Source organism: Pinus tabuliformis, chromosome 3_1 (assembly GCF_031772625.1).
Source record: "Pinus tabuliformis cultivar Carrire ecotype Pingquan chromosome 3_1, CPIR1, whole genome shotgun sequence".
NCBI classification, from domain to species: domain Eukaryota; kingdom Viridiplantae; phylum Streptophyta; class Pinopsida; order Pinales; family Pinaceae; genus Pinus; species Pinus tabuliformis.
The window spans coordinates 943,277,178-943,349,266 of NC_142301.1; positions in this window are offsets into that span (position 1 = coordinate 943,277,178).

Sequence of the window (72,089 nt, forward strand, 5' to 3'; positions counted from 1 at the left end):
AGTAGCACCTGAAGATCAGGATAAAACCACATTTACTTGTCCATGGGGAACTTTTGCCTACCGAGTGCTTCCTTTTGGATTATGTAATGCACCTGCAACATTCCAAAGAGCAGTACTAGGAATTTTTTCTGATCTAATCCATGATTGTGTAGAGGTATATATAGATGATTTTACAGTCTATGGTAATACATTTGAAGAAGCCTTGGAAAATTTGGAAAAAGTCCTTAAAAGATGTAAAGAAAAAAACCTTTCATTAAGCCATGAAAAATGCTTTATGATGTTTACTGAAGGTATTGTTTTTAGACATCATATTTCAGGGGATGGGATTAAAGTAGACAAATCCAAAGTTGAATTCATCTCCAAGTTACCTATTCCAAATTGTCAAAAAGATGTTAGAAGTTTTCAAGGATTTAATGGATATCATAGAAGATTTATAGAAAACTTTACCAAAATAGCATCTCCACTCTTCAAACTGCTTACAAAAGACTATGAATTCAAGTGGAGTCCTGATTGCCAATCAACATTTGAAGCCTTGAAAACAAGAATATCTGAAGAACCTATCTTAAGAGGACCAAATTGGAAACGTCCTTTCCATATTTCTACAGATGCTTCAGATACAGCTCTAGGAGCTGTACTGGGACAAAAAGACTTGGTTCCTTATGCCATTTACTATACCAGTAAAAATTTGACTCCCACTGAGTTAAATTATACTGTGACTGAAAAAGAGTTCTTAGTTATTGTTCATGAAATTAATAAGTTTAGGCATTATATAACAAGCTATGAAACTTTTATTCATACTGATCATTCTGCAATTAGATATTTGATGAAAAAACCTATTACTAATGGTAGAGTTACAAGATGGCTCCTACTTTTACAGGAATTCAATATTACTGTGTTAGATAGACCTGGGAAACAAAACACAGTTGCTGATTTCTTGTCTAGGATTCAGAATATCAAAGAAGACTCTCCTGTAGAGGATAAGTTTCCTGATGAATACTTATTTGCAGTAACTACTAAAACTCCTTGGTTTGCAAATATGGCTAACTATTTGGTTACAGGGAAACTACCTCCACATTTATTTCCTAGTGAAAGAAGAAAGATTATTCAGGATAGTTCAAGATATTCATGGATTTCTAACGAATTGTATAAAACAGGGCTAGACTTTGTGATCAGAAGATGTGTCAGGGAAGATGAAATGCCTGATATTCTCAAAGCATGTCATGATGAACCGTGCAGTGGACACTTTGCTGACAAGAGGACAACTTATAAAATCCTTTCTTTAGGATATTATTGGTCGTCCCTCTTCAAAGATGCAAAACAATATGTCAAAAGGTGTGACAGTTGTCAAAGGGTAGGAAAACCTACTCCCTCAAATGAGATGCCATTACAGCTTCCAGTACTCATCAAATCCTTTGAAAAATGAGCTTTAGACTTTATTGGACCTATTAATCCTCCATCCAAGCAGAAAAAGTATATATTGGTATATACTAATTATTTCACTAAATGGGTAGAAGCCAAAGCACTATTTTCTGCTACTGAAAATACAGTAGTTAATTTTCTTTATGAGGATATTTTTACTCGCTTTGGTGTTCCAAGAGAATTTGTGATAGATCAAGGAAGTAAATTCACATCCAGAATGATGGAGAAGCTTATGGAAGAGTACAAGGTCAAGCATAAGAAATCCACTCCTTATCATCCACAAGAAAATGGTCAAGTGGAGTCCACAAATAAAGTAATTGAAGGAATCATTACCAAGACTATTCATCTACATAGAAGAGATTGGGCAAACAAGCTTCCTGAAGCCTTATGGGCCTACAGAACTACATGGAGGAACGTAATGGGACATACTCCCTATGAACTTGTTTATGGGAAGGAAGTTCTGCTCCCCATTGAGTTCCAAGTTAAAACCTTCAAGATGGTAGTTCAGTTGGGAATGGATCTATTAGAAGCTCAAAAGCATAGACTGGAGCAGTTGAATGAACTAGATGAGATCAGACAAGAAGCAGCTCAAAGAACTGATCTAGTTCAACAGCAGAGAGCTAAGTGCCATGAAAAATACATCAAGGACAAAAAGTTTCAAGAAGGAGATTGGGCATTGCTATTTGATTCAAAGTTCAAAGATTTTCAAGGTAAATTTTAGACTCATTGGCTTGGGCCATATGAGATTGAAAAAGTTTTTAGCAATGGAGCAGTAAGAATCAAAACAATTGATGAGCATCAAACTCCTCTCCTTGTGAATGGTCATAGATTGAAGATTTATCATAAGCCAATCTCAAAGGAGGAGTTTATCAAAATCATTCAAGATAACTCAACAATGAGGCTCATGAAGAAGAATCATTCTTCTCCACCAGCCTAGTCTTTGTTTTCTTCATCATCATCTTAAAGAAAAAATGTATAAGCCTAAAAACCAATCACTTATTGGTAGTTTTATACAGAAAATACAGGGCGAAAATCAGAAGATTCTGACGCCCTATATTTTCCAAAAAAAAATCTCTCATTTCACTCATAGTTTGTTTCATTCCATTCCATTTCATTTCGCTCCATCTCGCCACCACATTCCATCAATAAAATTTCTTTCAGTTTCTCTTCATATTCACCTTTCCATGTATCATCCATACAGTCATTTTTCATTTCCATTCATTCACCAAGTCATATGTTATTCACTATGTCATTTTCCGCAGCTCAATTTTGATTACGCAGCTGATTGTTGATTCTGCAACTAATCCTCTGTTACTCGGTAGTGACAGTCAAGTGATTAGCAAAATAATAATAAAATCAAGATGAAGGTATAGAAGGAGAAGATCTTTGAAGACATCAACACCTGAAAAGCACCTACAGAGGTGCCCAATTAAAAGTTAGCAAAAAGAAAGAGGTATGATTCTAAGGTATGGACAAAACCATTTCAAATAGCATTTCAAATGCATAATTTGTATAGCTTATAAATCATAGCTCCATAATGTGTAATGATTTGACTTGATGGCTGCCTTAACTCCACCATATATTCCACATTGATCCTAACGGTCTTATAATCTATTTCTGAGTTTAACTCGTACTTAGTCGTACACCCCCATTACACTTGTTAAAACGGCTAATCATGCAGATGTGAGCTGATTGAATGCGACTCTCTTCCATTGACATTCCACTCCGTAGTTTTTTTATGAACCCACTGACGCTCCACTCCGCAGCCTTTTTATGAACTCAAACTCTGTTCAGTCTCGAGTAACACTCTGCCTCCACGCTTTCACACCAGGTTTTACAATCCTCAGTTCATTGTTTGTTTACACAGACTTCTGCTCCGTAAACCCTCTCTCATTTCATGCTCAGTATTCTTCCCATTTCATAACCACTGATTTTCTCCACGGCCCTCTTCTATTTTTCTGCTCACATAACCGTTCTGCTCCCGTAAAACTGTCATTTACAGAGGTGTCTTCACAGTAAGAAGGAAGAATGGGTCTTATAGTGAGAACAAAACCTAAAGGAGTTAAATTCATGGAAGGATACCTGCAGCTTAAGAGCACATTGAAGAAGGAAATATGGTTACAGTTCATTAAGGAGTTCAAGGGTCATCATAAGGAGGTTACAAAAACATTTGCAAGATATTTCAATGGTGCAAAAGTTGAAATTGGGGACATCAAATTTCCAGTGATAGAATCATCAATTGTAGCAGCCACAGAGCTTTCACAAGAAGGGGAGAGATGGTTTAAGAACAAGGATTTCGACGAAAAGGTCTGGAGGGTCATTCTTCTTAATCCAGGTATGGACATATCAATCTTTAAATGAATAATTCCTATTTCAGCCTTAAAAGATAAGTGGACTAGTTTGTTGTTGATCATTCAGAAATTAATTACATGTGAGGGTAGGTATGTTTCCATGTACATGTATCATATCAGATTATTAATGAATTTCTTGTAGAATGAAACTATCAACCTTCCTTATTTCTTGTTGAGTAGTTTGAGAAAAATGTCTACTATTGTGCAAAAGAATATAGATGATGTGGAACCTCATCTCTACCATCATGGCCTTATTAAGATCCTAGTTGAGAATCATTTGAAAGAGGGGGAAGATACATGGGAAAAATTCCTAGTTATGAACTTCTTCGAAGACCCTCTTAAAGTTCCTGAGGGGAGTTCAGCAAAGAAAAGTAGGAGGAAAAAACAACTTTAACAATCCAAGATACTCCTACTAGTGTGACCAAGGAAAATAGTGAAGAAGAATTGTCTTCTGAAACATTGACTGAAATTAGGAAACAGGAAAAATAAAAAGGAAAGAGAAAAATTGAAGACATCTACTAGACTCCTGAGCCTTCTTCAGAGGAAGAGAAAGTGCTTTCTGAGAGATTAATTCATCTTAAAGAATAGTCAACTAAAGAAAAAAAAAAAAGGAAAGGAGAAACAGAGCATAGGAAAGGGAGACATACGTTCAGAAGGTCTAAGAAAAAGCTTTAGATTGGGAAAATTGAAGAAAACACAAATCAAAGGATTTCAATTCATATACCTAAGAGGTGAAACTCTAGATCGGTCACCAGAAAACACTCCACCTAATCAAAGTCCACAATATTCTCCTTCTCCTCAGTTAAATTTTGAAACTAGTCCAAGGAAAGCAACTCCAGAAATTGATCAAAATTAGCAGCAAATGTATGATTTCATTGAATCATTGGAACAACAGAAAACTACAAAATAGCAAGGGACTTCATCTAATCAGCCAGGTACACCTCAAGAAACTTTGATTCAGTCATTGAAGCAAGAAATTTATGAGTTGGAAGTCCTAAACATACATATCCAAAAGGAGAATGAAACATTAAAAGAGAAACAAATTGGACAAAATTATCCATGACTACCATGCTGCATTTAGGATTATGGCATAAGAAAAATAGAAAACTAAAGAAGAAGAATAGGAGGTTGAGTAGAGCCCTCATCAATCTCAAGTACAGATGTCTTATGATGAAGCCCAAGATGACAGTGACAGCAAGAAAGAAGAAGAAAACGTTAGATGTCTTAGCAGAAGTTTTAGAGCAGATGAATTGAAGGGAGGATAGTTACAATTTTGGTTTCATGAGGACATGCAACATCTTCACAGTGGGGGTATGTTGAGCCCCAAAATTACCTCTCTTCCAAGCATTTTCTTAAACCCTTTCTCTTCTATTTTCCCATGTCAGTGCCTCCTAAGCTATCAAAAGTTGTTACATGTTGATTTCAGGAGTGTATTTGAGTGATTTTCAAATTATATCATTGTGTGTGCTATTTGATCTAGGTTTTGTTTATCATCTACGCAATGTAGCCACTTTCCACAGCTAATCGCAACCATTTTCATTGTTTTACAGGTTATAGGTGTCATTAGGAGGAATGAGACACATGGGCAGCTCAGGAATTATCCACACATGGATGAGGTTCTATTTACATAGCCAAATTCAGAAGGAAAGGTCCCGACCAAAGGGAGGTCAATGGAGAGTTCTATGTCAACTAGGACTCTATTCCTACATGTAAAAGAAGCCTGAAGCCATTCCTGAACTCGTGGATCCATTTTTGCCATCTGCATGCTATCTGCATAACGCAATCTAACATCCACCTCGCATAGATTTACTGCTCATGGCAACCGAGAGGTTGAATCCTCAGATTTTGACCTATTCACGTGTCCATCATTGAAGAAATTCCTCTGAGATACAGTTATCCATTTTCTCTATAAATATAAACGTTTGCAACGTAGATAGTTAGTTCTTGATATTTTTTTTTAGAGTTATTTTGAAGTTCTGTAACCGAGAGACATATTACTCTGTATCATAATACAAAACTCTGTTTTTCACATGGTTGTTTAAGCGCGGTTTGAAGTAACAGCGTGTTAGTCCAAAGTTGTGCAGAGGGCCCCTGCGTAGCTGAGGTTCTTCTTTTGTTTTTGTATCTTTTTCATGTATATTTTCTCTCATTCAAATTGTACATTTCTCATGTTTTACTTATTATCTCAATCATTCTAATCCTGTACATGTTTTTGCAACTTGTCACATTTCTTACTCACACTGATAGGTGCACTTCAGAATAGGTCTTTAAGTCTGGTGATGCTCGAGATTCTTAGTGTAGTTTTTTCATCAAGTGGTGATTTGAGACTTGCTTCCTCTGCTGAACTTTATTTTTCAATTTCAGTTGTTTATGCTTTTACCTAGTGAGATTTATTTATTGTTCAAGAGAGTTTAGATATCAGTTCTTCATGCTATATGATGATATTTCTGGAGTCTTTAGCTTAACCCCATTTTAGAAGTTAATTTATGAAATATTGTGATTATAGGTGAAGTAATTGATTTTTATTTCATTAGTCTGCAAGTATATAGTTTAGATGTCAGTTCTTTCATGCTATATGATGATATTTCCGGAGCGTTAAGCTTAACCCTGTTTTAGAAGTTGATTGGCGAAATATTGTGATTATAGATGAAGTAATTGGCTTTGCTTTCATTAATGTGAAAATTAGATAATTTAGATGTCATTCTTTTCATGCCATATGATGATATTTCCGGAGCCTTTAGCTTAACCCCGTTTTAGAAGTTAATTGGTGAAATGTTGTGATTATGGGTGAAATCATTGACTAGTTTCCAGTTTCTTTACTTTTTGGTTTTGAGTGCAGCAGTTTATTAGATTTCAATTCTGCAATTAGGATGGACAACAGAGATAGTAACCTCATTTTCAGTACTTAATTTTTAGTTTGGTTTATGTAGCTGCATACACTCTTATTCAAGTTCTGATTTTGCAGACAGCATGTTTTAAGATCTCTTAAGTTCAAAGTTTGGAAATTATCATAAGAAGCAGGAGAATAAACCTTGTCTTCAACTCTACATCCACACTTGATCTTTAAAAGTATTCTTAAAACTTTGTTTTAACAGTAGATTAGGATTTCCATTACATTAGAACACTTTAGGAGACCAACAGAACAAAACCACAAAACAAGATAAAACTGAAAATAGTGAGGTAAGAAAAGGGTTTTCTAGCACATACAATGCACTACATTTCATCAGTTTACAACTCCCGGATTGATAACTTATGTAGCAATTTAGGACATACTAAATTGACTAAACACTAAGAAGGGAAGAGATATGACTAACCTAAATGGCTGGAGAGTTTTCTTTATTCATATATATATATATATATATTCAAAAAATTATTTTAATATTCAAGAAGTTAACCATGTTTGAGTCACTACATTCCTTTGGTCTTCCACTTAGACCATAGTTAGTTTATAGAGTTCATAAAAAGAAGTAAATAAAGTCAAAATTATAACATGAATTCATGAAATTTCTACGGGGTATCACATCTTCCCTCTTAAAAATAGTGTAACTAGGTTTGGTCTTCATTATGTCAAATGATATAACAATGCAATTTTTATATTATTATTATTATTATTATTTTCACATGGGTTTCATGCTCAAATGTTTATTTTGAAGTTTAAAAGACAACCATGATTTGTTACACTTGTAATGTTAATAATTGTCAAAGAGTCCTTCTAGATCGTCAAATGAAAAACCATCGAAACGTACCCACCAAATTCATGCCCACCGAAATCAAAAGAAATGGTATCTGCTTGGAATTTCAGCCTAAGAGAAGGGATCCCATTGGCTTGGAGAAGGGAATACAAGCCTATAAATAGGCCACTATGATCTCACCTTGAAACATAATATAAAATATCTCATTCTTGCATCTAGATCTAGGGAAGCAGAGACAAAGGATGAGAGCCGCAGCCAGAGGAAGTTTGTTCCCAGACCCAAGATTGTCTTCACACGTGTAGAGGTCTGGTTTCTAAGCTAGGGAATCATTGTGAAGCTGTATTGGTTGGGTTTCATGATAGATCTAGCCTTAATTTATAAGGCATATCTAGTCTCTTGAAGATCAAAGTATAGGAAGTGCTAGAAGGGTCTCTTTTCCCCTCGCACATGCCTCTGCAATCCAAAGGTGAATGTAACATTTCCACTGCTCCTAGAAAATATACATTTCAGCATATATTGATGTCAATCGAGCTCAATTCAAGGAGCTGTTTCATGATTTTTTTAGTTGGCATGAAAAGCAAAGGTGCAAGGCGTTGAAATAAAGATGACCTAGACATCATTTGGTGACTGTCTTCACGTTGGTGCAGGCATACCATAAAATGCAAAGTTGCAGAAATAGATTCTACACTTGGGTACATTTCAGAAGGTTTGTCATATTGATGTTGAAGGGTTTCTAGTGTATTTTGTAAAGGTCTTGGAATTCGTCAATACATATTCTCTAAGAAATATTTCAAGGGATTTTCCTCTCAGATTTTCGAGAGGTTGTTTCCTAGCTTGGTGCCAATATCTTGTGTACTCGCGCATGATTGATCTTATTGTTTTAATAGCTCATTGATGATAACAATACATGTTAATAATATCAATCAAATCTGAAGAAAATAATATCTCAAGCAATTATCATAGTAAAGAGAAATAGAATAATTGTATTGCCCTTAATTTCTCAACATGGTATTAGAGGAAAGGTTCTACAAAGGGTGTGAAAGAAGATCGGATCAGCCTACATCCTCAGATGGGTTTAAGGTGCAGGCAGAAAGGATTTCAAACATTTTACATTTTTCTTTGAAATTTAGGATGGGCTTTGGAACATAAATATGCATTACATAAAGGTAGTGGTTCAAGTCTATAGATGGAGTGTTATCACAGTCATCTTCGCATGGGTAAACAAAGGTATAGTCTCGGTATTACAATGAAGAGTATTTGGTCTCCTAGCAGCCACATGATATATATGTACCTCGGTGATCTCACAACAATGCATTATCTCGACACTCATTTCATACGCAGTCACCCATGATGGAGCAATCTCGACATATATTTGTATATACTATCTCAGTCATAAACATTGTTTCAACTTACATTTATTCTTAGCATAATCACATTGGAAGGAATTTCGATGATAACTGTGAATAATTTGAAGAAGCAGTAAATAGATCAGTCTTGGCATAATGATAAGTCATAGAGATGATTAGTCTCAGAGGATATAGTCTTTGCATAATGAAGAGACACATTAACCATTACAGTGTTGGGATAAATGGGATAGTAAGGATCTCAGTGCAAGGAAGAATAGTATCATATCTCGGTGGATCTATTTCCTAACAGTCAATATATATATATATGTGTGTGTGTGTGTGTGTGTGTGTGTGTGTTTGTGTGTGTGTGTGTGTGTGATGGAAAGATCTTTGGATCCCTCATTGTCTCTGCATAGTCTCACTCTCTCGGTTTAAGAAAGATCACAATGATCCTACAGTCACAATCACAACGTCATCATGGAATATCTTCTCGGCATAATCGCAGTCACAGTTGTGATGATATTAACATTCCAAATAGACCCAATACATATAATGACTAAGGTCTTAGGTATATTCATGTGATATAAAGATCTCACAAAGTGACTCACCTAGTCTCGACATATAAATGTAGTAAGCATATGCAAAGTTTTGTTTGTTTCTTTTTTTTTATATATAATGGTACTCTGTCTTTGTATATATAGTATGGTCGATGGTAATCATGATATTGGTCATATTCTTGATGAAAATCTCCGTATAGATCTAAGAAATTTTGAGGCAGAAAATGTTATGCGAAGAAGCAGTACTGATTTGGATGAATGTGCAGCACTGTAATAGTGATGACATCAATGATACAGGCAGTGATGATATCAATGATGCAATCACATGAACCTCAGTGTAGAAGAAATAATTATGATGATCTCAACAATGTCTAAGAAAGGGATTGATGATCTTGGTCTTGGAGTGGCAGAATAAGTCTGTATCATGATCTCGGTCTAGCATTGATTATGAGAGAAGGTCATGAGCATGATCCTGGCTTATGATGAAGGCAAGGTCCAAAAATGATGTTCTCGATGAAGGATAAACAAGGATGATTGCAGTCATGGTGCAACAATAACCTAATTGAAATACCCCCTGAAATGTTGTAAGGAAGGTCATCTTCATGAGATCTGAATTGGTAGATCTGAGAAAGATGATAAGAAGACAATCATCTATTTTAAACAAGATGTCAAGTGTCCTTGGGACAAGGAAGATTCCTTGTCTAACAACTTATGGTACCTGTGAAAAATGGAAAAATGATAAGTTGTGGACATAAGTGCTAAAGGTTTGGTACTAAAACAAGACAGTTTAGTATAGATAAGACTCAGTGCTATGGGAATTATGAAGAACATAGCTCTTGGGAATATCATTGAATATCAAAAGAAAGGAAGAAGTCATCCAAGATAAAGGGAACACTTTCCAGATAGGGATATACTAGATCCTGAAGAGTATCTGATAGAAACCTCAGCAGAGGATTCCCTAGTCTCGGAAGGAAACAAGATCTTCGTCAGGAATTCCAACTTATGGAAATCATGAGATGAAGGACTGATGACATGATGAAGCAGATCAAGGAATTGAAGATCCATTCAATCAAGAAAGCTGCTAGAAGAAGCCTGAAGGAATAATGAGGTATGAATGCTTGGACTTGTTTAATATTGTAATGCCGTCATATGGTTGTAAGTAACATGGATCGAACATGATAAAAAAAAAAATTCTCCTCCTTTGAAAGGATGCTGAAAGACTTAAGGCACACTACATGAAATCAACATAATATGTCCTCATATAAAGTATGAGGTACTTAATCACAATTGAAGAACTCTAGTTGAAAGATCCTAGGAATGAAAGATGTGAGGATGGAAGAGATCGTGAATTATGCTACCATGATGAATGAAATCAACATCTAGAGGATCAGGAAGACTCGACCAACAAATCTCACAGAATGATGTAAAGACTCTGATGGAAGTCTGAAAAGATGAAAACCCTTGTCAAAAAATATCGTTGGGAGATGTGTCAACATGGATACAGGATGTTGATACCTACAAGGAGATGTCACTAGAAAACGTCCATCACCAAAAAGTAACTTGTGATTTGTTTTTAGTGTCTGGCCTCTTGGAAAATTCTGGGTATGTGTGCAGGGCCAAGGTAAGGAGAGTTGTGAAGGATGTCACAACTATGTACCTTGTGAATCGTCGGTGAAGAAAAAGGTGGAGAGAGATGGCCCTACGAAGAAGGTTCCAGATGTAAAGCCAAGGAGGATATTTTCTAGGATGACATGACAGAGTAAAGTAATGAGTGGTTAAACCCTACATATGGATAAAATGGATGACATCAAATTCTTGGATCATAAGTCAACTAGAAGACCCTATAAATCACCGATGATAGAGTCCCTGGGTAAGAGGGAGCCCTGAAAGGTTCCTATGAGTAAAGGAACTCAAACAAGTTTCTGAGTGAATAGAAACTTGGAATTTGTCCGTGATTAAGAGGTATAGTTAGACACGACATTCTTGTCTTTAGTTTGGAAGAAATAATGGAGGATTGAGTTATCATCTAGCAACTGAAACTCTTTGAAGATGTGGTAGGGCATTAAGGACAAGAGTGGGCAAGAGGACCAATATTATTAAGGGCTGGGAACCAAATATGAGAATATTCCTAATAGGGCATACTCAGAGAACACCTGGGTGGGTATGACACTAAGAGAGACAATGATGAGTGTCTCTATAATTCATTGGTCTTTCCAACATTGTGCTTTGAAATATTTGAGAGATAGAGCGATTAGTCAAGGCCTTGATATATGAAAACAATGTTGGTTAAAATGATGCTAGAATAGATGGACAACTAATCCGACTCTTTGCTTATGAGAACTCTTGTATTGAGAATGTCCATGTACCATGTATGTATGAATACCCCCCTAGTTAAGAGGGAGTGTTGAAAATAGTGTAACTAGGTTCGGTCTTCATTATGTCAAATGATGTAACAATGTAATTTTTATATTTATATTATTATTATTATTATTTGAGCATGTGTTTCATGCTCAAATGTTTATTTTGAAGTTTAAAAGACAACCATGAGTTGTTACACTTGTAAAGTTAATAATTTCAAAAGAGTCCTTCCAGATCATAAAATGGAAAACCACCAAAACGTACCCACCGAATTCATGCCCACTGAAATAAAAAGAAATGGTATCCACTTGGAATGTTGGCCTAAGAGAAAGGATCACGACGGCTTGGAGAAGGGGATATAGGCCTATAAATAAGCCACTGTGATCCCACCTTGAAATATAATATACAATCTCTCATTCTCGCATCTAGATCAAGGGAAGCCAAGACAAAGGATGAGAGGTGCAGCAAGAGGAAGTTTGTTCCCTCACCTAAGATTATCTTCACACATGAAGAGGTCTGGTTTTTGAGCTAGGGCATCATTATGAAGGTGTATTGGTTGGGTTTCATGATATATCTAGCCTTAATCTATAAGGAAGATCTAGTCCCTTGAAGATCGAAGTATAGGAGGGGTTAGAAGAGCCTCTCTTGCCCTTGCACATGCCTCTGCAATCCGAAGGTGATTGTAACAATTTTGCAGCTCTTGGACAATATACATTTTGGCATATATTGATGTGAATTGAGCTCAATTGAAGGAGTTGTTTCATGATTTTTTAGTTGGCATGAAAAGAGAAGGTGGAAGGGGTTTAAATGAATCTGATCTAGACATCATTTGGTGATCGTCTTCATGTTGGTGCAGCCATACCATACAGTGAAAAGTTGCAGAAATAGATTCTACACTTAGGTACATTTTAGAAGTTTTTTCATCTTGATGTTTAAGGGTTTCTAGTGTCTTTTGTAAAGGTCTTGGAATTCATCAATACAGATTCTATAAGAAAGAGTTCAAGGGTTTTTCCTCTCAGGTTTTGGAGAGGTTTTTGACCTGGCTTGGTACCAATATCTTGTGTACTTGTGCATGATTGATCTTCCTATTTTGATAGTTGGTTGATGATAACAATACATGTTAATAATATCAATCAAATCTAAAGAAAATAATATCTCAAGGAGTTATCATAGTAAGTAGAAATAGAATAATTGTATTGCCCTTGATTTCTCAACATTCCCGCCCCGAATGAAACACCATCCCCAATGTTTATTTCAAACTGTTTAATCAAGTTTGGATATGTTTGTCGCATGAATATTTATCTTCCCAGGTAGCTTCATCCGGTCTGAAGTGCTTCCACTGGACTTTAACCTGGGTGATAGTTTTCCTCCTTCGTGTTGTTTCTCTCTGCAATTCCCAGAGGTTCTACCGACAGTTCTCCGTCCAATTCAACCTGCACCAAAATTTTATGGTATCTTTATCAATATCATATGAAAATTTTAATTCACAATTTAAATTAATTCAATATATAAGTTACCTGCATATCTTACCAACTAATGACATGTCTAGGATTGTAAACATATTTCTATAATAACGATACATGGAACACAACATGAATCCTGATGTGGGAAGCTAGTGTTAGTCGGTAGGCCACTGGTCCAATCCTCTCCAGAATTTGAAAGGGCCCATAGTATCAAGGTGCTAGTTTATCACAACTACCCCACCACGATGTGCTTCTTTTAGGCTTTATCTATAAGTAAACATGGTCTCCCACCTAAAACTCCTGGTAGGTCCTCTTCTTTCTACATAATTAATTTTCCTATATTGGGCAACCTTTAGGTTCTAACACACTTTCTTAACCATCTGGTCCATTTTAGTGAGCATCTTGGGTCCTAATACCAACTTATCTTTCAAATTATTCCAATTGGTAGGCACCCTACATTTTCTCCCATATAATACTTCAAAGGGGCTCATTCCCAAAGATTCGTGGTAATTGCTATTATAAGAAAACTAAACTAAGTAGAGATACTCCTCCCACTTAGTCGGTTGCTGCATTACGTACATTATTAGCATATCCTTTAGCACTTGATTCACCCGATCCGTCTGTCCATAGGTTTGGCAATGATATGCACTGCTAAATAGGATTTCAGTACCCAATCCCGTAAATAGGGTTTTCCAAAAGGTAGAGGTAAATTTTACATCCCTATCTGAGATCACCGATCTTGGTATGCCATGTATTCGAACTATTTTTTTCATGAAGATATTAACAATTTCAATACTTTTCTATGTGAATTTCACAGGTATAAAGCGAGTTGTCTTACTTAACTTATCCACCATTACCATGATGGAGTCATTCAATTTTCTGGTTTTAGGAAACCCATTACAAAATCCAATGTAATAGTATTCCATTTCCATTCCGGAATCAGGAGGGGATGGAGCAAACCAGGAGGATGCTGGTGTTCCACCATAACTTGTTGGCATTCCAAGAATTTTGCCAAATATTCGGTGATTTCCCTCCTCATTCCAGGCCAAAAGAAATTCTTTTTAATTGCAGAAAACAATTTTTGATATCTGAGGTGGGCAACATACAAGCTCCTATGAAACTCATCTAACATAAATTGTTTAACATAAATCTGGTTAGGAACATATATTCCTCCCTTAAAGGTTATAAATCCTTCACTGCTCAAACCATAATCATACTGTTTTCCTAATTTCTGTGCTTCATTGGCTTACTGCCATAACAAATTATATTCAGGGTCATTGTGGGCAACTTCTTCTATTTTCTCTAGAAATTTTAATTCCACCCGGCTGTACTAAATTTCATATATGAAATATAACTTCCTACCCAGCACATTGGCCACTCAGTTCTCCTTTCCTTTAATATTATTAATATCAAAGTCGAATTCACTTAGAAAAAAAGTTCACCTAGCTTGATGAGCATTTAGATGGGATTGGGTAAAGAAATTCGTTAAACTACTGTGACCTGTCATTAACAAAAATTTCTTACCTTGTCACCATACCTTTAAAGAATGCACTATGATAGTTACTTCCAAATCATAAGAATAATATCACTGCTCATGGTCCTTCAATTTACAGGATTCATAACCTATGACCTTCCCATCCTGCATCAATACCCCCCCAACACCTTCCTTGCATGCATAAGTGAAAACAATGAACTCTTTCTTTGGGTCCGCTACTTTTAAAACAGGGGCAGAAGTCAATAACTGCTTCAACTGTTCAAAACTTTACTGACATTTTGTTGTCTAATTGAAATCCTTTCCTTTCTTTTATAGAGAGGTAATCAAGTAAGAAATTTTAGAAAATCCTTCAATAAATCGATGATAGTATCCACCTAGCCCCATGAAGGATTGAATATCGATAACATTTCTAGGAACATGCCACTCCATGATGGTTTTTATCTTTTCGTGGTCAACTGCAATTCCTTCTAATGATATAATATGCCCTAGATACTAAATCTGGTCTTGTAGAAATCATACATAATGTATTTGGCATATAGCCAGTTATCCCCTAAAGTTTGCAATACGATTCTCAAATCCTTCTCATGGTCCTCCTCATTCTTGGGGTATATGAGAATATCTCCAATGAAGATTAGGACAAATTTCTCTAAATAAGGATGAAATATACATTCATTAAGCTCATAAATGTGGAAGGGGCATTGGTAAGCCAAAAGGGTAACACTAAAAATTCATAGTGTCCGTACTGACTCTGGAATGTTATCTTACATATATCTTCCTCCTTAATTCATATTTGACGATATCTTCATCTTATGTCAATTTTTGAAAACAAACCAGCCCCTTTAACTTGATGAAACAGATCATCAATCCTTTGTAGTGGATATTTATTCTTAATAGTCAACTTATTCAGTTGTCTATAATCGATGCACAACCGCAATGTACCATCCTTCTTCCGTAAAAATAATACAGGGGCTCCCCATGGTGACAAGCTTGGACATATATAACCCTTATCATGAAGTTCTTGTAGTTGCATTTTAGGTTTTGTTAATTCAAGTACGCTCATGCGATATGGCGTTCTGGACACTAGTGTTGCACCTGGAATTAAATCTATGGTGAGATCAATGTTCCTTTTAGGTGGTATCCCAGGTATTTCTTTTGGGAATACATCAACAAATTCCTGAACTATTGGTACATCGCCCAGAGTGATTATTTTGTCTTTAGAATTTGTATAACCTACCTGAACCACATAAATTTGGTAGCCTTTTAAAATGCACCTTCCAAATTGATTAGCGGTGATAGGTTGCAATTTAACAACTCTCTTAATTCCTTGAATGTTTGTCTTTCACCGTTCTCTCCAAGGAAGCTCATAATTTTCTCTTTACAATCTACTATCAACCAATGTTTCTCCAACCAGTCCATTCGAACTAGTATATTGTATGCACCCAGAGGTAGAATATTCAAATCAACTATATTTTGTTGTCTAACTACCTTAAGGGAGAAACTTACCACGTTAGCAACCACCTTCATTTGCCTCTAGTAGACAATTTCACCAACCAAGGGGTTTTAAATCTTATTTTCTGTAAATTACATAATTCTACCAGTTTTGAGATAATGTAGCTCAAACTTTCACCTGGATCAATTAAAATGGAAACAAAATGTTTAGATAACTTACCTTCCATTTCTATCATTGTAGGTCGATATTCAACGTGGCCATCATCCAAAGTTGTGTTAATCCATGGAATATTTCTGGTTACATCCCCAAACGTGGAAGCTTATTGTATGTTGGCAACCTGCTCGATAGGAGTACAATGAGGATAGTTTTTGAAATAATGAGGTTCTCTGCAGCCCCAACATTGTAACAGGGGTTTCTGTTGTTGACTGACTTCTGGTCGACATGCCACTTCTGATTGCTTGATTTCAGCCTATTTTCCCGTTCTGTGCTGATTCCTCCCAACTAGTTTTGTCTGTGGTTTCCGATTCATGTCTTTAGCATTAGTGGGTCTTGTCCCTCGAAAGTTCTGGAAACTCCTTTGAACTTTTCTGTTTAGCCCCCCTTTGTTACCTTTCCCTTTTTGTTTCATTTGTTGGTAACAAATCCGAGCCTTCTAGATGGCTTCATCCATTGTTTTTGGGTAGCCAAATTTTAGTTTTTCCTTCATAAAAATAGGCAAGTGGTTGATGACGCATTGTATCTTAGATTTTTCGTCCCTAAGGTATGGAACATATCTCAACAAGGATGTAAATTTAGTTAGAAATTCATCTACAGTCAACTAGCCCAGCCTTATGTCATGAAACTTCTTTGCCTTCTCATCATAGAAGTGTTCTATTAAATATTTATCTTTGAAGTGTTTGTGAAATTCACCCCATGTGACTTCTTGTTCCTCAATTCCACAGACAACTTTAACCCCCTCCCACCACAGGGTGGCCTTTCCATGTAGTTGATAAATGGCAAACCGAGCTTTCAAATTATTATCGTATTCGTAAACTTGAAAATATTTAATCATTGTTAATTTATGAATATTTTCGGAAAAAATCACATTGAAAATATTTGGTCGACGCATTTCAAACCAGCCAGTGTGGTTCATCTTCAGGACAAGATGAAGAAAGACATATCAGAAGAAGGCTAAATAGGAAGAAACCTAACTGCTAGAGGAAAACGGCTATATTTGACTAGGGGAGGGAATTATTTAAATTGTTTAAATAATTAATAAATATTTGTTTATTTATTTAATTTATTCATTCCTTTATTTATTTACTTATTATTACTATTTAATTGTTTTTTGATTATCCGACTTGGAAAAAATAATAACTAGGATTAAATATATATATATATATATATATATTAAAAGTGAATAAATAAATAAAAATTAATAATAATAATAATAATAAAAATAATAATAATAATAGTGATAATAATGAAAATAATAATAGTAATAAATAAAAATATTGATAATGAATACAAATAAAAATTAATAAAATAAATAAAAAGAGAGGGTAATCCTCTTTAATGAAAATTAATAAGGAAGAATAAAAAGGGAAAAGAACATAAAACAAATAAGAACGGGGATAAAAAGCTCAGACAAAGAGGAAAAAAAATAAGAAGAGAGGGTGGGAATCCAAAAGCTACTAATTTTCTAGCCATCATCCCTATTAATATTATTAGAAGACCTCTCAATTTCAATGGCTTCCCTAAACTTGCGGTGATGAAAATGAGAAATCTTTGCGATGACCTTAGCCTCCTCAATGCATATATGATGTTTGGTCTTCGTTGCATGTTTCGCCAAAGCAGAAGATTTAGTCCTCCCATGCTTGATGTCAACAACATGTTCCTTAATCCTTTGGTTAATAGACTGACCCATTTCGCCAATGTATGAGGTCCCACACGAACATGGGATGACATAAACACCTTTCAAATCCATAGGGTTCACTTGGTCTTTAACAGACTTTAGGGAGCTTCTAATGGTGTTGAGGGGTCTAAAGGTTGCAGCAACATTATGCTTCTTTAGGATTCTCTCAATCTTGTATGTCTTCCCTTTGATAAAGGGGAGGTGAAGTCCTGAACGACAACCAATTGTGTCAGTCTTAACCCTAGAACCCTTACTAGATTTGATGAAAGATTTAAGACCCTGTTGCCTACTATAACCATTTTGGACAAAGACATTAAGGAGATAGGACTTTGCTTTAGAAAGGTGCTCTTCATCTAAAATCCTTAGAGCACGAGTGGCTAATGTGCTGAGAACACCTATCTTCTGAGCAGGAAAATGATGGGAACTCACATGAAGATACTACTTAATATGAGTATTTTTTCGATACACCTGATGGGAGAAAGATCCATCAGCTTTTCTTGAAAGGAGGACATCAAGGAAAGGAAGGAAACCATCAAATTCTCACTCCATGGTGAACTTTATGGAGTTATATTGATTGTTAATATGCTCGAAAAAGCTATCTAACATATCAAGCCTGTGTTGCCATATGGAGCAGGTGTCATCAACAAATATTTTCTAAATCTTACGTTTAAAAGCAGTCGAGGATCAGGCTTTGGATTCAAAGTCTTCCATGAATAGGTTTGCAATAATAAGGGATGGGGGGAACCCATGGCCACCCCACAAGTTTGTTCATATAACTCACCTTCAAAACAAAAAAAAGTAGAATTGAGGCAAGTCTCAACTAGTCGGGCAGTATCGGGATCAGTATGGCGAAATATGACATCAAGGGCTTCCTTGATGGGAATGTTAGTGTAAAGGGAAACAACATCAAAACTAAGAATATTGTCTCCCGAATCAAATTTCATATCTCGTAATTCACTAACAAATGATACAAAGTCTTTGACAAAGGACTTCATTCGACCCACCAAGGGCTTAAGGTTCGTGGCTAAATATTTAGCTAAAAGATAGGTAGGACCACTTATGGTATTGACGATGGGTTCAAGGGGGACCCCTTATTTGTGAATTTTAGGAATCCCATAGATCCTAGGAGTGATAGGGTTACTCTTGATAAGCTTCTAGCTAAAGGAACCAACAATGCTACTGGATTAATATTTATTCATATTAATTAGTCAAGCCTTAGAGGCTTCCTCAACCTCACCATCATACACCAGAGGTTTTATCTTCTCCAACTCCCCTTGAAGTTCAATTTTATGCTTTTTAGGACCTGTGCCAAATGAGGCATTATCCGAATTTCCTTCTTCATCATTATATCCCCCTTCTGATTACTCATTGCATTCTTCATGATGACATTTCTCTTTGTGGTCTCCATTTCCTTCACTGGGATTTGGTCCCTAATGATTTTGTCGATCTAATAGAATTTTTAGGATCCTTTCTTATTCTTGTCGCAAGTCTTTCATTATCAGCCCTCAGGCTGGTCATCTCTATGCACAATTGATTAATTGTTTCCAATCATGTTGCGTTCTCCTGTCGAGATTCCTCTCCCAACTCACCCACATTTCTGTGTTGGTTTCCATATAAGGTACGTGGACTCTTATTCGGGGTTTGGTTCCGCTCCACATCTTCCTTTATATTCTCTGTGCATAGTAACAATGTTTTGATCTTTTAGTTTACCCTAATTTTCCATAGTGTTGAACACTAGGCTCTGATACCACTTGTAACACCTACCCACACTTACAAGGTTAAAGAAATAAAACAATATACTTAGGACTGCCATATGACTATCAAATAATTTATTCTACGTATTAATTAACAACTTCAGACTTTTATGTGACATAAGGCATATGGTTATGTGTCATTACTCTTTTATTACATAAGTTCAGAGGGTAAAAAGTTTTTCTAGCCACCTAAGGAGGGTTATGATTCTTCAATTTAAATCAAATGTTCAATATGTCTGATCTTCATAGCCGCCTGGGCCTTCAGTGACTTAATTACTTTAATATATTGTTTGATATGCAACCCCATATCTCCACCATCTGTTTTCTCATTGATTTGATGGTGACAGATGGAGAAGGAGTTGGTATAGAAACTACCCTAGCTTGGCGTTTGCAATTATTTCTGCCATTCTCACCTTTTCAACCTAAGGCTTCTACTTTGCAACTTGTTCATGGTACTTCCAGGTAGTCTGCTTGCTCTATTTCTCAATGGGTTAGCCTTTTCTCCTCCCACCAGATGGTTTTGAAAGGGGTTAATGTTTCCTTCACTCTTCCTGCTTAGTATCATTCTCTTATCGTCTCAAAATCAGCATCAGGGTGCCAGAAGACAATGAGGTTATGACCTCTCCTCCAATTCCAGGTATGGATTTCTTCCACCCTCACAATTATTCAGTTATGGTTACATTTCGAGGCTAGAGAGCTAATTGTTGGCCATCTACCATTACATGATGGATGTTGAGGGTTTCTGCTCCAGATTTTAGGTATTATTCCCTACTCAGCCAAAATTTTATACATGAGTATGTCCTTCATCATTTAAGGTTCTAAAATGTAGGTATTTCCCTGAATACAGGTACTCGGGCTCCCCTATCTTCATGTTGGTTTCTTTAGTTTGATCAAAACAACTCTTACACCATGACGGTTTTGCTCCCAAACAGGTTCCTCCTTCACCTGCGCTCTCCATATAAAAAGGGTGGTCTGGTGTTTAATTATTTTTCTTTACACCCATACCCTAAGGGTTGGAGCTCTGCTCGATTATTATGTATGAAGATATTTTTTTCAATTTACCTCCTTGGCACATTTCTCATAATTATAATTTATATGATGGTTTTTGTATGTTCAAAAGCATGATCTCTAGTTTTTGTTTAACTGTGACAACATAAACTTATGCATTAAATTTTGTGGAAATGGGTTACTGAGTTGTTGTTGGCCTTCCCACAACTCTGTCGTAGTTGGTAGATACCCATTGTCCAGTATATCTACAGGGTTTCCTTTGATATTAAAATTAAATTAAGATTATGTACTTTTCCTATGAGTATATGTTATGATGATGCTTGCAGTCTTTCTTGAGTTTCAGGGTCTCGATTATTTGTGTTCTAAATGCATAAAATGTTAAATACCCTTGTCTAGGCACATTTGGGAGTGTTTTGTTATAAATCAGCAAGTTAATTTGATCGATACTTTCTTTACATTTCAACATTGGTTTTACTATTGTTTCCATTTTCATGGTTGCTTACTCTGCTTCCTTTACATTTATTGGAATTTATATGCTTCCTTCAGGTTCCTTTCTTCAATGATTTATTCTAGGTTATTTTGTTTCTGTAAGATATGAGCACCATCCTAGTTGCACGGTAATTGGCGTTACTGTCGACCTCTTTCACAGCCCACGGATGCGACATATACTTTTCTATGTTCAACTGTCCACAAAGGTTTCTAGACCTTTGACCCATGACGAACCAATCATCCTTTCCTATACGTCTATTTTAAAAAAAACGTAGAAGAAGGAGAAATACTGTTAGAGTAGAATAGGCTAAGTTAATTCTTTTATTTTCCTTTTTTGTATTTAAATCATCAGCTTATTTTGTAAAGAACTTAGTGAGAATTCTGTCAAGAATACTTAGTTATTCCTGCAAACTGGGCATTTTTGTAGATACAAGATTACATCACTCTACAGATTGTTTATTAATTCTTTCCTTGTACTCTTACTTGTCTTTACTATTTGATATTTATTCTTAGATATAGTAATCATGTTGTACAAATACTTTATTTATTAAGATGTGTGGTCTATTTAAATATACATGAAAACATGCACTCACTTCTATTTACTCTTGCTCATGCAAACCACTCTTTTTCTTAGAAAAAAGACAATTTAATAATTACAAAATTATAAATATACTTATATGTTCCTTTTCAACTAGGAAGTCTCTCCTCCAACCGTGAGGATGGAAATGACGTCCAATCTCTTCCCGAGCTTCCACTCGTCTAGACAGTATAGGTTTCAATCCAGAGTTGTCTATTCTCCAAACCTCAAGACCCCTGGTCCAGTTTAGAGTCCCGACTTGCAAGGATCCTTCAAGGGTTCCACGGGCCCAAGTCCAGCTCAGGAAATCATCAGAAACAACAATATTTTTCTCACCTGCACAACTTCTTGTGTCAAGTTGCTACTTTCTCTTATTTCTCTCTCTCATTCTTCAGGCTCTTTTCTCCTCAAGAAAATAATATTCCTTCCTTGGAAATACCCTTTTCTAAGAAGGGAAGAGATCTAACTAACCTAAATGTCTGGAGAGTTTTCTTTCTTCATCTATATATATTAAAATTTTTCTTTCAATATTCAAGAACTTAACCATGTCTGAGTCACTACATTCCTTTAGTCTTCCACTTAGACCATAGTTATTTTCCAGAGTTCATAAAAAGAAGTATTTAAACCCAAAATTATAACATGGATTCATGAAATTCCTACAGGGTGTCACATCTTCCCCCCCCCCCCCCCCCCCCCGCGGATGAAACACCATACCTAGTGTTTATTTCAAGCTGTTTAATCAAGTCTGGATATATTTGTCGCATGAATTCCTTATCTTCCCGAGTAGCTTAATCCGGTCTAAAATGCTTCCACTACACTTTAACTTGGGTGATAGTTCACCTTCTTAGCATTGTGTCTCTTTGCTTTAGAATGCGCAGAGGTTCTACCAATAGTTCTCTGCCCGATTCAACCTGCACCAAAATCTTATGGTATCATTATCAATATCATCTGTAATGTTTAATTCACTATTTAATTTAATTCAATATATAAGTAACCTGCGTATATTTCCAACTAATGACATGTATAGGATCATAAACATATTTCTTTAATAATGATACATGGAACACATCATGAATCCTGATGTGGGCAGGTAGTGATAGTCAGTAGGTCACTGGAACAATTCTCTCTAGAATTTAAAAGGGCCCATAGTATCAGGGTGATATTTTATCATAGCTACCCCACCACAGTGTCCTTCTTTTAGGCTTTATCCGTAAGTGAACATGGTATCCCACCTAAAAATATCTGTAGGTCCTCTTCTTGTCTGCATAAGTCTCTTGCCTATCTTCGGCAGCCTTTAGGCTTTAACGAACTTTCTTGATTGCCTGCTCCATTTCAATGAGCATATTGTGTCCTAATACCAACTTATCTTTCAGGTTATTCAAATTGGTAAGCACCCTACATTTTCTCCCATATAATGCTTCAAAGGGGCTCATTCCCAAAGATTCGTTGTAACCGTTATTATAAGAAAACTCAACTAAGTGGAGATACTCTTCCCACTTAGTTGGTGTGGGGCTGTTAATATGCCATTATTATTATCACTTTTGAACGTTCATTCCACCCATTTCTACCATTCTTCATCACGTCATTTATCATAATTTATCATATAATTCTATTTTACAATGGTTTATGCTCTTATGTAAAAATATTATTTATTCTCCTTTATTTGTAATAAATTGATGATTATGCATGATTTTATCAATGATAGTTTTAATAAATTGGTTGTAACATTATTCACCATTTTTAGCCTCCAAGATAATTTCCAGATTGAAGATTTGATCATTAAAAGTGCCAACTCAGAAATTCGCTGGAATAAGAAGTGACAGTTTTGCAGTTGAGATTCTAGGCAAATGAAGAACAATCTAGAAACTCCGGAACATGGGTTTTGTCCAGAATAGACCAAATTAACTTCAATGAAGAACGGTTTGCCCAAATTCAACTTGTATTGAGAAAAACGTAGGGTTATTTGAGCACGATTTTCTCAGATTTGCTGTGTGGCCATTTTCCAAATCTCAGCTGCAAAGCCAAATTCACCTTGCTCTTGTTGAAAGATAAATGGAAATATATTTTCTTGTTGATCAATTGGTTGGAAACAATCCAATTTTGTAATAGAAATCATGTTGTAATTATCTCTGTTGTAACTTCTCTCTGATCTCTCTCTATTTAAATGAAAACAGAGATCAGAGATTGGGATGGGGAAAAATGGTGGAGAATTGAGGAGGAATTAGAGATTCAGAATTGAGGATGGCAGAGAGAATGGATAATGGCTGAGAGATGGAGAGATTTCTTTTTGTAATCCACTATAACTCTGCTTTGATATTTTAATATAAATCTGGTTTGCCAATCCATCATTGATCCTGAAGTAACCCAGCAGCATTTGCTGGCGACTAAGGGCCCAGCATCTGGTGGAGTATGCTGTTGCTGCTGTATATTATATTTTTGGTTTATGCGTGGTTTTGCTTATCAGCTTTATTTGGTAATCTGGTATGTTCTATTATTTTACATCACAGCTCTGTCACGTAATCTCATTTTCTGAGACAGAAATATCATATCGATTTTGCAACGCATTGTTGTTTCTTTAAGTGCTGATATAAATGGTTTTTACAGGATACCGTTGCTGATCAATTATAGAATATCTGTGTTGTAACATTTGACCATTGGTATTACTGAATTCATCTTGGAAATTATATTTCCTTACGATTGTTGAACTTATAAACGTTGTTGTTCCATTCTAAAAAGACAATCATATTATTTATAAGACTGATAATTGGATTACCAGATCAGATTACCATTAAGGTGTGTCGTGTGTTACGTTGCTGTGTATTTCTGTTTGGCTTTCAAGCGCTGTTCTATATTTCATTTCTAATTAGTTGCCATTCTATTTCCGTTTGTTGTCCGATTTATTCTTAGAGTAAAGGTTGTTATCTGATTCCTGTAGGATACGATTGCTACATTTATTTCCTTAGACTAAGGTTTTGCTATTCATTACAGATTGCTATTAATTTGGCTTTGCTGTTGTTCATTTTCATTAATTAGAGTTTGCTGTTCAGATTCCTTTAATTACAGTTTGCTACCCATTTACTTCGCTGTTCATTTCCGTTGGTTAATTGCAAGAGTTTGCTTTTAAAGAGTTTTCCTAATTTACTTTCAATAGCAGCTTTAGTTCAAATTCTATTTCCTTTTAATTGCTTTAATGCAGGGCTGTCAACTGTAGAGAACATTGGTTACTGCTTCCTCGTTCTCAGATTGATTGTCTTGTTCTAGTTTGATTTCAATTGTATCAATCTCTAGAGGAATGAGTTATTGCTACTATATCCTCGATTGATGTTTGCTGAGTGAATAGTTGAATTTCAGAGCATTTGAGTTTATGTTGTTGTAGTCAGATTTCTTTTCAACCATTCATTTACTTTTGTATTTTTAGCATTGTACTACATCTTCCATAACATTACTCTTGAGTAAATAGCCGCCTTAGACTGAGTACACTCTTGGAATAAAAAGTCGTCCCTGGGTTGACAATTAATGTGAAGATAATTAGGAGTTAAAAGACACCTTTTTATCGCTCAACATTTTGGCGCCGTTGCCGAAGAGAGTGTAGCCATTTTTAAAGAGTAGTGTGCATCTGATGAGTACCTGTTAGGAAAGAGATGGGCATTAAAAATGGAAGGTAAGAACCTACGTACGGAGCATGTAGAAGCCCTGCTTCCCCGCCCGCTTTCCAACAAAATTGTTAAAGAACTTAGGGTAAATGTTTGAATTTTTGTGTGAATGACTAGAAAAAAAAAATAGAAATTTTGAAAAACAAATCTCATGATTTCTCTCAAGTGGTGATGTAAGCACCACCCATTTCACAAATTGATTGATAGGAACATTTGAAGAAGGAGCCTCGAAGAAACACATGAAGAACATCTTCTATTATGGTAAGAAATGGCTCACATTTCTACTTTTTAATTTCCTATCAAAGATCTAGGAGGAGTGACACAAATGCACATAATTCCCCCATTGTCTCTACCAAATTTTCATGGATTGACAAATAAAGATCCAGATACATTCTTATTTGAGTTCGAAATACTTTGTAGAGGATATGATTATTACACTAACGATCAAAGGTTGAAAGTGTTTCCTCTTACTCTAAAGGGAGCAGCTCTCCGATGGTTCATGAGCCTAGGTGGGAGCTGCATCCAAACATGGGAGGACATGAAGAACATATTTTTGAAGAAGCACCAAGACTATTGTAAGGCCGATGAAGATATTTTCAATATGATATAAGGGGAAGATGAAAGCTTGGAGGACTATGTAGATCGATTTCAATACAACCTTCAAAAATCAAAGCATAAGTATTTGGAAAAAGGGATCTTAAAAACACTCCTACTTAAAGGAATCAAAGATGAATTTTTAGAACTCTTAAATTTGATAGGAAAAGGTGATGTTTTTCAGTTATCATATGATGATGTTTGTGAATTGTGCATAAGGTATTCAAGCCGAATCTCCAAGGCTGGTAAGAATTCTAGAGATGTTTGTTCTTTCTTTTCCAAATCAGCTACAAGAATAGGAGACATAAGAGCTTTAATCAATGATTTATTTGAACATTTTAAAATTGATTTTATTAGCTCTCTAAAGTCACAATTGGATGTTTTGCAGGTTCATAAGAATCAAGAATTTGATGAAGTGTTTTTCACTCATGACTGAAAGGAGCATACCATAGATGGTTGTCCTTCCTTATCTAATTTGGAAGCGGCATATGAAAGAGATGGGGAAGTTGCAACAAGGTCAATAGGTATGGTTCAAAACACTTCCTCTTCATTCTCTTACTTGCATAATCCATTATGGAATACTCATGTTTTAGGGCAGCCATGTCAATTTCAATATAACCACCACCAATCTTGTCTACAAGTTGGGCATGGTTCACCTTATGATTGCATGACTACTCTCCCTCATCTTGTAGCACAAAAATATTCTCCATATTTTTCACTAGCTCTTCCACAACATCCTGCTTGCATAACAAATTCATCCACTCAACCCAACCAACCACATCATCACAATGCTCCATTCCTTATACATTTTCCTGCTCAACTAATTCCACACCCTCACCATAATAAACCAGTACAACATGCTTACAATGTTGAACTGCAAAATTTAGCCACCCTTCCCACCCATTCTATCTCACATGCGCCATTAGAGAAAACTTACAATGAGATTCAGAATGTTTCAAATTCAAAAATTGTAGAAGTTATGGGAAAAAATGAAGTTTCTTTTAGTATGCATCAACAAGTCATTTTAAAAGCTCAAGAAATTCATGGTATTGGAAATCAAGAAACTAAAGAATATATTGAAGATCGGTTTCACTCCATCATTTTTTTGCAACATCACTCTATGCTTCAACAATTTTTGGCACCATCTTTTCAAGGGAAGTTGGCTTCTCATACCCTAATTTTTATCAACATGCATTTTTCAAATTTGGGTATGTGCATGCATGAGGCCTTATTTCTAAAATGGTTCCACTGGAAATACTCTTATACATAAAAATATTTGATTCTCAAAGAAGAGTAGGATAGTGGAGAAAATAAAATAAATAAAGAAATAAAGCAAATACATTTTTTTAATTTTATTTTTGTAAAACTAGCTGTTTTTTTGTTGCAACAGTCTATCGAAATCAACATCGGTGATAAATGTTTCAATTCATTTGTGTATGTAGATGATTTATAGTAGAAATAATATTTCTACAAACACTCATATTCATTTTTATCACCAATTTAAAAAAATGCTTGAATATCATTTTTTTGGCTTGCGGGCTTGATGGAATTTTTGAAAACACAGTCGGGACAGTCATGTTTTGAAGGATCAAAATGAAATATTTTTAAAACCTGTTTCTACCCTAAGTAGCCCTTGATGTCAACTTTCTAACCCAATTTCAATCACTCAATTTGGATTTGAAACGAAAATGTTAGAAACAAAACATTGATAGGGTGTCTAGTGGGTAGCTCAGGAACAGAGTTGGGACAGTCCGTTTTTGGAGGCCTAAATGTATGAATTTTTAAAACCTGTTCCTATGGTAGATTCTCTTATGAATCTAGTGTACAAAAAAATTGTAATCACTCATTTTTTATATCGTATGGGGAAGTTATGATCAAAATACTGACTGTCTATCGTAAATCAGCACTCTTAAAACTCTGTCTTCCCAACTGTTCCCTAGAATATTTGACCTATCAATTCTTATTTTCTTCAAAACCTGTTTCTATTGGAGATACATAAATGAATCTACTTTCATTTCCAATTTTAATCATTCAAATCCGACATCAAACGAAAAATTTATGCTTGAAATATCAACTGTTGGTCTAAGCTGGGTAATCGAAAATGACTTTGTTATGCAGTTTGTTCTAACTAAAATTGACATATCATATCATTGAATCTTTAAAACCAGTTTCTATGGGAGATAAAACTTTGAATTAGCTCCCATTTGGCTTTGGAATCACTCAATTTGGACAAAAAACAAAGAAGTTGTGATTAAAACACTGCAGGTTAGCATGATTGGCCATTGCTCTCCCGCAAGTGACAAATAAATTTTACTTTGTTATTTTCTCAGTGATTTTGTTATACAAAGTAACTACTTGTTGTTTTTTTGCATAATTCTTTGATTTGGAGAGCCCAAACACCTCTCTTTCTCCATGATTTAATGTTTTATTGCAGGTAGACACTCGTTTTTTTGCAGGTCCTAGGAAAATAAAGAAGGTCAATTTATGGACGAGTGATTTTTGAAAGAAATTTTATGAAACAAATGAATTTCATCCAACTCATTATCCAACGGATTCATAGTAGAACAAATGAAGAATTGATTTCAATTTGAAGATTCATGTCTTGTCACTGCTGCCAAAACATTTTTTCGAAGAGATCATTTTTTGACATAACATCGTCGCTGTTGTAACTTAATTTATTTACATACTGTTTTTAAATAAAATGTTGTTTCTTTTCTGATTTCTCTTATATTTTGTGTTTCAGGTGTTTCTTCATTCAAACTGTAACCCATCCTCAGCATCAATATAGTGAACAACTAATTCATTCTTTGCGTGCTTGCATTTTATGCTTGCGCATTTTGCTATTCCTTTTCTGAAGGGACAACATTTGTGTGCACTTTTGTTGTTTCTGTTGTTCCTTTTCCAAAGGGACAACATTTTCATTTTGCTGTTATTTTCTTCAAAAGAACAACACCTTTTGTGTCAGTCGTTCCTTTTTCACTTTCATTTTGTTGTTCCTTTTCCACTTTCATTTTGTTGTTCCTTTTTCACGGTTCATTTTGCTTTTCCTTTTCCACGGTTCATTTTTCCGTTCCTTTTCCACGGTTCATTTTGCTGTTCCTTTTCCAAAGGAACGACACTTGCGTTTTTGCTGTTCCTTTTCCAAAGGAACGACACTTTTCATTTTTGTTGTTCCTCTTCCAAAGGAAGGGAACTTGCGTTTTTGCTGTTCCTTTTCCAAAGGAAGGGCACTTTTCATTTTTGCTGTTTCTTTTCCAAAGAATGGCACTTGCGTTTTTGTTGTTCATTTTCCAAAGGAACGACACTTTTCATTTTTGCTGTTCCCTTTCCAAAGGAACGAAACTTGTGTTTTTGCTGTTCCTTTTCCAAAGGAACGACACTTTTCATTTTTGGTGTTCATTTTCTAAAGGAACGACACTTTTAGTTTTTACTGTTCCTTTTTCCAAAGGAACGACATTTGCATTTTCACACTTTTGTATGTGTATTTTTGCTTTTTGGTGTGCATTTCCTTTGCTGTTCCCTACATGGAACACCACTTTTTGAGTGTTTTTGTTGTTCCTTCAAAGATACAACACTTTGGGAGTATTTTTGAGAACAACCCCTTCCTTCCTCTTGTGGGATTATTCCTAGTTCATCTCAACCACTTTTTACTGATTCCCTTTCATGCATGAAGTACACTCCTTTTATGAGGACAAGAATTATGGATTCTTTTGAAGCAAGTTAATATCATTCACATTATGATTTTTAACAGGACAACTCCTTGATGATAGATTTTTTTCAAAGGGGACACAATTATTTATATACTACTTTACTGTATTGTTTTCTGTTGAACATGATATTGATTGATCATCTTAATACCATGCTGGTTCCACCCTTCCTGATTATAATCTTCTCTGTCTGTAATAAATGAGATTATGTGTATATTTTTTTCTATTGACATGTTCAACTTCTTCCACCATCATTACTCTTAAGGAGTACTGAGCCTCCCTCTTTTTATCATAAAAATGTGTAATAACAACAAAATTTTGTTCGCAGATGGAGGATAGGGGGTCTCATTACGAGCTAGCCTACCATGTTCATAAGGTTGTAACAGAGTGACATTCCCATTATGGCCACCACACCAGGGTTATGATCCATTGGATAGCCAAATTATCCTTGGAACAGGAGATCTCATCATGAGCCGGCCTGATCACTTTTGCTACATCCTAGTGAATGACAGTATGGTTATCTGGTTACCATGCCAGCACACTGATCTCTTCTGTAGAACAGCACTGTAACTCTTCATTTATAAATTGAGGATCTTGGCTCATATGGGTTAAAAAGAAACCCTGCTGAGGCTATGGATGCTTGCTGGCAGCAGAGGCTCTGCTTATGGTATTGAAGTTATATTTTATCGTCAATTATTACTATAATACCATTTTCTTATTTTTTCTTTTTATCAGAGAAGTTATTTCCTTAATTTTTTTTCCTATTTTGAACCTTCATGCATGAGAAATTATTTTCAGATCAATCGCATCATTTTTCAGTTAGAATACCATCAACAAAGCATCTTTTTGGAATATTGCTGTCATTTTTCTCCTTTTCATAACTTATCATCAATCCAAAGCATCCTATATCTTATTCATAACTATGTTTATACACTCTGCTTTCATTATAACCATAACTCTCGCTGTCCTATCATTGATATGTGTACTCTGCTTCATTTACTGCTATATTTTTCATTCTCTTTCATTGCCGTTAGCATAACACCTTTCATATGCTTTATGGTCATGGAATCCCTTTCCCAATTGGAGTGGGGAATGTATGCATTATGGGATTGCATGCAATATGATTACTGCACTCTGCCATAACTTGTTGATTTGATAAAATATCTTATTGAAAGTTTTGCATGCATCTTAATATGTTGTTATTCAAAACTAACACAATGGATTCAAGAACATTGTATGCAAAATAGTGATGTGTTTACACGAAAAAAACAAGTATGGGCAGAACTCTATTCGCAGCATGACCACACTATTGCAACTAACAAAAGAGGCTCGCGAACGTGACCAATTGTTCAGACATAATATGCCTGCCTGGATTCCACCTTTTGCATCACTTTCAGCATCAACTCTGCCTACATCAACTTCAACAAATGTTAGTCCATACATGTCATTATACATTTTTTTGGACGTAAAACTTGAGGTAAAATAGCATAATTTTCTGATTTATTACGAATTTAGAAGAATTTCATAAAAATCCATTTTGAGCATTACTTATCATCATTCATTCCACTTCTTTACCACGTCCCATTTTTTAACGGCATATTATCTTTCAGTTTGGGGGAGTGTTCCTTTCATTCATTTCTTTCTTATAACCATGTCATTCATATTCTTTATCATCCATTGCTATTCTTATTCATTCTCAACACTTCCCTTATTCCATGTTGTTTTACACCAAGCATAGAATTCAACAGATGGTAGCAACCACCTCAATTTGTTTTCTAGCATAGCATGAGGGCATGCTAATTCTTCAGAGAGGGGGAGGAATTGATACGCATGATGGATGTTTTTTATTTTCTTTCTCATTTAAGGCATACAACTTCAACAAAATGTGGTTCATAGTTTTTGGGAAAATGGTTAATGAAGGTTGTTGTCACTTATACCATATTTTGCTGCAACTTCATTGTTATGCCTTCATCAATATTGCTAAAAATGAATATTCATTAATTAAGGAAGAATTCATTTGTTTTATCCATTTCATGACCTGGGATGAACAAATTTTTTTTATTGCTTGGTTAACACATGGGTTTTGCCTTTGGGTTGCATGAAGACATGCAATATATTTAGTTTTTGTTGTATGAGGACATGCAACATATTGAGTGTGGGGGTATGTTGGGCCGTTAATATGCCATTATTACTATCACTTTTGAACACTTATTCCACCCATTTCTACCATTCTTCGCACGCCATTTATCATAATTTATCATATAATTCTATTTTACAATGGTTTATGCTCTTATGTAAAAATATTATTTATTCTCCTTTATTTCTAATAAATTGATGATTATGCATGATTTTATGAATGATAGTTTGAATAAATTGGTTGTAACATTATTCACCATTTTTAGCCGCCAAGATAATTTCCAGATTGAAGATATGATCATTAAAAGTGCCAACTTAGAAATTCGCTGGAATAAGAAGTGACAGTTTTGCAGTTGAGATTCTAGGCAAATGAAGAAGAATCTAGAAAATCTGGAACATGGGTTTTGTCCAGAACGGACCAAGTTAACTTTAGTTTAGAATGGTTTGCCAAAATTCGACTTGTATTGAGAGAAACATAGGGTTCTTTGAACACGATTTTCTCAGATTTGTTGTGTGGCCGTTTTCCAAATCTCAGCTGCAAAGCCAAATTCGCCTTGCTTTTGTTGAAAGATAAATGAAATATATTTTCTTGTTGATCAATTGGTTGGAAATAATCCAATTTTGTAATAGAAATCATGTTGTAATTGTCTCTGTTGTAATTTCTCTCTAATCTCTCTCTATTTAAATGAAAACAGAGATTAGAGATGGGGATGGGGAAAAATGGTGGAGAATTGAGGATGAATTAGAGATTCAGAATTGAGAATGGAAGAGAGAATGGATAATGGTTGAGAGATGGAGATATTTCTTGTTGTAATCCACTGTAACTCTGCTTTGATATTTTAATATAAATCTGGTTGCCATTCCATCGTTGATCCTGAAGTAACCCAGCAGCATCCGCTAGCGGCTAAGGGCCCAGCCTCTGGTGGAGTACGCTGCTGCTACTGTATATTATATTTTTGGTTTATGCGTGGTTTTGCTTATCAGCTTTATTTGGTAATCTGGTATGTTCTATTATTTTACATCACAACTCTGTCACGTAATCTCATTTTCTGAGACAAAAATATCATATCGATTTTGCAACGCATTGCTGTTTCTTTAAGTGCTGATATAAATGGTTTTTATAGGATACCGATGCTGATCAATTATAGAATACCTGTGTTGTAACATTTGACCATTGGTATTACTGAATTCATCTTGGAAATTATATTTCCTTACGATTGTTGAACTTATAAACGTTGTTGTTCCATTCTAAAAAGACAATCGTATTATTTATAAGACTGATAATTGGATTACTAGATCAGATTACCATTAAGGTGTGCCGTGTGTTACGTTGTTGTGTATTTTTGTTTGGCTTTCAAGCGTTGTTCTATATTTAATTTCTAATTAGTTACCATTCTATTTCCGTTTGCTGTCTGATTTATTCTTAGAGTAAAGGTTGTTATCTGATTCCTGTAGGATACAATTGCTACATTTATTTACTTAGACTAAGGTTTTGTTATTCATTACAGATTGCTATTAATTTGGCTTTGCTGTTGTTCATTTTCATTAATTAGAGTTTGATGTTCAGATTCCTTTAATTACAGTTTGCTGCCCATTTACTTCGATGTTCATTTCCGTTGGTTAATTGCAAGAGTTTTCCTTGAAAGAGTTTTCCTAATTTACTTTCAATAGCAGCTTTAGTTCAAATCCTATTTCCTTTTAATTGCTTTAATGCAGGGCTGTCAAATGTAGAGAACATTGGTTACTGCTTCCTCGTTCTCAAATTGATTGTCTTGTTCTAGTTTGATTTCAATTGTATCAATCTCTAGATGAATAAGTTATTGCTACTATATCCTCGATTGATGTTTGTTGAGTGAATAGTTGAATTTGAGAGCATTTGAGTTTATGTTGTTGTAGTTAGATTTCTTTTCAACCATTCATTTACTTTTGTATTTTGAGCACTGTACTACATCTTCCATAACATTACTCTTGAGTAAATAGCCACCTCAGACTGAGTACACTCTTGGAATAAAAGGTCGTCCCTGGGTTGACAATTAATGTGAAGATAATTAGGAGTTAAAAAGACACATTTTTATCGCTCAACATTTTAGCACCGTTGCCAGGGAGAGTGTAGCCATTTTTAAAGAGTAGTGTGCATCTAATGAGTGCCTGTTAGGAAAGAGATGGGTATTAAAAACGGAAGGTAAGAACCTGCGTACGGAGCATGTAGAAGCCCTACTCCCCCGCCCGCTTTCCAACAGAATTGTTAAAGAATTTAGGGTAAATGTTTGAATTTTTGTGTGAATGACTAGAAAAGAAAATAGAAATTTTGAAAAACAAATCTCATGATTTCTCTCAAGTGGTGATATAAGCACCAACCATTTCACAAACTGATTGACAATAACATTTGAAGAAGGAGCCTCGAAGAAACACATGAAGAACATCTTCTATTATGGTAAGAAATGGCTCACATTTCTACTTTTGAATTTCCTATCAAAGATCTAAGAGGAGTGACACAAATGCACATAATTCCCCCATTGTCTCTACCAAATTTTCATGGCTTGAAAAATGAAGATTCAGATACATTCTTATTTGAGTTCGAAATACGTTGTAGAGGATATGATTATTACACTAACGATCAAAGGTTGAAAGTGTTTTCTCCTACTCTAAAAGGAGCAGCTCTCCGATGGTTCATGAGCCTAGGTGGGAGTTGTATCCAAACATGGGAGGACATGAAGAACATATTCTTGAAGAAGTACCAAGACTATTGTAAGGCCGATGAAGATATTTTCAATATGATACAAGGGGAAGATGAAAGCTTGGAGGACTATGTAGATCGATTTCAATACAATCTTAAAAAATCAAAGCATAAGTATTTGGAAAAATAGATCTTAAAAACACTCCTACTTAAAGGAATCAAAGATGAATTTTTAAAACTCTTAAATTTGATAGGAAAAGGTGATGTTTTTCAGTTATCATATGATGATGTTTGTGAATTGTGCATAAGGTATTCAAGACAAATCTCCAAGGCTGGTAAGAATTCTAGAGATGTTTGTTCTTTCTTTTCCAAATCTGCTACAAGAACAGGAGACATAAGAGCTTAAATCAATGATTTATTTGAACATTTTAAAATTGATTTTATTAGCTCTGTAAAGTCACAATTGGATGTTTTGTAGGTTCACAAAAATCAAGAATTTGATGAAGTGTATTTCACTCATGACCGAAAGGAGCATACCATATATGGTTGTTCTTCCCTATCTAATTTGGAAGTGGCATATCAAAGAGATGGGGAAGTTGCAACAAGGTCAATAGGTATGGTTCAAAACACTTCCTCTTCATTCTCTTACTTGCATAATCCATTATGGAATACTCATGTTTTAGGGCAGCCATGTCAATTTCAATATAACCACCACCAATCTTGTCTACAAGTTGGGCATGGTTCACCTTATGATTGCATGACTACTCTCCCTCAGCTTGTAGCACAAACATATTCTCCATATTTTTCACTAGCTCTTCCACAACATCCTGCTTGCATAACAAATTCATCCACTCAAGCCAACCAACCACATCATCACAATGCTCCATTCCTTACACATTTTCCTACTCAACTGATTCCACACCCTCACCATAATAAACCAGTACAACATGCTTACAATGTTGAACTGCAAAATTTACCCACCCTTCCCACCCATTCTATCTCACATGCGCCACTAGAGAAAACTTACAATGAGATTCAAAATGTTTCAAATTTAAAAATTGTAGAAGTTATGGGAAAAAATGAAGTTTCTTTTAGTATGCATCAACAAGTCATTTTAAAAGCTCAAGAACTTCATGGTATGGGAAATCAAGAAACTAAAGAATATATTGAAGATTGGTTTCACTCCATCATTTTTTTGCAACATCACTCTATGCTTCAACAATTTTTGGCACCATCTTTTCAAGGGAAGTTGGCTTCTCATACTCTATTTTTTATCAACATGCATTTTTCAAATTTGGGTATGTGCATGCATGAAGCCTTATTTCTAAAATGGTTCCACTGGAAATACTCTTATACATAGACATATTCGATTCTCAAAGAAGAGTAGGATAGTGGAGAAAATAAAATAAATAAAGAAATAAAGCAAACACATTTTTTTTATTTTTATTTTTGTAAAACTAGTTGTTTTTTTGTTGCAACAGGCTATCGAAATCAACATTGGTGATAAATGTTTTAATTAATTTGTATATGTATATGATTTATAATAGAAATAATATTTCTACAAACACTCATATTCATTTTTATCACCAATTTAAAAAAATGCTTGAATATCATTTTTTTGGCTTGCAGGCTTGATGAAATTTTTGAAAACACAGTCGGGACAGTCATGTTTTGAGGGACCAAAATGAAATATTTTTAAAAACTGTTTCTACCCTAAGTAGCCCTTGATGTCTACTTTCTAACCCAATTTGATTCACTCAATTTGGATTTGAAACGAAAAAGTTAGAAACAAAACATTGACAGGGTGTCTAGTGGGCAGCTCAGGAACAGAGTTGGGACAGTCCGTTTTTGGAGTCCTAAATGTATGAATTTTTAAAACCTGTTCCTATGGTAGATTCTCCTATGAATCTAGTGTACAAAGAAATTGGAATCACTAATTTTTGATATTGTATGGGGAAATTATGATCAAAATACTAACTGTCTATCGTAAATCAGCACTCTTAAAACTTTGTCTTCCCAGCTGTTCCTTAGAATATTTGACCTATCAATTCTTCTTTTCTTCAAAACCTATTTCTATTGAAGATAAATAAATGAATCTACTTTCATTTCCAATTTGAATAATTCGAATCCGACATCAAACGAAAAATTTATGCTTCAAATATCAATTGTTCGTCTAAGCTGGGTAATCGAAAATGACTTTGTTATGCAGGTTGTTCTAACTAAAATTGACATATCATATCATTGAATCTTTAAAACCTGTTTCTACGGGATATAAATCTTTGAATTATCTCTCATTTTGCTTTGGAATCACTCAATTTGGATGAAGAAAAAAGAAGTTGTGATTAAAACACTGCAGGTTAGCATGATTGGCCACTGCTCTCCCGCAAGTGACAAATAAATTTTACTTTGTTATTTTCTCAGTGGATTTGTTATACAGAGTAACTACTTGTTGTTTTTTTGCATAATTCTTGGATTAGGAGAGCCCGATCACCTCTCTTTCTCCATGATTTAATGTTTTATTGCAGGTAGACACTCGTTTTTTTGCAGGTCCTAGGAAAATAAAGAAGGTCAATTTATGGACGAATGATTTTTGAAAGAAATTTTATGAAACAAATGAATTTCATCCAACTCATTACCCAACAGATTCATAATAGAACAAATGAAGAATTGATTTCAATTTGAAGATTCATGTCTTGTCACTGCTGCCAAAACATTTTTTCGAAGAGATCATTTTTTGACATAACATCATAGCTGTTGTAACTTAATTTATTTACATATTGTTTTTAAATAAAATGTTGTTTTTTTTCTGATTTCTCTTATATTTTGTGTTTCAGGTGTTGCTTCATTCAAACTGTAACCCATCCTCAACATCCATATAGTGAACAACTAATTCATTCTTTGCGTGCTTGCATTTTATGCTTGTGCATTTTGCTGTTCCTTTTCTGAAGGGACAACATTTGTGTGCACTTTTGTTGTTTCTACTGTTCCTTTTCTAAAGCGACAACATTTTCATTTTGTTGTTCTTTTTTTTCAAAAGAACATTACCTTTTGTGTCAGTCATTCCTTTTTCACTTTCATTTTGTTGTTCCTTTTTCACGGTTCATTTTGTTGTTCCTTTTCCACGGTTCATTTTGCCGTTCATTTTCCATGGTTCATTTTGTTGTTCCTTTTCCAAAGGAATGGCACTTACATTTTTTCTGTTCCTTTTCCAAAGAAACGAAACTTTTCATTTTTGTTGTTCCTTTTCCAAAGGAACGACACTTTTCATTTTTGCTGTTCCTTTTCCAAAGGAATGAAATTTTCGTTTTTGCTGTTCCTTTTCCAAAGGAACGACACTTTTCGTTTTTGCTGTTCCTTTTCCAAAGGAATGACACTTTTCATTTTTGCTATTTCTTTTCCAAAGGAATAACACTTTCGTTTTTGTTGTTCCTTTTCCAAAGGAATGACGCTTTTCATTTTCGTTGTCCCTTTTCCAAATGAACAACACTTGCGTTTTTACTGTTCCTTTTCCAAAGGAACGGTACTTTTCATTTTTGCTGTTCCATTTCTAAAGGAACGACACTTTTAGTTTTTGTAGTTCCTTTTTCCAAAGGAACGACATTTGCGTTTTCACACTTTTTTATGTGTATTTTTGCTTTTTGGTGTGCATTTCCTTTGTTGTTCCCTACACAGAACACCACTTTTTGAGTGTTTTTGTTGTTCCTTCAAAGAAACAACACTTTGGGAGTATTTTTGAGAGCAACCCCTTCCTTCCTCTTGTGGGATTATTCCTAGTTCATCTCAACCACATTTTACTGATTCCCTTTCATGCATGAAGTACACTGCTTTTATGAGGACAAGAATTATGGATTCTTTTGAAGCAAGTTAATATCATTCACGTTATGATCTTTAACAGGACAACTCCTTGATGATAGATTCTTTTCAAAAGGGAAACAATTATTTATATACTACTTTACTACATTGTTTTCTGTTGAACATGATATCGATTGATCATCTTAATACCATGCTGGTTCCACCCTTCCTAGTTATAATCTTCTCTGTCTGTAATAAATGAGATTATGGGTATATTCTTTTCTATTGACATGTTCAACTTCTTCCACCATCCTTACTCTTAAGGAGTACTGAGCCTCCCTTTTTTTATCATAAAAATGTGTAATAACAATAAAATTTTGTTCGCAGATGGAGGATAGGGGGTCTCATTATGAGCCAGCCTACCATGTTCATAAGACTGTAACAGAGTGACATTCCCATAATGGCCACCACACTAGGGTTATGATCCATTGGATAGCCAAATTATCCTTAGAATAGGAGGTCTCATCACGAGCCAGCCTGATCACTTTTGCTACATCCCAGTGAATGGTAGTATGGTTATCTGGTTACCACGCCAGCGCACTGATCTCTTCTGTAGAACAACACTGTAACTCTTCATTTATAAATTGAGGATCCTGGCTCATATGGGTTAAAAAGCAACCCTGTCGAGGCTATGGACGCCTGCTGGCAGCAAAGGCTCTGCTAATGGTATTGAAGTTATATTTTATCGTCAATTATTACTATAATACCCTTTTCTTATTTTTTATTTTTATCAGAGAAGTTATTTCCTTAATTTTTTTTCCTATTTTGAACCTTCATGCATGAGAAATTATTTTCAGATCAATCGCATCATTTTTCAGTTAGAATACCATCAGCAAAGCATCTTTTTGGCATATTGTTGTCCTTTTTTTCTTTTTCATAACTTATCATCAATCCAAAGCGTCCTATATCTTATTCATAACTATGTTTATACACTCTGCTTTCATTATAACCATAACTCTCGTTGTCCTATCATTGATATGTGTACTCTGCTTCATTTACTGCTATATTGTTCATGCTCTTTCCTTGTCGTCAGCACAACACCATTCATATTCTTTATGCTCATGGAACCCCTTTCCCAATTGGAGGGGGGAATGTATGCATTATGGGATTGCATGCGATATGATTACTGCACTCTGCCATAACTTGTTGATTTGATAAAATATCTTATTGAAATTTTTGCATGCATCTTAATCTGTTGCTATTCAAATCTAACACTATGGATTCGAGAACATTGTATACAAAATGGTGATGTGTTTACAAGAAAACAACAAGTATGGGCAGAACTCTATTCACAGCATGACCACACTATTGCAACTAACAGAAGAGGCTCGCGAGCGTGACCAATTGTTCAGACATATTGTGCTTGCTTGGATTCCACCTTTTGCATCACTTTCAGCATCAACTCTGCCTACATCAGCTTCAACAAATGCCAATCCATACATGTTATTCTACATTTTTTTGGAGGTAAAACTTGAGGTAAAATAGCATAATTTTCTGATTTATTACGAATTTAGGAGAATTTCATGAAAATCCATTTTGAGCATTACTTATCATCATTCATTCCATTTCTTTACCACGTCCCATTTTTTAGCGGCATATCATCTTTCAGTTTGGGGGAGTGTTCCTTTCATTCATTTCTTTCTTATAACCATGTCACTCATATTCTTTATCATCCATTGCTATTCTTATTCATTCTCAACACCTCCCTTATTCCATTTTGTTTTACACCAAGCATAGAATTCAACAGATGGTAGCAACCACCTCAATTAGTTTTCTAGCATAGCATGATGGCATGCTAATTCTTCAAAGAGGGGGAGGAATTTCTACGCATAATGGATGTTTTATATTTTCTTTCTCATTTAAGGCATACAATTTCAGCAAAATCTGGTTCAGAGTTTTTGGGAAAATGGTTAATGAAGGTTGTTGTCACTTATATCATATTTTGCTGCAACTTCATTGTTATGCCTTCATCAAGATTGCTAAAAGTGAATATTCATTAATTAAGGAAGAGTTCATTTGTTCTATCCATTTCATGACCTCGGATGAACAATTTTTTTTTATTTCTTGGTTAACACATGGGTTTTGTCTTTGGGTTGCATGAAGACATGCAATATATTCAGTTTTTGTTGCATGAGGACATGCAACATATTGAGTGTGGGGGTATGTTGGGCCGTTAATATGCCATTATTATAATCACTTTTGAACGCTTATTCCACCCATTTCTACCATTCTTCATCACGTCATTTATCATAATTCATCATATAATTCTATTTTACAATAGTTTATGCCCTTATGTAAAATTATTATTTATTCTCATTTATTTCTAATAAATTGATGATTATGCATGATTTTATCAATGATAGTTTTAATAAATTTGTTGTAACATTATTCACCATTTTTAGCCTCCAAGACAATTTCCAGATTGAAGATTTGATCATTAAAAGTGCCAACTCAGAAATTCGCTGGAATAAGAAGTGACTGTTTTGCAGTTGAGATTATGGGAAAATGAAAAAGAATCTGGAAAATCCGAAACATGGGTTTTGTCCAGAACGGACCAAATTAACTTTTTTGAAAAACGGTTTTCCCAAATTCGACTTTTATTGAGAGAAACGTAGGGTTCTTTGAGCAAGATTTTCTCAGATTTGCTATGTGGCCGTTTTCCAAATCTCAGTTGGAAAGCCAAATTCTCCTTGCTCTTGTTGAAAGATAAATGGAAATATATTTTCTTTTTGATCAATTGGTTGGAAACAATCCAATATTGTAATAGAAATCATGTTGTAATTATCTCTGTTGTAACTTCTCTCTGATCTCTCTCTATTTAAATGAAAACAGAGATTAGAGATGGGGATGGGGAAAATGGTGGAGAATTGAGGATGGCAGAGAGAATGGATAATGGCTGAGAGATGGAGATATTTCTTGTTGTAATCCACTGTAACTCTGCTTTAATATTTTAATATAAATCTGGTTGCCATTCCATCGTTGATCCTGAAGTAACCCAGCAGCATCCGCTAGCGGCTAAGGGCCCAGCCTCCGGTGGAGTACGCTGTTGCTGCTGTATATTATATTTTTGGTTTATGCGTGGTTTTGCTTATCAGCTTTATTTTGTAATCTGGTATGTTTTATTATTTTACATCACAGCTCTGTCACGTAATCTCATTTTCTGAGACAAAAATATCATATCGATTTTGCAACGCATAAGCGTTGTTCTATATTTCATTTCTAATTAGTTACCATTCTATTTCCGTTTGCTGTCCAATTTATTCTTAGAGTAAAGGTTGTTATCTGATTCCCGTAGGATACGATTGCTACATTTATTTCCTTAGACTAAGGTTTTGTTATTCATTACAGATTGATATTAATTTGGCTTTGCTGTTGTTCATTTTCATTAATTAGAGTTTGTTGTTCAGATTCCTTTAATTACAGTTTGCTGCCCATTTACCTCGTTTTTCATTTCCGTTGGTTGATTGCAAGAGTTTGCTTTTAAAGAGTTTTCCTAATTTACTTTCAATAGCAGCTTTAGTTCAAATCCTATTTCCCTTTAATTGCTTTAATGCAGGGCTGTCAACTGTAGAGAACATTGGTTACTCCTTCGTCATTCTCAGATTGATTGTCTTGTTCTAGTTTGATTTCAATTGTATCAATCTCTAGAGGAATGAGTTATTGCTACTATATCCTCGATTGATGTTTGCTGAGTGAATAGTTGAATTTCAGAGCATTTGAGTTTATGTTGTTGTAGTTATATTTCTTTTCAACCATTCATTTACTTTTGTATTTTGAGCACTGTACTACATCTTCCATAACATTACTCTTGAGTAAATAGCCACCTCAGACTAAGTACACTCTTGGAATAAAAAGTCGTCCCTGGGTTGACAATTAATGTGAAGATAATCAGGAGTTAAAAAGACACCTTTTTATCGCTCAAGAGTCGGTTGTTGCATTACGCACATTCTTAACATATCCTCTAGCACTTGATTCACCCATTTCATCTATCCATCGCTTTGCGGATGATAAGTAGTGCTAAACTAGATTTGAGTCCCCAATCCCATAAATAAGCCTTTCCAAAAGGCAGAGGTAAATTTTACATCCCTATCTGAGATCACCATTCTTGGTATGCCATGTATTTGAAATGTTTCTTTCACGAAAATAGTAACAATTTCAATAGTTTTATATGTGGATTTCACAGGTATAAAGTGAGTTGTCTCACTTAAATTGTCCACCATTACCATGATAGAGTCATTCAATTTTCTGGTTTTAAGAAACCCCGTTATAAAACATAGTGTAATAGTATCCCATTTCCATTCCGGAATGGGGAGGGGATGGAGCAACCCAACAAGATGTTGGTGTTCCGCCTCAACTTGTTGGCATTCCAAGAATTTTGCAAAATATTTGGTGATGTCCCTCCTCATTTGAGGCCAAAATAAATTCTTCTTAATTGCAAAAAACAATTTTTGATATCCGAGGTGGGCAGCATATGGGCTCCTATGAAACTCATCTAACATAAATTATTTAAAATAAATCTGGTTAGGAACATATATTCTGCCCTTAAAGGTTATAAATCCTTCACTTTTCAAACCATAATCAGATTGCTTTCCTAATTTTTGCGCTCGATTCGCTTGCTGCCATAAAAAATTATATTTAGGGTCATTATGGGAAACTTCTTCTATTTTCTCTAGAAATTTTAATTCCACTTGACTATACTGAATTTCATATATGAAATATAACTTCCTACTCAGCGCATCAGCCACTCAATTCTCATTTCCTTTAATACCCTTAATATTGAAGTCGAGTTCACTTAGAAAAGAAGTCCACCTAGCGTGATGAGCATTTAGATGGGGTTGGGTAAAGAAATTTGTTAAACTATTGTGATCTGTCATTAACCAAAACTTCTTACCCTGTCGCCATACCTTTAAAGCATGCACTCCGACAGTTAGTTCCAAATCGTAAGCATAATATCATTGCTCATGTTCCTTCACTTTATGGTATTCGTAAGCTATGACCTTCCCATTCTCCATCAATACCCCGCCAACACCTTCCTTGCATGCATAAGTGCAAACAATGAATTCTTTCTCTGGGTCCACTACGTATAAAACAGGGGCAGAAGTCAATAAATTCTTCAAGTGTTCAAAACTTTGTTGACATTTTTTCGTCCACTTGAAAAGATTTCCTTTCTTTTGTAAAGAGGTAATCGGGTAAGAAATTTTAGAAAATCCTTCAATAAATCAATGATAGTATCTAGCTAACCCAATGAAGGATCGAATATCGAAAACATTTATGGGAACATGCCACTCCATGATGGTTTTGATCTTTTCGGGTTCAACTTCAATTCCTTCTCATGATATAATATGTCCTAGATACTGAATCTAGTTCTTGTAGAAATCACACTTACTGTATTTGGTATATAGTTGCTTATATCGTAAAGTTTGTGATATGATTCTCAAATGCTTCTTATGCTGCTCCTCATTCTTGAGGTATATGAGAATATCGTCAATGAAGATTAGGACAAATTTCTCTAAATAAGGATGAAATATACCATTCATTAAGCTCATTAACGTGGCGGGGGCATTGGTAAGCCCAAAGGGTAACAATGCAAATTCATAGTGTTCGCACCAACTCCAAAATGTTGTCTTACATATATCTTCCTCCTTAATTCGTATTTGATGATATGTTGATCTTAAGTCAATTTTTGAAAACAAACTAGCCCCTTTAACTTGATCAAACAGATCATCAATCCTTTGTAGTGGATATTTGTTCTTAATAGTCAGCTTATTGAGTTGTCTATAATTGATGCACAACTGCAACGTACCATCCTTCTTCCATACAAATAACACAGGGGCTCACCAAGGTGACACGCTTGGACGTATATAACCCTTATCAAAAAGTTCTTGTAGTTGCATTTTAAGTTCCTTTAATTTAGGTACTCTCATATGGTATGGCATTCTGGACACTAGGTTGCACCTAGAGTTAACTCTATAGTGAAATCAATGTTCTTTTTAGGTGGTATCCCAAGTGTTTCTTCTAGGAATACATCAACAAATTCTTGAACTATTGGTACATCCCCCAGAGTGGTTATTTTGTCTTCAGAATTTGTATAACCTACTTGAACCACATAAATTTGGCATCTTTTTTTAATGCACTTTTCGAGTTGATTAGTAGTGATAGGTCGCAATTTAACAACTCTATTAATTCCTTGAATTTTTGTCTTTCATCGTTCTCTCCAAGGAAGCTGATGATTTTCTCTTTATAGTCTACTATCGACCAGTGTTTCTCCAACCAGTACATTCCATGTAGTATATCAGTTGCACCCAAAGGCATAATATTGAAATAAGCTACAATTTGTTGTCTCACTGCCTCAAGGGAGAAACTTACCATGTTAGCAACCACCTTCGTTTGGCTCCAGTAGCCAATTGCAGCAACCAAGCAGTTTTAAATCTTATTGTCTGTAAATTACATAATACTATCGGTTTTGGGGTAATGTAGATCAAACTTTCACCTAGATCAATTAAAATGGAAACAAAATGTTTAGATAATTTACCTTCCATTTCTATCATCGTAGGTTGATATTTATCCTGGCCATCGTCCAAATTTGTGTTAATCCATGGAATATTTCTGGCTACGTCCCCAATTGTGGAAGCTTCTTGAATGTTGGCACCCTGCTTGGTACAAGTACAGTGAGGACAGTTTTTGAAATAATGAGGTTCTTCGCATTCCCAACATTTTAAAGGGGGTTTCTATTGCTAACTGGATTCAAGGTCAATATGCCACTTTTGATTGCTTGACTTTAGCTTGTTTTCTCATTCTCTGCTGATTCATCCCAAAGATTTTTGTCTGCAGCTTCTGATTCATGTTTTTAGCATTGGGGGGTCTTGTCCCTCAAAAGTTCTAGAAACTCCTTTGAACATTTATGTTTATCCCCCATTTGTTACCTTCCCCTTTTTGTTTCATTTGTTTGTAACAAATTTAGGCCTTCCAGATGGTTTCATCCCTTGTTTTTGGGCAAACCAATTCTAGTTTTTCCTTCTTAAAAATAGGCAGGCCGCTGATGAAGTGTTGTATCTTAGATTATTCCTCCCTAAGGTATGGAACGTATCTCAACAAGGATGTAAATTTAGTTAGAAACTCATTTATAGTCAACTGGCCCAACATTAAGTCATGAAACACCTTTTCCTTCTCATCATAGAAGCGTTCTGTTAAATATTTATCTTTGAAGTGTTTGTGAAATTCAACCCATGTGATTTACGCTCCTCAATTCCATAGACAAATTTCCCTCCCTCCCACCAGAGGGTGGTCTTTCCCTGTAGTTGATAAATGGCCAACCGAGCTTTCAAATTATTATCGTATTCATAAACTTGAAAATATTTATTCATATTAATTAGTCAAGCCTCGACGGCTTCCTCAACCTCACCATCATACACCAGAGGTTTTATCTTCTTGAACTCCCGCTGTATTTCGGTTTTATCATTTATGCTTTTGAGGACCTGTGCCAAACGAGGCATTATCTAACTTTCTTTCTTCATCATTATGTCCCCCTTATGATTACTCATTGTATTCTTCATGACGAAATGTCTCTTTGTGGTCTCCATTTCCCGCACTGGGATTTGGTCCGCGATGATTTTTTCGGTCTGATAATCTTTTCAAGATCCTTTCTTATTCCTATCGCAAGTCTTTCATTATCAGCACTCGCGCTAGTCATCTCTGTGCGCAGTTACTAAACTGTTTCCAATAATGCTACATTCGCCTGTCAAGATTTCTCTCCCAGCTTCACCCACATTTCTGGGTTGGTTTCCATATAACGTACGTGGGCTCTTGTTCGGGGTTTGGTTCCGCTCCACATATTTATTTATATTCTCTATGTACAGTAACAATGTTCTAATCTTTTAGTTTACCCTGCTTGGCCATAGTGTTGAACAATGGATTCTAATACCACTTGTAACACCTACCCACACTTACAAGGTTAAACATATAAAAAAATATACTTAGGACTTCCATATGACTATCAAAGAATTTATGGTACATATTAATTAACAACTTGAGACTTTTATGTGACATAAGGCATATGGTTATGTGTCATAACTCTTTTATTACCCAAGTTCAGAGGGTACCAGGTTTTTCTAGCCACCTAAGGAGGGTTATGATTCTTAAATTTAGATTCAATGTTCAATATGTTTGATCTTCATAGCCGCCTGGGCCTTCAATGACTTAATTAATTTAATATACTGTTTGATATACAACCCCACATATCCATCGTCCATTCGTTCATTGATTTGATGGTTTGATGGAGAAGGAGCCGTTATAGAAACTACCCTAGCTCAGGGTTTGCGATTATTTCCACCATTCTCATGTTTTCGACATGATGCTTTTCTTTGAAACTTGTTCATGGCAACGATAGCTAGTCTGATTTCTCTATTTCTCACTAGGTTAACCTTTTCTCCCCCCACCAGATGGTTTTGAAGTGGTTAAAGTTTGCTTCACTCTTCTTGCTTAGTATCATTCTCTTATTGGCTCAAAATCGACATCAGGGTTCTAGAGGACAACGAGGTTATGACCTCTCCTCCAATTCCAGTTATGGCTTGCTTCTACCCTCACAATTCTTCAGTTATTGTTACATTTCGAGGCTGAAGAGCTAATTGTCAACCCTCTTCCATTATAGGATGGTTTTCGAGGGTTTCTGCTCCAGATTTCAAGTATTATTCCCTACTCAGCCACAATTTTATACTTGAGTATGTCCCTTCATTATTTAAGTTTCTAAATTGCGGGTATTTACCTGAATGCAAGTACTTGGGCTCCCCTATATTCATGTTGGTTGCTTTAGGTTGCTCAAAATCACTCTTTCATTGCTAGGGTTTTTCTCCCAAACAGGTTCCTCCTTCACCTGCGCTCTTGGTATAAAAGGGTGGTCTGGCGTTTAATTATTTTTCTTTACTCACATACCCTAAGGGTTGGAGCTCTTCTCGGTTATTATGTAGGAAGAGATTTTGTGCAATTTACCTCCTCGGCGCACTACTCATAACTCTAATTTATCAGAGGGGTTTTGTCCCTTCAGAAGCACGATCTCTAGTGTCTTTTTTTTAACTGTGGTAGCAAAAACTTATGTATTAAATTTTGTGGAAATGGGTTACTGAGTTGTTTCTGTCTTTCCCACAACTCTGTCGTAGTCGGTAGATACCCATTGTCCAGTATATTTGCATGATTTCCTTTGATATTACAGCTAAATTAAGATTATGTACTTTTACTTCAAGTATATGTTATGATGATGCTTGCAGTCGTTCTTGAGTTTCATGGTCTCGATTGTTTGTATTCTAAATGTATAAACTGTTAAATGCCCTTGTCCAGGCCCATTTCGAAGGGTTTTGTTATGAATCAACAAGTTAATTTAATCGCTACTTTCTTTACATTTTGGCACTGGTTTTACTATTGTTTCCATTTTCATGGTTTCTTACCGTGGTTCCTTTACATTTATCGAAATTTATATGCTTCCTTCAGATTCCTTTCTTCAATGATTTATTCTAGGTTATTTCGTTTCTGTTAGATATGAGCACCATCCTGGTTCCAAGGTAATTGGCGTTACTGGTGGCCTCCTTCGCAACTTAGGGATGTGACAGATAATTTATGGTGTTGGACTGTACACAAAGGTTTCCAGACCTTTGACCAAGGACTAACAAATTATCCTTTCCTATATGTCTGTTTTAAAAAAATATAGAAGAAGGAGAAATATTGTTACAGTAGAATCGGCTAAGTTAATTCTTTTATTTTCCTTTTATGTATTTAAATCATCTCCATATTTTGTAAAGAACTTAATGAGAATTCCTTCAAGAATATTTAGTTATTCCTGCAAACTGTGTGGCCATCTTTGCAGATACAAGATTACATCACTCTACAGATTGTTTATTAATTCTTTCCATATACTCTTACTTATCTTTACTATTTGATACTTATTCTTAGAAATAGTAATCATGTTGTACAAATAATTTCTTAATTAAGACGTATGGTCTATTTAAATGTACAGGGAAACATGCACTCACTTCTATTTACTCTTCCTGAGGCAAACCACTATTTCTATTAAAAAAAAAAAGTCAATTTAATAATTACATAATTGTAAAATATTTATATGTTCCTTGTCAACTAGGAAGTCTCTCCTCCCAATAGTGGTGCTGAAAATGATGTCCAGTCTCCCCCGAGCTTCGACTCATCCAGATAGAATAGGTTCAATACAAATTGTCTAGTCTCCAAACCTCAAGACCCCTGGTCCAGTTTAGAGTCACAACTTGCAACGATTTTTCAAGGGTTCCACTAACCCAAGTCCAGCTTAAGAACTCCTCAGCAAAATCAGTATTCTCCTCGCCTGCATAGGGTCCTATGTCACGTTGCTACTTTCTCTTATTTTTCTCTCTCATTCCTCAAGCTCTTTTCTCCTCAAAAAAAAGAATTTGCCTCCCTTGGAACTACCCTTTTCTAAGAAGGGAAGAGATCTAACTGACCTAACTATCTGGAAAGTTTTCGTTATTCCCTTAAATATATTAAAAAAAAAATTCTAATATTCAAGAAGAACTTAACCATGTCTAAGTCACTACATTCATTTGGTCTTCCACTTAGACTGTAGTTAGTTTCCAGAGTTCATAAAAAGAAGTAAATAAAGTCAAAATTATAACATGAATTCATGGAATTCCTACCGGGTGTCACACATATGGAGTAATAGATTAAAGTAGCAACATTGAACTCATGGGTCAAACCTAGCGAGTTTAGATTGATTGGCCAACCAAATGAAAATTTGATGAGGTTTTGAAAATTTTCACTCGCTTCATTTTACGTTCTACGCAAATTCGTGAGTGTCAACCTCATTTTCTGGAAACTCTCTTTCGTGAGTGTCAACCTCATTTTCTGGAAACTCTCTTTCAACCCTCTTTATTTGTGAGTGTCGACCAAAAGAACTTTCATTCTTTTATTTTAAAAGAATAAAGGGTTAAGAATTACATCCCTTATTACCGCAAATTGTTTCTATCTTGAAAATATCGAATTCCAAAACACCTATTTATTAAACTATAAATTGAATTTACGTTAAAAATATTTTACATATAAATGTTATTATTTTTCTTCTTTATAACAGAAATTAACTGATGAAAAATGAGATCTATAAAAAAAAATTAGTAAATATAACTTCATAACTAAACATATGCAATGAAATTAAACCTAAAAAATATGTATGTTAACTAACAACACAAATTTGAATGCTCATATTATTTTATAATTAAGCCTTCCACTTAACTACATCCTAATGTTCTTTCTATTTAGACATATTATAGAAATGTAATTGAAGGGTTAGGGGTTGATTTTATTTGCATGCATTATATATCTAAGGAATCATCTAGTGGGACTTTTTCATGGCTAAGTAGCATAGAGGGTCTATAGGACAATTTACCTGAATTGATTGGCCAAATCCTAGGGTAGTAATGAGAATAGGGCCAAACCCTAAACCAAAGTTTTACTACTGCGGTAGCATATTAGTAGCCTTGCCTTCCAAACCAAATCATGGGACTTCATTTCACAATTAGTTTATACAATTCATTGATGCTACAAGGATACTACTAGATAGGATATTTTTATTGGAATGGTAGGAGAACATATGCCTCATATCTCTCATGCCATCTTTGCGTTTTTCGGCCAGATGACAGAGGTATTAGAGAAACTAAAACTAGTGATACAACAACTCTTGCAAGGAAACTTGTTATTCAACCACCCTGACCGAATAATTGATCGCTTCATGGCCTTTCCCAGAAATTCACAACTGCATTCACGTCGATACGATCGATAAGGGTCATCTACTTGCATGCGGTGAGAAAAGAAAATAAAGTGGCTTCTTTGTTCGGCTCGTTGGGCTAAAATAGGGATACGAACGCGAGCTACCTTCACTATTGATTATTGCATAGTATGTACGATCAATGATGAGGGCGAATAGGATGAATAAAAATAATTCTATACGACGCATCTGATAAAGTTTTATTATTCGATAGAGAGGGAGTCTCACTGAAATTCTAGCTTCTTAGCCTACAGATGTAGTTCTAGCAGCAAAATATAAATTTACAAAACACATTTTACCATGAAGAAGTATGGATTAGAATATACAGGGGATATATGGATGGAACATTTTGGTTAAACATTACTGGATTATTCACTTAGATGTTCTAGCTCTGACATAAAATCATGGCCAACCATCTAAACTTGAAAATAGAGAACAAAGTAGACTTATCATACTAACTTGATAACCCCCATGTAGATCATAAACTCCAAACATATGTAGTGATGACTTCCCAGAACTTTCCAAGTCCCCAATAGTTTCAGATGCCACAGATAGAAATCCTGGCATTGTTGTAATGACATCCTCCATTTCTCGTCTCCTGTAAGCATAACCCCTAATGAATAACATGTTCTTCCAACCCAAAACCACTTTTTCTACACAACCCATCAAATAAACCATTGGTATTGTCTCCAGTACTGCCACTCCCATCCAACCCAATGCCAGAGCATGTAATGGTAGTTTTAGAATCCACTGTTTTTATGCTCCCATCATTTTTCTCACAAACACTCATAATTCCACAGGCTGAAGAAGAAGAAAAAGCATGAGCATCATCTAATGCCAGTGTTGTGTCTGCAGCAACGGCAAGGGGTCTACGACATTTGTGATGACACTCTCCGCTGGTAGCATATTGTGCTCTCTTTAAGTTTTTTGTTTTCCATTCTTCTTCTTCATGCTTCTCTTTCTGTATTATCCAAAACCATCTTTCATAGTAACTCCTTTCGATTCCTCCATGTTTTCACACTCTCTTTCACTATTGTTATTCCAATCGTTTCTCACAACTAAAATTTCTCAACTTTCCTACTGCTTCTTAGTTGTATGTTGTTGCATAATGAAGACAACAGTTTCTTCGTGCATAAGGCGCATTGGCGAGAGGTACATGTGGGAGCAGGCTACCAAGTTAAAATGAATGAGAGCAGGAAACTGCATTAAAATTGGATTAAATTCGAGATGGACGTATGTAGTAGTCGATTCACCATAGTTCCATGCCTGCGAGCGAGATCTCTCTTCATAAAATTCAAATCTACAAAAAGTCTATAATTATCATTTTAAGTTGCTTTTATGAGCCAGATCATGTTTTACACAATTCAAATGTATCACATCTTGTCATAATTTCAACTCTCGTTCATTCATAATGTCAAGGATTAGCTTTGTTATATTACCTATTAAGTCCCTTTGTTGGATTACCTTAATAGGTATCATATATTTTGACACTTCAAGTTTGAAATTAAACGTGAAAATAACGGATTCCAGATGGACAAGAGACGTCAAATCTGACGTGAAAAAATATCCAACTATCATAAAATACGTCCTGAAAGTCGAAATACGCCCTCCAAGACATCAAATTATGGTCCAGTCGAGAATACATCGACTCTTTAAAGTGCCTGGATCGAGTACGAGCTATTCGAGACCCTCCGTGAGTAGGTAAGGGATATCTGGCCAGCAATAAATGCAACTACAAAGTGTAATAGGGCACTATAAATGCATGATGGCGGTACAAAAATATCATTGCATAATAAGAGACAAGCTTATATAACTAAACTAAAGAAAATAAAAAATAAAAACAAAACAGAAAACAAAAAAAATCTTTTTATAATGTTAACATTACACATCCAACGTTTAATTTTTAGTCAACTTACAAATAATTGATTGTCAACCCATTATCAAATGTATTATACTTACATGGATAATAACATATTTTTATATTTTTATATAAATTTTAAGGAAATAAAATGATTATAAGTAAAAAAATATTATAAAAAAAATTATCATTCTTATATTTCTAAACATATTTTAATATTAGATTTAAATAATTTTTTTAAATATCTATATTAATTAATATATTCTAATATCTATTCTTTATATATAGATATATGAGTTGTTTTTAGTGCGATTTTTGGAAGCTTTTTCAATGGATTCTTCTGAACTAATTTCTCTAAAATCTGTGAGGGATTTATTGAAATCACAAGTTTGATTGGTAAATCTTGCACAATCGAAGTGCCCGAGGGGTTTTTCAGGGCGTCTAATCCATATATACAGTCAAAAAACCATTTTAAATAACACAAACCAAGATTTGCGGCATGAAAAGTCCAAAAAGTCGCAAGACAACTCCTATATATATATATATATATATATATATATATATATATATAATAAAATGCCCCAAAAGATTTGATATCTCATAATAAGTTCATTACTAATTTACAACAATTATTATATACATATATATATTTAATACAATAAATATTTTATATAGTTTTATAAGTATGCAATTGTCTAGAGGACTCAAACTTATTAAAGTGTAGTATAATAGATGTTTTCACCTCAAAAGATTTGATATCTCACAATAAATTTAATTTAATTTTACAACAAAATTTATTTAAATTTAATATGTTAAATATTTTATATATCCTTACAAGCATGTTCAATGGGTTTGGAGTATTCTCTAAATATGTGTCTACTTGGTTAAGAGTTCACCTCCCTTAGATGTAGGGAAATATGTTAATTTCCCAAGACATTTTTTTCAAAATTAAAAAAAAAACATTGGTTTATATAATGTACCAGTACATTTTTAGAAAATATGCTTCAATATGGCTTACATTTTCACATAAGATCTCCCTAATAGAATCTAGTAGAGAAGAATATGCATTAAAACGATGGTTTATATAATGTATTGTACAATTTTTTAGAAAATATGCTTCAGTATGGCTAACATTTTCACATAACATCTCCCAAACAGAAGCTAGTGGAGAAAAATATGCATTAAAACAGAGAGTCTTTATAGTCAACATGAAAAACTTATGGAAAATCCAAAATACATCCATATAACAGTTTTATCAAAATGCAATTGGCACAAGAATTAAACTATGGACCTAAAGAGACAGTAGTGGAAAAAAATTCCAGGGGAGGGGTATCAAGCCTTCATCTCTGGTTATGTCATTCTCTAGGCGAATGTAGTGCATATTAACCAAAATCATTAGATAATCCTTTCTTGGATAGTGAATATGCAACCTAATTAGACTACCTATAGATGTCCTGAAAAGTGATCTGAGAGAAAGACCGTTGGAATAGTAGAATTTGAGATATCCATCCATTGAGGTGAGGGGGAGGGAGGGGCGGGGGGCGCGGGGAATTTTATATTGGTCATTATCCCATCAATAAGGACCTTTGAATCCCCATAAACATGTATAGAATTTATCGATAATCTTTTGGAAAACCAAAGAAGCCCCCATAGGGTCAGGACTTCTGCCCTCATATTTGTGCCAAAGCCTCCATTCCATAAAATATTGTATTTTCGATTGTGATCAACCATTAGCCAAACAACACAACCACAATTACCTCTTTGAGCAACATCATTAGAAAAACTAGCTCGATAATTAATGTGAGGAGGGGTGTACCTGTGCGGAAGGTCTTTGTCTTTTAGAGAGTGTTCCTTTATTGGCTCCATCCACATTGCAATGTTGTGAACAATTTTGTAAATTTCAATTTGCAGTCCCTCAAAAATATATACATTTTTGTCCCTCTAGATTTCCTAGAAATTAAATAGGTGTAGCTTAAAATTTATCTCCTCGCTAGATCCACCACCATAAACATTTCTCAATATTCTAAAATATTCTGCAGGGAATATTAAGGGAGAGGAAGATATTGTCCCAGAAAAGTATAGTAAAGGGGCATTCCAGAAGAAGATGAACATTAGCTTCATTTGATTCTCTGTAAAGATGGTATCTTCCAGGCCAACATATATCCCTCTTACAAATATTTTCTCATGTTAGTGTTTTGTTCTACCGGACTAGCCACATGTATAGGATAATCTTAATTGGAACATCTAATTTCCATATTTCATTGAACCAACATGGATGGATAAGAGATCATTAGAGAACATAAGATACCAGTAGATGTCTGCTACCTCCAATAAATTTCACCGCAGCTTTCCAGCCCAAGTGATGTGATAACCCTCCTCAGATCTACAAAGGCTAACTCTTCTAAGAATTTGTGTGTATGCATACCATTCTACCACACCATGATCATCCAGAGCGATATCAAATGTTATTCTCCAAACTAGAAACATTCCATGCCATCGAGATATAGCTTGATCCAGTAGAAAAATACATTCGAAGTGTAATCTCCACAAAGTATCCTCAAATAGGGTATGTGCACCCTCCACACTCAAAATTTTATCAATGCCAACAATGATATAATTCCCTTTGCCAAATTAACATATAATTATGTGAAGAAATATGCCTTTTACCTTGCTAAAATTGTTCCAAATGTATGAATCAAATTTGATCCCAATATGCCAAATTTTAATCCAGTCATTGGCATCCTTGTTTCAAAGATATTTGGTAATAATGATATCTTGCCAAATACGTGCCTTGAATAGGGCACACCATAGTGACTTGATTGTAAGATCCCATCCAAATATCCTTACATCAAATATTCCCCAACACCCAAATTCTTTTGGGATGGTGATATTTTCCCATTTGATGAGACAAATTTTATTTTTCATGTTTGGTCCCGACCAGATGAAGTGTACCATGATTCTTTTGATTTTAAAAATAATGGATGAAGGTAAAATATATAGATGCATCCAATATACCACCATCTGTTTTAGCATGGCCCGAGCTAAAATGTATCTACCTCCAAGGGCCAACCATCAATGAGACCAATTATTCAGTTTATGGTGCATTTTGTCCAAAGGCCATAGCCAATCTGCAATCCTGTAGTTGTTCGGCTTGAGTTGAAAGCCAAGGCAAGTGAAAACATCACATAAAGGCTGAGAAGAATAATTATAAATCTGAATGATACTATTAATCTCTTCCTGATCTCCAAATGAGTGCAAAATGTAGGATTTGTCCTCGTTCGCCATCATACTAGAGGCCTCTCCAAAACTCTTAAGTATATAGTGTAGCACCATCCATTGAGTCCTGGACACCATCCCAAAGGTGAGGATGTAATCCACAATTGCTTTTGTGATATCAATACCATTGCCCAGTCAGATACCACTGAAAAGGCCTGCTAATCGAGCCACATTTATTTTGAGACTGAGGTCGTCCATCACCAAGGTAAATAATAGAGTCAATAGGGAAGAACCCTCCCACAACCCCCTTTGGTAATTGAAAATTTTATAAGGATACCCATTGACCATAATAGAAAAATGTGCATTAGAAACACAAGCCATAATCCATTCAATATTATGAATTTTCAGTCCAATCTTCATCAGAATGAGGTGCAAGAAAGCCCAATCAACACAATCGTATGCCTTTTTCAGATCCACTTTCATGATCAATGGCTATAATTTCTTAGAGTGAATGAAATGTATGGTTTCTTGATTTGTGTCCACAACATCGTGGATAAATTGGTTTTACAAGAAACCAAATTGTTCTCAAGAAATGTAGGCTGAGAGAGTACCCTTCAAGCATTATGTGATTATCTTGGAAATGATCTTATATGAAATGTTACAAAGTGAAATGGTTTTGAAAATTATCTAAAAAATTAGAGGTGACCGAAACTTTCAGAATCAAGGAAATAAATGAGTAATTTATGGAACCAGAGACTTTACCATATATCCTCGATTCCTCTACCAAGTTCAAAAGGTCGAAACCCAGCAAGCGAAAAAGATGGAGGAAAAAGTCCACAATCTAGCCATCCAAGCTCAGGCATGTCTTCAGCACCCAAAGTACTTAATGAATAGTAATCATCCTATAAAGTGCTTCATTATATTCCTCATTGAGCATGTGGGAGTAGTCCATCGTACCCCATATTTTTTCATGAATATTGACTCCTAGACGTGCTTGGAAGAAAGTCTCGAAATAATGTATTTCTTCCTTTTGGATATCCTCAATAGAGTACACATTCTCCCCATTTCTCCTATTGTAGTTCTGTATTTTTAAGGTTGAGGGAGTAAAAAAATAGGACATCATCAAAACCACTTTGGAAGCTGGGATCTAGCCCTACCAGCTTCAAAGAGGGATCTCTCTGTAAAATTTGGCTTTGTTTTATGTGAATTTTAGGCTAGTTATGATTGCACTAATTGTTTTGATTTGATTGTTTGGTTTATTAAACTGTCATAATTCCATTGGGCTATGTAGTCTAAAGATTTGACTAGATTTGCATCAAATTTTAGAGGAGTTTCATAGGGAAAGCTAGGTTGCACTAATTGGATGTTTTCATAAATTAAATGAATTTTGAAATAGCAGAAATGTAAGGTTTAGTAGAAATTAAGGAGAAATTAAGAATTCCTTAATTTGACTTCAGCATAAAACATGAAAATTACTAACAAATAGAATAGGGTTCTCTATGTAACATGTCCTATTCATCATAGTATTTGTTACGTAATTGAGTTTTTCTTAATAACAGAGAAAGAGAAACAATGTTTAAACAAATAAATTGAAGAAACACATCACTATTTGGTACACCACATGAATCTTGTGAAAAGGTCCCTGTATTATTGATGCTCCAACAACTTTGGAAAACTACAATATGAAGAGGAAATTATGTTTAGAAATCAACCCTTAATAATTCAAACAGTGAAGTATTTATATAAATAATTACAAAATCATTTTCAAAACTGACAGTGTATTATTAGCCTAATTATAAACAATAAGGTTTATCTCTCGTAGAAAAATAGGCCACGTAGATAGCTACATGGAAAGGTGGCTCTGCTTTAGTGGGTTCGGTTGCTAAATCAACCCAAAACTCTGCTGCGTTGATGTGCTAGCTGTTGTGTTGGCCGTTGTCTTACTATATTCGAATTTCCTTTTTAATCAAGTAAATCAAAAATTTCTTCCCATCTCTTTTCATCGGGTATGGTTAGTTTAATTACCCTCTGATAAATTTCATCAACCTCTGTGTATTTTGCAAAAGCTGGCTTTACTGTAAAAAAAATCTTTTGCCTCATTCTATATGTAGAAGTCATTTTCCATGGTTTCTAAAAATGCCCTTGCTATCATACTGCCCCTTATCCAACTAAACTTGACACTTCTTCTGGCCATTTCTTTCATTTTCAAAACATAGTCTTCCTGACTGATTAATTTATCATTAATCACATATATGCTGGGCAACTCCTTCTAGATTAATGCTTCAATTCGATTTCAGAACTTGTTTACTCCAAGCTCTAATGTTTCACATCTTTCCTCTAATTGATCAATGAAGTTCCTTTCTGTCAAAACTTTCTTGACTTTTAAAATAGTGACACTCCTGTCACTAATTCCTAATTCTTCAAGTTCATATTTAGACTTAGAATTCATGAATTTGATAATTTTGAGTCTTTTTGTGGGCATCCCTGCAAGCTTTTCTCTTACCTGAACAATGGTTCCTGTGGATTTTTCTATCAACTCCTTCTATTCAAATATGATTTGGATAGATGGCCAAATCTCATTCATAGAGTCCAGAATACCCATCCAAATGGTTTCCTTGGCTTGGGCCAAGGTATGACTAATTGATGTATCCTTCTATACCTTCTACAACTTCTCCAACAACCTCTGTGAGTTTTGTAATTCAGCAAGACAAGAAGCTTCAGATCTAGCTTTCTATTCTTCTAGAGCTTTGAGATTTTTTCTGAATGGATTGACATGTTCTCCAGTGTCTTTGTCACCTGTTTAGCACTTGCAATATGAGAGGAAGAAGTAGTTGCAGTGGTTTTTCCTATTGTTGGAAGTTGAGAAATGGGTATGGCATCCAGGTGGACAATGGCCATCTTTTGACTATGTTATTTATCCTTTATCATCTTCTCCATCTATGTCTCCATCTATCTAATATTTATGTCTTTCTCTATAATTAGCTTCATCATGTCAGCCTTCTATGCCTCGTTTTCTTCAATGTATTTAGTTAAGGGATCCTCTGTGGCTAGCAACTTAAGTTGTTTTCTCAATGTTGCAATATCCAAAGTCCTCTTCTTGATGATCTCCTCTAAAACATTTATGTCTTTAGGATCATATCCTATCTTGATTATCAAATCTTCCAAATATTTGATCCTATTATCCTTTGCTAAGGAGGATACCTTCTCCCTTTTCAACTGAAACTAAACATTGGTAAATGAAATCTGTAACTTAGACAATGACATAGCAATATTAGTCAATGTAGAAGATATCATCTCACCAGTCTGCTTATGCATGTCCATTTGATCAATGGGATGGATGTCTTTGGTGCTAAACTCAAATGTAGTACTCCTGTAGTCTGCTGATGTTTTTGGATGTGGAGTTTGGGCCTCAAGGAAGGCCATCTGCATATTTCCATGCTCTGTGTCAAAAACTGATAACAATTTTCTCTGTGAGATGGAAGTCTTCTTCCAAAACTAATTATAGGTATTGTTTTTAAGAATCTCATTCTTAAGCTTATTCTCTCCGTGCCTATCAAAAATTGTCTTTTCCTTCTCTCCTTGCACATTTTGTGAATCTACCTATGTTTCCTTCCAACCTTATTATGATGAAGGTCTAGTAGAAGATGTTACAAATTTGTTTCTTGCAGGTGGTGAGTCTGTAATTATGATGGCAGCATGCTCTTCTGTCTCTTTTTCAACATCTGTCCTAGGAGTCAATTTTGTCCTTTTCCTGTAACTGATCCTGAACTCTTTGGCCTCACTTCCTGTTGTTGATGATGATCCCTAATCTCTTTTTCTTTTACTTGTTTTCTCCTGGGGAGTGGGAGTCTGTAAACTTGAATTATAAAAGAGTTGTTCTTCAGCTTTCTGCAACGTATTCTCTCTTCATTCCAACTGATTTGCATACTTTTCTATCTTAGGCCTTGAGGTATGGATGTAGGGAGTAGTTTTATTTTCTACTCTGAGTTTTGAAATAATACCCCAAGGGTCATAAGACCATGTAAAACTTAGGCTGAGTTTCATCTCTTTAAGAAGTTTGTTTACTTCTTCACCTACTGTCCTGGTATTGCATATAAATGGGCCCACCTGTGTCTTTATGCGAAACTGTGATTTCTTCTTCGCCACTACAAAAAGAACGTCCTCATAATTTAACATTTGTCTGATGTATTCCAGGGCAAAAATCCTCATGGGGAGGTATTTAGGGAGTTTGTATGGTGCCAATTCGCATCCATAAACTCTGATTTCTGTGTAGTTTTGGTATAAATACCAATCTCCAGTCTTGGCTTGATCTGTTAAATGTAAAATTATTTTAATATATTCACTGATTTTGGGTTGTATTGAGTTGTTTAGGATGTTCATTGTTGGGTGAACAAACTCTTCAATAAACTGCTTGTAAGAGAATTCCTGCTACTCTTTCATGACCAATGAAGTCCAAAAACTCATCGGCTACTGGTTTCCTGCATCATCTAGCTTCTGCATTGCAAATTGAACTTATCTAATTGATAATAAAGGAACATGTAGATTAAAATGGAGATGTAATTAAACACCTGTTCTATGGGATATTTTATAAACTACTCATGAATGCTATCAGCCAAGAATTTATTGAAATTGAATAGAATGGATGGCTTATTGTCTGTGGAAAATATGGAGAGGAAAGATAAAATGGGCTCATCTAGCCACTAATCAGAATAATAACCCAAAATATAGGAGATTATGGATATAATTTGTTTATTTTGATCAAGGAAGATGGAGTAAGGGTATGGAGGATTCTTCTTAGGTAACTGGCCATTTTCAGGCAAGAAGATCTTAAAGATTTTGGCTCTTGTAGGAAAATCCAGCTTCTGATAAAGCTGGGTGAGGGCTTCTGAGGACAAAGGAGCATTATTTTCCACAGCGGCAGCTAATCTCATTTGGTCTATAGACTAGGCATTAATGGTAACGAGGATGTCACCAGATGGGGCCATGATAGCTCTTTTGGCAAGGACATAACAAGCCTGACAATTTATGGTGAATTATGGGGCTTGGAAGGTCAAAGGGAAGATATAATGGGGAAGATTGGACTCCCAAAGCCCAATTTCATCAGTTTTATCTACATGCTTGTCTTTCAACCAACATTATAACTCTAAAAACTCACAGTCACATTGAATTTCGCTAATCCGATAATCCCTATCAGCTACAAGAATGTGATCTAAATCTACATAGGGAGGGATTAATCAATTGAAAGTTTTATCCTGGATTTTACTCTTTGGAGGCATGATTGTATTAGTGAAAGATAACAAAAATTGACAGGAGACCTTATCGGGAAACATTTGAGGTAATGAGTTGTCAGGGGAAGGATACAGAGGGTTGTCAATTTTGATCTTATTCTGATTACGTGAATACTTTGAAAATGATCACTGTGTAAAAGCTGCAAATTACATGGAATAAGTCAGTGAAAAGAAGTGAGAACAATGTTTTGAAAGATTTTAAAAGCAGAGGATGGTGAAATCTGTTGGAAGCGGCGTGGGATTGTTAAGTTTGAATGGTTACCTGGGAAGGAAAATTGAATGTTGAATGTTATTTTTGTTGGCAGAGGAATTAATTGGGTAATGGCTAAGCAACGTGGCGGAAGGTGAGTGGTGGAAGTGTCGTGGTAGGGAAGCATTAAAGAGGGCTAGGGGAAAGGTATTTTTAGAGGGGGTATAAGGTGGTAAGCAATATCGACCAGGGGGGGAGGCGTGAAATGTGGAGAGGGTGCTACGTAGGGATGGGGCCCAATGATAGAAACAACCTTTTTGGACCCCCCCCGGCAATAAAGGCAGGATGGAGAGGGGAGGGGTGAAGAAAGATATGGACCATGGATCGTAAGGGGGAGAGGATTTTGATGCTATGAGAATGATGTACTTTAACCAAATACGACAAAGAAAGATTTTTCGACATGCGCCTTTGCTTTTGTATTTTGGACTTAGGATAAAGGTTAGGAATAAAAACATGTAAAAACACTTTAACCCATCGTGCCCCTTTGCCTTTTTACAATTTCATTAAAACTTAGGATAAAATGGCATAGGAATATATTTATAAAACCAACTATTTTTCCTACCCTTAACTAAACTAGCATTTATTCTTCTAAGGGGGTGCACTTAGACTAGGAAACCCACATTATTTTCTTTTATGACATAATGAAAAACTATCTAAATCGTATCCCTTATTTCTGCTATTGATTCAGATTAAACAATTGAATCAATGTCATTTTCTACCTAACTACTGAATTACCAAGATTAAACTGTTTACCAAATATTTATTCTCGAGTCTAATTTACAGAAATTTAAACATGTTCAACCATGATTGTACTGTATGATTAAACAAATAGCTAGTCATTGTGGAATTTTAAACAAGCTGTACACAACCTTTATTTATCAATGATGAAGAAAACTATCTATTAGTAGTGGCATTTAGACTTGCAACACTTTTAGTACTATTTCTTTTTCTTTTTTCTTTTTTTGTTTTTTTTCTTTTGGTGGGGTTCAAACTTTTCTTCTTTTTCAATATTTTTTGTTTTCCTCTTTTTTTTATTTACACCCTCTTTTCATTTTTTATTCATTTTTTTTTTCTAATTTGGAAATAATTTGCAGATTGACAATTATTTACAATATAAGATTCATGAGATAAAATAGTCAATCACCTTGAGATCCTATAAATTATAGGACTCTAACAGTGGTTCCAGCTGGGGATGGCACTCTCCCTGTGAGGTGCCAAGAACATTGTTCAGTAGCCTTGAGTGTTCCATTTCAGAAATATCCACAATTGATTTCCTTTATTGTAATACTTATGGTAACATATCAATTGAAGCTTAGGGCCTTCTCTACGGGCTTCAACTGTTGCCAATAGGTTACACAATCAAAATAATAAAACAATGATATTTACAATGATTGATGCTAAAAAACTTCAATTGCTAAGAGAAATAGTGCTTCAACATTCTACCATTCATAGGTCCACCAGGCATCTATGTCCCATCTAGATGTTTGAGAAAAAATGCATTGTGTCCTCTGAAAGCATAAATTATATAAGGTCCTGTCCATAGATTATCAAATTTTCAATGCTTTCCTTTATCCTCTCTTCTAGAATCCCACTTTAAAACTTTATCACCCAAGGTGAAATCATCTGCTTTATTTCTTCTATCAAAAACCCTTTTGATATTCTCCTCAATGAGCTGAGCTTTATTATAGACTTCTTCTATGGATTGCTGAAATTGGATTGTCTTATCAATTCTCCTTTGGATGTCATTTGGCTCAACCTGCAATTCTTGAATTGTCTTCATGACTAGAACTCCCAAAGAGGATGGAAAAACAACATCCATTACATAAACCAATTGGTATGGTGACATGCCAATTGATTTCTTTATTTTGAGCCTATCAGCCCAAAGTGCATTTATCAACTTTTTGTGCCATGACTTTTTGTTCTCTTCTAACAACTTCTTAATAATGTTTACCAAACGCTTATTTCAAGATTCGGCCAACCCATTACCTTGTTAGTAATAAGCAGTTGAATGTCCCAAAGTAATATGATATTTGTTGTAGAAATCTATCATTTTCTTGGATTTAAAAGATGCAACATTATCGGTAATGAGCTTATTTGGACAACCAAATATAGACAAGATATTGGTTGTTAGAAATTTGATAATAACAACAACAGTGGCTAGTTTGGAAGGTGTGGCTTCAATCCATTTGCTGAATTAATCAGTAGTGATGATGATCCATTTATGCTGGGCAGAGGATGGTGGATGGATTTCTCCAATGAAATCCAATCCTCATTGTTGGAAAGGACTTTCAACAGTTATGGGCTTCAGAGGTAGAGGCAATAGCTTTCTTTTCCCCTCAAATATTTGGCATTTTTGGCAACAGGCTACCTTATTATGAACATCAAGGAAAAGAGTAGGCCAATAAAAGCTAGCTCTAAGGATCTTATTAGTAGTGCTTTTCCAGTATAGATGTCCAATACAATCACCTTCATGAAATTCCTGCATTGTTCTTTCTGCATCATCTTTCAATAGACACTTTAGTAAAATACCACCAACATATTTCCAATATAAAACATTATCTAGGATGAAAAATTTCACTTCTTCTAATTTTAGAAATCTAGCTGTTGCCTTAGTTAAACCAGGAGGATCACTTAAATTGAATAAAACAAAAATGAGGTTTGCATACCAGGGTGAGGTCATAAAAGCCTCATCTAATTGTGGATTCTCATGTTCCTCTTGATCATCTAATGCATCTTCAAAGTTGATATCTAATGCATTAAAGTTAGATTCAACCATCAATTTGGCTAGCCCTTGTCCTTTGATAAGCTTAGTCGGCTTGATTTCCATGTCATACTCAAGAATCATGGAAATCCATTTTCCTCTTTTACCATCTGGTCCATTTTGGGTTAAAATATCATTAACCACAACATTTGGTACATAAGCAATTATATGAGAATGGAGGATATACACTATGAAATGTTTAACTACTTTTATCAATGCAAAGGTTTGTTCTTCCGTTATATTATATTGGAGTGCAGCATCCCTTAAAGCCTTTCTAAAGAAAGAAATGGGTTGTTCAAATCCATCATCGTTTTTTTGTAAAAGGACAACTGCAATAGTGTGCTTAGAAGCAAATGAAATTATTATAAAGTCCTTAGTGAAATCTGGACTGATTAGGACTAGTGCTTTTGTCAATGCTTGTTTAACTCGATCAAATGATCGCCTATATTCAATGTTCCATTTGATTTATAAATCTCTTTTTAACATATTTGTTATGTTTCTAATAAGTTATGCAAGGTTAGGTATAAACCTTCTTAAGAAGTTTATTCTACCAATAAATGATTAAAGTTCCTTAATGTTTTTAGGATGATTGATTTTAAGAATAGCTTCAATCGTTTTGGGATCAATTTTAATACCTTCCTTAGAGATGATATGACCAAGAAGTTTTCTTGCTTCAAGGCCAAAAAATATTTTCTTAGTGTTTAGTGAAATCCCAAACCTTCTACATTTCTCAAATACTCTTCTCATATGTAACATATGTTCTTGATCAGTTTTAGAATAAATTGTGATGTCATCTAGATAGATCACAAAAAATCTGCCAATTTCATGAGCAAAAGCAATATCTATTTCTCTTTGAAATGTGGCTCCATCATTCATTAACCCAAAGGACATCCTTACATACATGAAGGTACCCCATGGAGTAGTAAAGGTTGTTTTATCTTGATCATTAGGGTGAACTAAAACCTGGTTATAACATGAGAGACCATCTAATAAAGAAATCCTAGAAGACCCAACTATCTTCTGTAGGATATGATCTATTATTGGTAAAGGGTTGTTTTCCTTTAGGGAGACTTTATTAAGGTTCCTAAAATCTATACATAATTTGATTTCACCTGTTTTCTTCCTAGTTTTCACAATATTGGAAACCCATTTAGAGTACCTAAGACGAACTATGATTTTAGAGTCATAAACTCTTTTTATTTCTTTCTCAATTAAAGGCATCAATACTGGATTTATTCTTCGAAGTTTTTGTTTAAATGGTTTTTGATCCTCTTTAATTGGAATTTTGTGTTGTATAATCTCTGTATCATATGTTTTTAGATATTCATAGCTCCATGCAAAAACATCACTGAACTCCTTGAATAAAGCAATGTATTTTTGTTTTTCAGTAGTTGGGAGTGATTTAGACAGTTTTATGATTTTGGGATCTTTTTCACTACCTATATTACATTCTTCTACTGCTGCTCCTGTGGGCTCAATATTAGGCTTCTTTGCCACATCATTGAAATCAAATAATTCTTCCATGGAACTAGACCTCTAGGTAAAATGTTATCCTTTAACTAAAGTGTTTCAAACTCTTCTTTTTCTGGGTCTATTTCAAGCAATTCTAATTTATTTACAACTTTATCTATGGGTGTATTCACATATGAGATTTTTATCTGCCTTTCAATATTGTAATGTACAACTATTCTATTTTCTAATTCAGATTCCAAATCTATACTATCATCTTGAAATTCATCCTTAGATTGCAGAAAACTTTCAATTTGTTTATCACTGCCAAACAACTACAAATACTTCATATTATTTGGTACAACTGGTCAATGTTTCACTTCCACTGTATATTCTCGATTAGGGTAAGGAATTTTATAGGAGCTCGCTGAAAAAGCCAGACTATTTGGAATGATATTTTGTTTTCTAAGAATCGCAGAAAGGTCATATTCAAGAAAACACTCTAGAAAATCAAGCACAACATTTATGTATGCTCTCATTCTAGGGTGTTTAGCTGTATACTCTCCTTCAATTTGTTTTATAATTAATCCAACATCCTCTTGAATGGAGATTCTCTTCGCACCTAACTTTTTCAACAATTGCAATCCTAATATAGGGACTTCATACATTGTTAGGTTATTGGTACATTGGAAATTGAGCTTGTATGAGTGTCCCTCAGTGTGATTGTTTCATGTGTTTACCACCCATATTTCTACTCCAGAACCATATTTACTACAAGAGCCATTAAAGCTCATGTTCCAAAGAGGTTCGAGAAGAGAGTTTGGTTATATTGTTTGTGTTTGGTTTGGATCTGTTTCAGAAGTCTTAGTTTCAGCTTTGATCACCTAAGTGTTGATGTCTCCATCATTATAAAGAATGAAAGAGTCTAAATCTGAGTGAACAGAGTAAAGAGGATAGTTGTGAGGTTTCTCTTGACTACTCACCATGAATTTCATCAAAGTTTCCCTATATAATCTTCTTTGCTACCCAAAAATTGGTATGGTGGTAAAGGTCATATCCATCTGTAGGGTACCTCATAATTTTTCTCCCCATGAGCATGACAACAACATGCCATACTTAGGGGGAATACTTGCAACGACTATGTCCATTACTAGACATTTTGCGAGGATTTGAGCTAATGTAACACATAGGTCTTTGATGAGACCTAGACATCTTACTTTGATGGAATCAATAGAATATAAGGCTTTATAAGGTATGGTACTATCAAGTCCTAGTTTCTCCATAACATCTTTAGGCATTAAATTGTGTGAGGAACCTGAATCTAACATAGCATTCTGAAGAATCTTTTCATGAATATTTAGGCTAACATAGAATGGAGGAACTCCTCCTTCTTGTGGTTTGCCTTAAACTTCTGGTCCAAATAAAAGTTCAGGTTGGTCATCATTCAGATTTATAGAGTTTGTGTTTTCTCCTATGTTTAGAGCTTTCATCACTTGGGGTCAGTATATGTTTTTATTCATTAACTCCATTAGAGGAATAGGGATTTCAAGTTTTACTAATTCATTCTCAATGTTGAACGATGTTTGAATCTTAATCAGGTTAGGAAGATCTAACTGATCTGTAATTTCTTTTGATATAGGCTCTTTTTGTTGACTAGTGGTTGGGATATCAGTTTGAGTAGTTTTGGAAACACCATCAACTATATTTTTGACAAGAGTTTCTACTTTCTTTTTACTAGAATTGTCAACAATTTTCTTAGGAAAACTATCTGTGGTTTTCCTAGGATCAATTTCAGAGGATTTTTTAGCAAGATTCTCATAGTTTTTGTTGTTGAAAGTGTCTGAATTTTTTTTTCTCCTAATTTTGTACTACCTATGGACTTCCATGATGGAATTTTCAAACCCTTGTTTTTATTCATCTGATTCCTCATAGTCAAGTTTATGTTGAGCTAGGAGAAAAAGTTCTTTCTCCACATGAGTGAGAAAAATTGTTTCATCATCATTTATTCCCATCAGATTTATTTGATTGTCATCTAAATATTCAATAATATTACCTTCATCATCAGTACAATTTTCCCGAAAAGGAGGCCAGGCTTGCTGGTCTGGCCTCTTTTGTTCTCATTGTTTGATTTGGGGAACATTCCTTCTAAAGTTTTGGTTCCTGTTTTGAGGAGAAGTTTGATTTTCTCTCATTTGATCTTGATCATTTATGTTTACTCTTTGCATCATCTTTTCCACTACCCTCACTAGGTTATCAATTTGATGATCAAAGGCAGAAGTGGAAGGCTCTTCCTTAATGGTAACCCTGCATTTAGATTTTAATCTGGCCTTCTTGGATAAGATGTTAGCTTCAACTTTTGTAACATTAGCTTGCATTTCTTCCTAATTTTCCAGGTCTCTCTCTCTAAGTTGATAATCCATATCTACATCAAAAACATGAGGAAAATCAATTAAAGTTAGGGCAGGGGAGGGATTGATGTGTGTAGGAATGGCATTGTAAATAGTATTAAACCGTTCACAGTATTCTTCCATAGTTTCATTTGGATTTCTTTTCAGTCTTTTGTATTCATTTAGGAGTTGAAGTGGATTTTTCTTGATTTCCCATATAGCTAAGAAAGTTTGATGGAATGCATCAAGGTTAGCTATACTTCCTGCAGGTAAACTCCTAAACCATTTTTTGACATCACCTCCTAAACTTTGAGCAAACAATCTCATTTTTACATCAGCCTCATCTACTTCTTGAAGGTCAAAAACATCATTCATTCTATCCACATGTTGCTGAGAAGTATGAGAGCCAGTATTATCAAAGGTCAGAATTTTGGACTGGTAATCTCCAGGCATAACATTCAGCTGGCCTGGTAACACCAAAGGTGCATACCTACCTACCATAGCTGGTCTAAGAGATTGACTGGAAGATGGACCTATGGTAGTTGTAGTTGTGATAACTACATGGATAGTAGGAATAACAGTCTGAGATATTACAGGTGAAAAAGTAGATACTATGTAATGAGTAGGACTAGGGGGTTGTAGATTAACAAAATGGGAATATTTGTTGGACAAACAAGATGTTGCAATAGTTAAAGCTGAAAATTCAACAGATTGTTGAATATAAGCTTCATCAATGGCTTGGTTCAAAACTGAAACTAGATCCTGTAATTTATCAAATTGCTGTAGGGATTCAATATCAAGATCTATTTCAAAAGGTTGGGTTTGGGGTATATATGGTTGCAATATGGTTTTGTCAATGACAGTCTGATCTACAAAACTCTCAGATTTTGATTTAAACAAACTATGCTGGAAAGGCAAATCAAACTCTATATCTTGAATAGTTTCAAATTTCTTTGGAAGAGAGTTAGACCTTGACAAAGGACTATTCTCACGAAGAGAATTGAAACTAGACAAAGGAATATTACTACCCTGACTCTCTGTAAAACTTTTATTTCTCACCAATTTCTCCAGATTATCTACAAATTCAGCAGGGTTGGGATCAGTGTGAGCTCTAGTGAAAATTCTCTTAGGAATCACGTCTATTAAAATTAATCACACCACTAATGAAATCGAAATTAATGACACACTCAAATATATACAAGATAACAACCTCAGATCATGTATTTCATTATGATATAACAATTTTGTTTAATTGAAATATTGATTGAATACCAGGGAATAATGATTTTTCAATTTAAAAAGTATTCGTTCCTCAATATGGTCGCCACTATGTTGTTGTTCTATACTTTTGAGGTTGAGGGAGTAAGCACATAGGACAACATCAAAACCATTTTGGAAGATGGGATCTAGCCCTACCAGCTTCAGAGAGGGATCTCTTTGTAAAATTTGGCTTTCTTTTATGTAAATTTTAGGCTACTTATGATTGTACTGATTGTTTTGATTTGATTTTTTGGTTGATTAAATTGTCATAATTCCATTGGGCTATGGAGTCTAAACATTTAACTTGATTTGCATCAAATTTTACATGAGTTTCACAGGGCAATCCAGGATGCACTAATTGGATGTTTTCATAAATTAAATGAATTGTGAAATAGCAGAAATGTAAGGTTCAATAGAAATTAAGGAGAAATTAAGAATTCCTTAATTTGACTTCAGCAGAAAACATGAAAATTACTAACAACCAGAATAGGGTGCTCTATGTAACATGTCTTATTCATCACAGTTTTTGTTAAGTAATTGAGATTTTCAGAATAACAGAGAAAGAAAAACAATGTTTAAACAAATAAACTGAAGAAACACATCACCATTTGGTACACCACATGAATCTTGTGAAAATGTCCCTATATTATTGATGATCTAGAAACTTTGAAAAACTACAATATGCAGAGGAAATTATGTTCAAAAGTCAACCCTTAATACTTCAAATAGTGAAGTATTTATATAAATAATTACAAAATCGTTTTCAAAACCGAAAGTGTATTATTAGCCTAATTCTAAACAATCAGATTTATCTTTGGCAAAAAAATAGGCCACGTAGACAACTGCATGGAAAGGAGACTCTGCTTTGGTGGGTTCGGTTTCTGAATCAACCCAAAACTGTGCTGTGTTGATGTGCTGCCTATTGTGTTGGCCATTGTCTTATTGTATCCGAATTAGCTTTTTAATCTAGTAAATCACAAAGTTCTTCCCATCTCTTTTCATGGGGTATGGTTAATTTAATTACCCTCTGTAAATTTCATCAACCTCTATGTATTTTGCAGAAGTTGGCTTTACTGTAAAAACATGTTTTACCTCATTGTGTAGAAGTCATTTGCCATGGTTTCTAAAAATGCTCTTGTTGTCATACTGCCCTTTATCCCATTGACCTTGACACTACTTCTGGCCATTTCTTTCATTTTCAAAACATAGTCTTCTTGACTGAATAATTTATCATTAATCACATATATGATGGGTAGCCCTTTTTGGATTAATGCTTCAATTATGTTGAAAAACATTGCATACTCCCAGCTCTGATGTTTCACATATTTCCTCCAATTGATCATTGAGGTTCCTTTTGGTCAAAAATTTCTTGACTTCCAAAAGACTGGCACTCCTGTCACTAATTCCTAATTCTTCAAGTTCATATTTAGACTTAGAATTCAGGAATCCGATAATGGTAGAGGCTTTTGTGGGCATCTCTCCAAGATTTTCCCTTACCTGAACAATGGTTTCTGTGGCTTTATCTCTCAACTCCTTCTATTCAAAGATGATTTGGATAGATGTCCAAATCTCATTCATAGAGTCCAAAATACCCATCCAAATGGTTTCCTTGTCTTGGACCAAGGTCTGACCAATTGATGCATCATTCTCTACCTTTTGCAAGTTCTCCAACAATCTCTGTGATTTTTGTACTTTAACAAGACGAGAAGCTTTAGCTCTTGTTTTCTATTCTTCTAGAGCTTTGAGTTGTTCATGCAATGTCTTTATTTCTTCTGAATGGATTGACATGTTCTCCATTGTCTTTGTCACTTGTTCAACACTTGCAGTATGAGAGGAAGAAGTAGCTACAATGGTTGTTCCTATTGCTGGAAGCTGCGAAATGGGTATGGCATCCACGGGGACAATGGCCATCTTCTGACTCTGTTCTATCTCTTTTATCATGTTTTCCATTTCAGCCTCCATCTATATGATCTTTATGTTTTTCTCTATAATAAGATTCATCATGTCAGCCTTCTGTGCCTCATTTTCTTCAATATCTTTGGTCAAGGGATCCTCTGTGGCTGGGAACTTAAGTTGACTTCTCAATGCTGTAATATCCAAATTCTTCTTCTTGATGATCTCCACTATAGCGTTTACATCTTTAGGATGATATCCTATCTTGATTATCAAATATTCCAAAGATTTGATCATATTATCCTTTGCTAAGGAGGATACCTTCTCCATTTTCAATTGAGACTGAGCATTGGCAAATGAAACCTCCAACTTGGACAATGACATAGCAGTATTAGTCAATGTAGAAGATATCATCACACCAGTCTGCTTATGCATCTCCATTTGATCAATGGGATGGATATCTTCGGTGCTAAACTCAAATGTAGTACTCCTGTAGTCTACTGATGGTTTTGGATGTGGATTTTGTGCCTTAAGGAAGTCCATCTACATCTTTCCATGCTCTGTGTCAAAAATTGATAACAATCTGCTCTGTGAGCTGGAGGTCTGCTTCCAAAACTAATTATAGGTGTTGCTTTTAACAATCTCTTGCTTAAGCTTAATCTCTTTGTACCTATCAGAAACCGTATTTTCCTTCTCTCCTTGCACATTTTGTGAATTTAGCTCTGTTTCCTTATGACCTTGTGATGGTGAAAGTCTAGTAGAAGATGTTACAAATTTGTTGCTTGCAAGTGGTGAGTCTGTAATTATGATGGCAGCATGCTCTTCTGTCTATTTTTCAACATCTTCCCTAAGATTCAATTTTTTCCTTTTCCCTGTAATTGATCATGAACTCTTTGGCCTCACTTCCTGTTGTTGGTGATGATCCCTCCCCTCTTTGTCTTTTAATTGTTTTCTCCTAAGGAGTGGGAGTCTGTAAACTTGAAGTAGAAAAGAGTTGTTCTTTAGCTTCCTGCAAGGTATTCTCTGTCCATTCCAACTGATTTTCATACTTTTCTATATCAAGCCTTGAGGTATGGATGTAGGGAGTAGTTTTATTCTCTACTCTAAGTTTTGAAATAATACCCCGGAGGTCATAATACCATGTAAAACTCAGGCTGAGTTTCAACTCTTTAAGAAGTTTGTCTGCTTCTTCACTTATTGTCCTGCTATTGCATATAAATGGGCCGACATGTGTCCTTATGCGAAAATATGATTTCTATTTAGCCACTACAAAATGAATGTCATCAAAATTTGAAATCTGGCTGATGTATGTCAAGGAAAAATCCTCATGGGGAGGTATTTAGGGTGTTTGTATGGTGCCAATTCGCATCCATAAACTCTGATTTTTGTGTAGTTGTGGTATAAATACCAATCTCCAATTTTGGCTTGATCTGTTAAATGTAAAATTCCTTCAATATATTCATT